This window comes from Grampus griseus, assembly GCF_964374135.1.
Source record: "Grampus griseus genome assembly, chromosome: 15".
In the NCBI taxonomy this organism is placed as follows: domain Eukaryota; kingdom Metazoa; phylum Chordata; class Mammalia; order Artiodactyla; family Delphinidae; genus Grampus; species Grampus griseus.
The window spans coordinates 67,859,407-67,931,495 of record NC_139009.1 but is presented as its reverse complement, the minus strand read 5'-3'; positions in this window follow the sequence as shown (position 1 = coordinate 67,931,495).

Genomic DNA, 72,089 nt, shown 5'->3' with positions numbered 1-72,089 from the left:
CCTATTGGTTGTCCCTATAGGAACCATTTAACCAATAGGAACTTGCAACCATTCAGCACCCAGACAACCATTCTGTTTTTCATTTTCAGCATAGTATTCAATAGATTACATGAGATATTTAATACTTTATTATATAATAGACTGTGTTGGGTGGTTTTTCCCAATTGTATGCTGATGTAAGTGTTCTGAGCACGTTGAAGGTGGGTTAGGCTAAGCTATGATGTTTGGTAGGTTAGGTGCCTTAACTGCATTTTCAAGTTATCATATTTTCAGTTTACAATGGATGAGTTTATCAAGATGTAACCCCATTGTAAGCTGATGAAGATCCACCCTGAACCAGTTGGCACCTCCAAGATTGTGGTCGTGCTGTTCCCTCTGCCTCGAATGGCCTCTCCCTCTCTTCATGCCTATTTTCTGCCTGGAGAATTCTCTGCTCTCCACCACTGCTTGATTGAGCCAGTATCATAGCTCTTCACAAAGTTTGCCTTGGTCAGTTGGAAAGTGTCTCTTTCTAACATGAATTGTCTCTGAAGTCAGGAACTGTATCTTACGTCTGAGTTGTCAGAACTATACCCAGTTCTCTGTACACTGTAATTGAATTAATTAATTTCATTAATTTATTAATACCGAGCTATTGTTGCAGGGGGTCCTATCCCATGCTCAGGCAAGGCCTCCAGCATCCAAACACATGTTGCTCACTGATGGATGCTCATTTATGAGGCTTGAACTGCTGACCAATTTTGCTTCCTCAGGTAGAAAGTAAAAAGACTTAATTCCTGCCAGTTCCTTGGCTGGTGATAGTAATAGAGCATTACATCAAAGTCCAAGAAATGGAATTGCACTCAACCATGGTGGGTGACATGCACAATTAGAGATGTTTATAATTAGCATTTGTGAACACAATTTAAGATTAAATGGTTATAAATAGGATACTCACGAGGTTTGAGGTTTCCTTTTCCAGACTTATACTCTATTTTTCTTTTTTCATGCTGAAAATCAATTAAGCATGAGGAACAAAGTGGGAAAATTATACATTTTCATAATGTGTTTCCTTTAATGAAGGACAAAGCAAGAAGGGAGACAAAAAGGCAAAACTCATTTGATTCATGGCTTGGTTATTTGTAAAGAGATAAATACTTACTTGTAATCAAATGGACAATTGCTTTTTTAAGTTTGAGGACTAGAAAAGAACTGCCTTAGTGCAAAGAATAATGTCGTTTCAAAATGAAAAAAAAAAATAGGGAATTCCATTGATAGCTTTTCCTTTGAAACTTGACTCTAGAAAGAGGTTTCTTTGATACTGGAAATCTTTGATGATAAATGACTTCAAATTCACTGTGGAGGGATCATATTAACAAGGAGGAAGGATTTGCAATTTGGTGACTTATTTTAGAATCCTGAAACTTTTGCCTGTCCCCAGTCCTTAGGTATGCTGATATCCAGAAAAAGGTATACCTCCCACCCTACCTGGAAGTCAACCAATATAGCTCTGCAATCCTGCCAGTAAAGTTTCATCCGATGTCCAATAGCAAACTCCTCTAGAAGGGAACCACCTTTGTATAAATATCTTGCTGTGAATTTTGAAAATTGAAGCCCAACCGAATGGTGAGAATTTGAGGATTTGGTGAGGCCTAAGGCATAGGTAATGATATCTAACTATCTATCTATCATCTATCTATCTATCTATCATCATGGATCCATCTAATGATCTAGGGAGTTGATGAGTCTAAGTGTGTGTGTATTTGGTTTCATGCTGGCTTTGTCCTTTCTTATATAAATACTATTATATGAGAGACAATATAACACTTTGTTTAAAAGCATGAATTTTTCAAGCTGTCATGTTGATGTTTGCATACTGTCTCTGCCTTTTAGTAACAAAGGGAAAGGATATGTACCTCACAGGCTCAGCATGATCTTCAATAAGATAGTATTTTAATAGAGTGTGCCTGGTTCACAGTAAACCTTCAATACATGCTTATTGCTGTTACTATTGCAAAAACTGTCTTCATCTCTTTGGCATTCTTCAAAAGTCAGGTTTCAAGTGCAGGGCCTGGATGAGCAAGATTTCTGCTGTTCTAGTTAACACTTCTCAAGTTGGACAAGATGCTGGAGTGATGACTGGCCTCCAGTTCCAGTATTTTGCTCTCTCATGACCTCCTGTGCCCCCCTCCGTGGATGTCAGGGGATGCCACACCAGAGTCCTGTCATTTAAGTTCTGAATTCCTATTACTTGTGAGCTATTCTGAGAACAAACTCTACAAAATATTCTGGGTGTATGTTCTGAGAAAGTCAAGATATGTTTGCAGGAGCAGATAGCATGTCCATTGATACAAGTGGGGTGTTAAATTTCCCTACTATTATTATTATTATTGTCAGGTTCTCCATTTATGCTTGTTAATATTTGCTTTATATATTTAGGTGGTCCTATACTGGATGTATATATGTTTAGGAACACTATATCCTGTTCTTTTATTGATCCTTTTATGATTACATAATGCCTGTCTTTGTTCTTTATTATAGACTTTGTTTTAAAATCTACTTCATCTGCTATGAGTAAGGCTACCCCAACTTTCTTTTTGTTTCAATTTGCATAGACTGTCTTTTTCCATCCCCTCACTTTCAGTCTGTGTGTGTCTTTAGCTCTGAAGTGAGTCTCCTGGAGGCAACATATAGATGAGTCTTGTTTTTTAAATACAATCAGCCACCCTATATCTTTTGATTGGAGCATTCAGTTCATTGACATTTAAAGTGATTATTGATAGGTATGCACTTATTATCACTTTGGTATTTGTTTTCTGGTTGTTTTTGTAGTTCTTTTCTTCTTCTTTTAGGCTCTTTCCTCGTGGCTTGATGATTTTATTTAGTGTTATACCTGTGTTTCTTTTCACTTTAGTTTTTGTACATCTATTGTAGGTTTTTTATTTGTGGTTACCATGGAGCTCATATATGTTGACCTATAAATATATCTAACTGATTTAAACTGATAGTCATTTAAGTTTAAACACATTCTAAAAGAACTACATTTTCTACTCCCCACTCCAACGTTTTGTGTTTTTGATATCATATTTTATATCTTCATGTATGTTCCTTAAGTGTTTATTGTAGTTCTAGTTAACTTTACAATTATATTACCTTTTAACATTCTTACTAGCTTATTTATGTGGTTGTTCCACAGCCTTTAGTACTTATTTGCTTTTACCAGTGAGATATTTTCCCTTCCTATGATTTCTTATTGTAGCCTTTTATTTTTCACCCAAAGAAGATCCTTTAACACTTCTTGTGAGGTTGGTTTAGTATTGAAGAACTCTTCTGGTTTTTGCTTGTGTGAAAAGCTCTTATTTCTCCTTCAATTCTGAATGATAACCTTGTTGAGTAAAGTATCCTAGGCTGTAGAATTTTTCCATTCAACACTTTAAATATATCATACCACTCCCTTCTGGTCTGCAAATTTTCTGCAGAAAAATCAGCTGATAGCCTAATGGGGGTTCCCTTGTACATGATTCTTTGTTTTTCTCTTGTTATCTTTAGAATTCTCTTTTTCTCTTTAACTTTTGCCAATTTAATTATGATACATCTTGTTGTGGGTCTCTTTGGCTTCATCTTATTTGAGACTCTGTGATTCCTGTACCTGGATAACTGTTTCCTTCTTCAGGTTCAGGAAGTTTTCAACCATAATTTTCTCAGATATATGTTGTGCCCTTTTCTCTCTCTCTTCTCTTTCTGGGATCTCTATAATGTGAATGTTAGTATGCTTTATATTGCCTGAGAGGTCCCTTAAGCTATTCTCATTTTTTAAAATCTGTTTTTCTTTTTGCTTTTCTGGTGATTTCTATTAATCTGTCTTCCAGATTGCTTATGCGTTCTTCTGTATCACCTAATCTACTAATATGTTAATTCCCTCTAATGTATTTTATTTGTTATTGTATTCTTCAGGTCTGACTGGTTCTTTTTTAAGTTTTCTAGTTCTTTGTTAAAATTCTCACTGTGTTCATCCCAAGTTCAGTTAGCATTCTTATTATTATTGCATTGAACTCTTTATGAGCTGAATTGTTTATCTGTGTTTCATTAGGGTTTCTTTCAGCATTTTTTCTTGTTCTTTCATTTGAAACATATTCCTCTGTCTTCTCATTTTATTTAACTTTCTGTGTATCTGAATTCAGGTGAAACAGTTACTTATCTCAGTCTTGAGTGCATATCCTTGTGTGGGATCATCCCTATGCAGTCTGCTTGTGCCCAGTGGCTTTGGTGGAAGAGCTAGATTTGAAGTGAGCATGGGCTGTGTTTTCCCTCAGGGTGTGCTGACAGCCATCACCTTGGTGTGAAGTAGGGCTGGAGATGGAGGGGCTAGAGCCAGAGCCAGGTATAAGCTGGGGCCTCTCCTATGCTCAATGGCCATCACTACCCTATTGGCAATGGGTTAAGGGGCTGGAGGAGGAGGCCTGAGAGTATTGGGCTTTTCCCCTATGTGACGGCAGTTTCCACCTTGTTTGGGGATGTGGCCAGGGCCTAAGGGCTTGTGGCTGTACTGCTGTGCTTCTTTCACTTTCTCCCCAGTGTACATGCCTTGGTTAGAGGCTGGCTGGGCCAGAGGGGTTGGTGGCACACCACTGAGCTGGCCTCACCCCCTCCCAAGTGTGTACAGGGATGTGCACGCTTGTGATCATGGTCTCCACCCTAGAATGATTTTACTCCCTCCAGAGTGTTTGTAGGATGCTGGCCATGGCTGCCTCCACCCTGGTCAGAGGCAGGGCCAGGATCTGAGCTGCCTCTGTTCCCTCCAAGCTTATGCATTCCCATTGTCAACAGCAGCCTCTGCCTTAGTGGGGGCAAGAGCGTCTGGAGCAGGAGTCTGGTGCAGGCTTGGGGGTGCTCTGGGGTGTTCTTGCAAAGCTAGCCAAAGCCCCACACAGTTTCAATGTGCTGCCTCTGTGCTATACAGCTGGGAGTAAGCAAAGCAAGACTGTGCATGCCCTCTTTAAGAGTGGAATTTTTGGTTTCTTATAGGCCTTGGGTAAGCCCCACTGGTTTTCAAACCAGCTAAGGGACCTCATCTTCCCGGTATTAGACTCTAGGGCTGGGGTGCCTAATATGTGGCTTGAACCCCACGCTCCCTGGGGAAGATCCACTAGCCTGTGATAACACCTCCTCTTCTGTGTCCCTTGCTAGGGGTGTGGTCCTGACTAGATGGCTTTTCTTCCCTTCCTACTAGACTCCACGTGGATCATTCTTTACAGCCTTGGTTGTAGAAAAGCTATCCTGCTAGCCTTCAGGTAGATTTCACCAGGAGTCAGTCTATACGTAGTTGTAGTTTTGATGTGTTCATGAAGGTATCTGAGCCCAGTGTCTTACTACTCTGCCATCTTGATCTCTCCTCTAGGACCTCACTTGTTAATTAGGTCACAGACTTGGCCGTCTCAGGGGCTAGAGGAGGCCAGGCTTGGAGAGACTGACAACAGCAAACCAGGTGCTCATGGCAATGAGGGGATTTCACACGTCTGGAACCAGGGCTCCCAGTTGCCATGGTGAGGTCCTGCCACATCCACTTATTGGATATGCACACTGAGCTTCTGCAGCAGGGAGGTGGTATCCAGATATGGAAGTTGCCACAGGTCGCCACTTACCTGCCATCTTTCCATCCTGGATGTTGCAGGATGCAGGAATTTTACTTTAGCATAAAGAGGCTCATGTTCTGAGTCTGGACCATGGATGGAATCCTGGCTGCAAGGTCAGGCCTGGGCTTTGGGACCAACCTAACTGCTTGTATTGGGTTGTGCTCAGTGTCCAGAGAGGTGGCCGAACAGTAGCCCTCTTTAGGAACATTCTTGTCTCATAAGCCACAAACACTGAGAAGAGTGGTTGGAAACAGTGGTCCAGCTGCATTGCCAGCAAGGTGTAGCCCCAGAGCCCTGACTCAGAAAGGAGCTGAAGTGGGACTTCCCTGGTGAGGCAGTGGTTAAGAATCCACCTGCCAATGCAGGGGATACAGATTCGACCCCTGGTCTGGGAAGATTCCACATGCCACAGAGCAACTAAGCCCTTGTGCCACAACTACTGAGTCTGTGTGCCACAACTACTGAAGCCCACGTGCCTAGAGCCTGTGCTCTGCAACAAAGAAAAGCCACCACAATGAGAAGCTGGTGCACTGCAAACAAAGAGTAGCCCACGCTCGCTGCAACTAGAGAAAGCCTGCACACAGCAACAAAGACCCAACACAGCCAAAAATAAATAAATAAATTAATTAATTAATTAATTTAAGGAAAAAGAAAGGAAATAAAAGAAAGGAGCTGAAGTGATAAGGAAGCTGGACCTGGGGTAATTTCTGCTCTAATGACCAAAGGAAGGTGGAGAACTTTTTGTTTGGAAGCCCACATCTTCCGACAGTGTAGTGCTTGGAGTTTACTGTCGATGTTTAGAACAGAGACATTTCTGTGCAACTTTTAAGCCAGTTCACTCATTTGTCAACTGGACAGCAGCAAAAAAAAAAAAAAAACCAAGGGGACTTCTGTCTCCCTAGACTCATCTGTACCAATTGCCTTCCACTCGCTTTATTCTCTGTCTGTGTCACCTTGGCTTCTAAACCTAATGGACTTTGCTCTTCTTTCTGAGCCATGTCATTAGCCCCCAGACCTGGCCTTAGAAAATGGCCCAACACTTGGCCACTTACAACAGTACCTCCTGTGGCCTGCCCCGTCCTAAGGATCCACCCTTAGGTGCTGCCACACTGTCACCTCCAGGGGATCAAACGGGTGCAGGTGAGAAGTGAATGGCATGAACTCAGATAGTGCCCACAAGAATGAGGAAAGGATTTGGGGAGCATGGGGAATATAGGGTTGGTTAGGAGAGGATGATGGCATAGATACTGAAGCTGAGGAAACTGCAGAAGTTCGGATTATGTCCCAGTTTTGCAAGTGTGTTTCAGTTCCTACCAGGGGCCTCCTCCTGTGTCAGGCCATGCCACGGAGAGGACAGGGCTGGGGACAGCCAGTCTCTGATTTTGGAAAGCTCGACTTTATTTGAAAGAAGAAAGTGACAATAGGCAGAGATCTAGTGTAGAGTTTGCTCTGGTCAGAATGTTTGTGTCCCCCCATATGTTGAACTCCTAATGCCTGATGTGATGATATTAGCAGCTGGGGCCTTTAGGAGATGCTTATTTTATGAATGGGGAACCTCATGAATGGGATGAGTGCCTTAGAAAAGAGGCTCTAAGAGATCCCTCACCCCTGCCACTGTGTGAGGTCACAGCAGGAAGGTGCTGCTTGTGAACCAGGAAGAGGGCCTTCACCAGAACTGACCATGCTGGCACCTTGGTCTTAGATTCCAGCCTCCAGAGCTGTGAGAAATAAACTTTTGCTGTTTTTAAGGCACCCAGTTTGTGGTATTTTGCTATAGCAGTCCAAATAGACTAAGATAGGGTGTAACCACACATGGAGTGTGTTGGCATCAATTTTATTTGTTATTGGAATCAGAATAGTAAATGAGATGAACAGGACTTTAGTTTGTTTAAAAGATGCTGACCTGAGAATCAGATGCCCTGGGTTCAGGTCCTAGAAGTTCTATGTGACCTTGAGCAAGTCACTTCCCCTCTCTAGATTTATTTCTTTATTGTTATAACAAAGAGATTGAACTGAATGATATTAAATGAATGATATGAACTGAATGATATTAAAGCTAATGCTTTCTGTGTATCAGGGCTTTGGGTATATTTTTTCACTTAGTTTTCCTAACAACCTTCCTGAAGGTGTTGTTATCACATTTTACAGACATGAGACTTGACCATGGAGAGTTTAAATGACTACCCCAGGGGCTTAGGTCCAGATCTGAATCCAGATCTGCCTGGTCCAAAGCTCATGCACTTTTCTTCTATTGTTCTCTGTGGATTTCTATCAATACCAAATAAAATGAGTGAATGGTCTCTGCCCTCAAGTGGCTCACAGACTATGGGGGAGAAAAACTATAGAGCTATATAACTATAGAGCAATGCCTGCCTCGTAAAGAAGTGCAGAGGGCAGAGCTGTGTGTGTGATGGGAAAGGGTAACGGAAAATGAACAGATGATTAGGGAGAAGCAGAGGGAAGAGATGTCATTTGAATTTGGCCTTGAAGGATGAGTAGGACTTTGAAGCCTGGAACAGGGGAAACTGCCAGGCAGCATAAACAGTGTGAATAAAAGTGTAGAATATGGACATACACGTGCACCTGAGGCTGATAAGCAGAGGGTGGCTGGAACACAGGGAGCATGGTTAGGGGGCCTGAGGATGAGGTCCAACGGGCTGCAGTCTCCTCCACTTTCAGTGGTGGCGTCCCTGCTCTGGACTCCTGGCCCCTCAGTCTCACAGAACACAAATGCTGGCCCCACTCTGTCCCTGCCTGTGGAGAGCACTGCTACCCAGCTACCCAGCACAGGTAGGAGAGGCAGGTAGGCAAGGATGCAGAAATCCACCTGCCTGGCTACAGTTCTGGCTTGGCTTTGCTTCTTAACACTGGTTTTCTACTTGAAGCTCCACACTCTGTGAAACCACTGACTCTTGGATGCTTTGGTGACATCCTGACCCCAGAAGAGATGGGAACTGTGGATGTTTGTGGTCAACCTGAAAAGTCTTGAGAACTAACCAGTGAAGCGTATGAGGCCTGGTGCAGCCAGGAGCCCTGGGTGTTGTCCTGGCTCCTCTGTCACAGATTAGCTTTGTGACCTCAGTCAAGCCCCTTTGCCTCCGCTGTTTCTTATGGAGTCAATACATTCATGGCCTCCTTCTCTTCAGATAGACATTTTGAAAATACAGTGAGATAATATATAGATTTCAGACTGATGTGGTATTTAGATGCACTGTTACAAATTTTTTCCTTCTTCACAATTTCCACTGGGAATGAATCAGAAAATCAAAGGAGGAGGGAATGTAAAAGATCTGAAAAAATAACCCAGTTCAGACAGAAGCCTGCACTTCTCAGAAGCAAACATTAGAGGGCGCCATATACCCATGCTAAGGAAGCTTTTGATTTCAATACCTGATTTTAATTTCTGTGCCATTCAGCTTCACTGACATTCTCCATGTAGGGGTTAAAATGGGGCAGCTTATCAGCAGTATGTCAGCTTGTCTCTTAGTCCGATTCTGACCTTGTGCAAAATAATTCTAATAAGCGGTCTTTTGCCTTATGCAAAGAACTCCTCTTTCTCTCCGGGTCTAGAGCCAAAATCCTTACCTTGTTTCATGTATCTGAATCTCTGTCCTGATAGTTGACACATCTTAAGACTTGGCTGGGCAAGGTCTAGTGACCTTCCCCCACCTTACCAGCACTTGTCCATTTGAACTGGACTGACTGCCCATCCTCCTTTTCTGCCTTCCAAGGCCTGTGGCCTGGGATTCAAGCCACAGCCCCACAGGCACCCTGGCAGGGGGGGCTGTTTTCATGTGGATGGGGGAAGGAGAATAAGAATCTAAGATCTAGAACAAGCACTTTCTGGGACAGGTCAGGGGAGGGAGATAGAACAACTGTGGTATTGAGAGATGGTCCAGTTTGGCTATTGGAGCTGAGGCTGGGAGTATAGGGGGACTATTCCAAGCAGAGGGACCCAGATGCAAATGGTCCCAGCAGCCCTGGGTGGGTGTAGGAGCAAGAGGGACCAGCTTTCAGGGTAGAGCTGATTCCAGGGTGACCAGAGTGTGTGGCTACCAGTTTTATTTCCTGATGGGATCAGGTATACATGTGTGGCATTGGATGAGTATCAGTGCTCCTGCCTCTGGTTGGGCAGGAGACATAGTGGGAGAGGAGTAAGCTGTGAGTCTCTGTGAGATGCTGGGTGCAGACAGGCTGTCAGAGCAGGAAGTGGGGGAGTCAACATAGGCTCTCAGAACTGGAGACCACCAAGGTCTGCTGGGCTCTGTTAATTTGAACTCTGGGATATAAAAGCTAAGAGATTATCTAGTCCAGGCCTGGGCAAACTATGGCCATCAAACACAGCCTCCCTCACTTCTGTATTGTTGTGGCTGCTGTTTAATGCTATCAAGGCAGAATTGCAACAGGGACTGTATGGCCCACAGAGTCTAAAATATTAATATCTGGGAATTCCCTGGCGGTCCAATGGTTAGGACCCCACACTTCCATTGGAGGAGGTTCCCGGGTTCAATCCCTGGTTGGGGAACTAAGATCCTGCAAGCTGCATGGTGAAGCCAAAAAAAAAGAAAAATTAAAATCTGGCCCTTCACAGAAAAGTGAGTAATTCCTGGTCTAGTCTGACCCATCTGTTTTAGGATGAGGAAAGTGATTCTCAGAGATGTGACAGGGTCAAGCTGGAAGTAAACAGATATGACAGCTGCCAGGGAGTTGCTGTGACTGGGATTGACTGCAGTGCCGGTCTGAGCTCATGCAAATTATCTTCTATTTCTTTAATTACCCAAGTAAGGCACAGCAGGCCAAAGGCTTGTAATTCAGATTAATTACAGTGACATTGTTCACTGTTTGGATGGGATTCTGGCCATGTCTGGGACAGTGCTGAAGATAATAACGTCCTTGTTATCCAAAGGAAGGACCAGGCTAAGGAGGAAGGGGATGGTTTTATTGACTTGTCTCCTCAGGCCTTTAACTTCCTCTCACATATCTATGTTTTTTCATCTAATAGTAAATCTTTGTTCTACATTTACTATTGGTTTTATTGATTTACTAGAAATGGTTTTCTAAGAATTGCAGTCCACGCTTAGCCCAGGGTCTGACATGGATATAGGCTTAGCCACGTATTCTTTACATCTGAGACTGTCGGTGTCCAGAGAGAGAACTCCCTGACCCTGGGTCCTCAGAGTTTCGATGACCAGATGACCACTGGAGGAGACTTTGTGATAAGGCTCTCACCAGGATGTGCAGCTAAACTCACTGCTTCTTAGAGAGCCTCCAAAATTTAAGATGTTGTGATTCTTTTGTTTCATAGCAAAATAATGCAACCTGCTCCACAGCCCCCAAATCAATGAGGCATGTAGATGTAAGAACTCAAAATGAGAAACCACCAAACTTTGAACCTCCATAGCCCTTAGAATACACATACACAGCACTCCCTTCAATTTAGCTCAGAGCCAACTCTTGCTCAGCACCTTCCTGTGGCCGGCAAAAGCAATTCACCCAGTCAATTTGCTAAAATCGAATATGTCAAATGTACTTGTTTCTTTTATCTATTTATTTAATTGGCTTGCTTTTTTTTCCCTCTATATTAAAGTATTTAAAGGAGAGTTGGCTTTGTTTCTATTACTGTTGGCAGCTGAAGACTAAGGGTGGGGAGAAGAGAGAATCCGTTTTATAAGAATATATTTCCAAATATGAATAACTCCTGAATAAATTCTCATATTTTCAAAAATACTGTATTCACTACTTCTTTTAATATTGAGGAGAAATGCCCACTTCTACCCACTGGTGTGAGACAGGCACAACATTTTTGGATGCTGGTAAAAGTCATAAAATTGGGATTGTCTGATCTTATCCAATTACACCCTCCAGGACAGGGTGAAGCTCTGCTCTTCTATTACTATTATCATTATCATTTACTATCTAGAGGGTCCACTCACCAAACCCTAACAGTCCCCAGCTTTTAGACGTCAGAAAGTAGAAAAGAGCACAGGAACAGGAGTCAGACCTGGGTTTCAAACCGGAGGCAGGAGTGGATTGGAGAGAATGCGATGGGGTTTAAGGAGACAGCACGGGATGTAATGTCTGGGTCGGGGTGCTGGTCTGGAACACAGGAGTCAGTGAGCAAGAGGTGGAGTGGGTGCCACAGCAGCTGAAAAGGAGCGGCTCTAAAACCATAAACCGCGAAAGGCGGAGAAGGTGCTTTGCAGCTGGTTTGCGGCCTCTCATAGCAGAGGTCTCGGGCGCCCTCTGCTGGGGGCCCAGATCCACACAGTCTTTTGATGGCAGGAGGTGGGCGGATTGGGGCTGAAACCGCCCAGTTGAATGAGAGCAGGCTTCTAGCAACCCAGGATGCAAGGCTGCCTTGGGGAAAGTTAGGTTGAGGTTCAGGTTATGCGGAAGCCTCTGCGCGGTTGGGTGGGGCACAGAGTACCTGTGCAAGCGCTGGCCTTCGCACAGCAGCCAGGGCAGCAAGGCGCCTGGGCATCACTGGCGCTTCCTTTACACGCAGCTGTGCTAAGAGGGCAAGGCTTGGTCTTGTGCAGAAGCACATGGGGAAAGTCTCCGTTAGGGTCGGCCAGCTAAGGCTTCCTCTCAGACTGAATTATAATTTCTGTTTTATCTTCCGTTGAAATGAAAAATTAATAGTAATGGGCTTATAGGTTTTGTTAAACAGTGTATTTAAAACAGGTAAAATCGTGATTACAGACATAAAGTGAACATGCGCAATATTTTATTTAACTCATTATGAAGCGAAGGAACCAAGAAGATATTACAAAAACTTTAAATAAGTCAAAAAGAAGAGATGTTTATAGATTAAGAACACTGAAACGAATTTGCAAATGGTTGCAAAACCGGTGTATTTACAAATGATTTAAGGGAGAAGTTTTGTCCCAACAGAATTTTGAGTCCTATCTATAAACGAGATTATTTGCATTACAATCGGAAGGGTGCAAAGCGCAGTTCCATCCCTATAGGGGAAGAGGCTGGAACCCTCGGACGCCGACGGGGGCTGGGGCTCCAGGGAGGAGCATGTTAGAGCGTCCTGGGAGGGTTTTGGGCGGAAAGACTGAGTGTGAGAAGCAGGGGGAAGCGGGGTTCTTGCAGCATCACCGATCAGCAGGGAGTTGGGTGCAGCATCAAAGGGTGCGCGAGATGGGACCACAGAGTGAGAGTCGGGGCGGCGGTCAGAGAGAAAGGAGGGCAGGGGTTGGGACCTGGAACTCTCCTCAGGGCTCCCCGCAGCCCTCAACCGGAAAAGACGCCTCCGGCCGGGTTTCTGCTGCCGCGGGAGTGGGAGGACTAGGGCCCGGGCCAGCTGGGAAGTCAGGAGGGATCGGAGGGGTGTCCGGCAGACCGTGGGGGGCTGACTGGAGCATGTGGGATGGAGGGTCCCCCGAGGCCCCGAGGCGCAGAGGGGCGCATGCGGAGGTCTCGGAGGGGCCCGGATGCCGAGGTCGGAGCCACGTGTGGGCCGCGACACATGGCTGTAGAGGGGGTTCAGCGCAGAGAGGGAAAGTCAGTCGATAAAGGTGTGTCATGGGTGGTCCTCGGCCACCTCCCCTGGGAGGAGAGGCCCCGACTTTTAGGTCGAGCGACCCCCAAAGGACAGGGATGTGGGGCGGGGTCTCAGCGCCACAGAACAGAGCCCGCCGAAGTGGGTTTTAACGGCAGTCAAGGACATCGTCTTGGCGAGTTAGCGCAGGTGGTGGTAGGGACGGGAAAGCTGGAATCAGAGGCTGGAGAGTAGAGAGTAGGGGACGTGGGTCCTGCAGGGCGGATGCTCCATGAAGCCGAAAACAAGGGGTTCTCGGTGGGGGACTGGGGGACAGAATACTGGTGAGGCTTAGCGAAGCAGCAGAGTAGGCTCTTGGGGCGGAGAGAGAACGAAATCTAGGGAACTGAAAATCGGGAAAGTGCTTAGAGCCTCAGTGAGCACGGTGGGTTTAGGGCGCCCAGAGCCGCAGAGCCCGGACCGCGGAGGTGTAGCGCGCCCCATCGTGGCAGTTTGGATGAGCGCAGAATCATTTCCAATATTCGCCCATTAAAGGCAAATACAGGGTAAGAGAGATGGAGAGTAAGGAATAAGAAGTGAGAAAAGAAGCCTGGGAGGTAAATAGGAGAGAAAATAGCAGGAAGGAGCTATTCTGAAGCCGAAGGAGGCGACCAGACTGCCTTACTGCGAGGCTGACAGGCTGGGGGCTGGGCTGGATGAAACAGAGGTTGGGGGTCAGCGATCCGACACAGCACGCCCCCACCCCCATGCAGAACTGCAAGGACACACTCTGATATGTTGTTCCCAGCTGTAACTGTTACACAGAACAGAAAAATGAATTAGAAATTTAAGAAAGAAAACAAAGTACTTATTCTGAAAAATAGCCCAAAGCTTAGAGAGAGTTGCAAAACCCACCCCATTCCCAAGACCCCCATGGACACCCAAAGTGTAATATCAGTAAAGCAAGTCAGTGGAGACTTAAATTTCTGTCGAAAGTGCCACTGTAACTAAATTACGGATGTTAACCAACTGGCTTTCTTTTATTCAAATAACTTTTGGCCAAATACAGTCCAGGGCTCAAGGTAGGGGTAACTTGAATCCTCCCTCTAGCATAGTTTGAGAAAGAAGTTTCTCTCTGGGCCATGGTTTGCAAACAGAACACAGTTTTGAGATGAGGAGGCATCCCTGACTGGGGAACTCGGCCCTGGGAGGAGGGCCCAGGCAGGGTGGGTGACTTCCTCCTTGGTAGTGTTTATCCAACAGTCATTTACCTTTCTTTGCTCACTTTGTGTGTCAGTGGTGAGAAGCTCTAGGCTGTTCCTCCTGGTAGCTATCTGAGGGCCATGTAAAAATGACTTGAGGCCATAGCATCATTGCCCACCCCTACTATTTACCCCTGGACCCTTCATGTACATGGGGTAGGCTCTAAAGCTCCACATTACAAAAGAAAAAAAAAAAAACAGGATGGTGGACTAAACGACTCTTAAGGAGACAAAAATTATCAGTAATGTTCTGTGATCTAGATTCCTAATTCTTCTGAATTTTAGTCCATTGCCTTTTTTACTGTCCTCCCTGCAGAATCTGGAAACCCAGATATTCACTCTGCAGAGGTGAGGTAGTATTGTGCTAGGCTACCTGGGGCATCTCAGTCTCTCTCTCACCGTTTTCTGTAAATTTAGGATAAATGGCAATCATTCTTGCATGCTTAACATCCTGACCCTTGACATTTTAATTCCTTCAAATGGGGTCACTCCATTTATTTATTCTTTAACTTTTAAAATATTGAGGCTCTGTGAATTAGGGGCCAGGGTCAGAAAACTAGTGAGGGAGATGGATGTATAAACTAATTGCAGTAAGTAAGGTGTAATACATGAATCAGCACAGACATGTACAAATGAAGGCAGGTGTCCAGGAGGGGACAGTTTAATTTGTCTTGGAGGTATAACTTGGACCTGGTGATACAGTGACACTTTTAATTGGATTTTGAAGGATGGATGAATAAAACAAATAAAATGAGGGTAAAGGTTTGATGCTGGGCATTTCCCAGGAAAGGGAATAACACATAAGAGGAACATATATGTACTTGGTACAAATAATGGAATGTATTTCATTAGAATTAGAATTTGGAATGCGAGAGGGCGGGAATGGAAGATGGGGAGATGATGTTGAAAAGATACAAGTGGCTGTGTTTTGATTTTATTCTTAAAGGCAGGGGGAACCAATCGTTTTTTGGAGGGCATAGTTAGCTATGTTTTATTATTTATTTATTTTATGAAATCTTAGGGCACTATGAAGAATGGATTTAGGGATGAGATGGAGCAGGGCCTGGCATTTGGGAGGCCACTTGAGGTGCTGTTTCAATAGTTTAGGTAGACAGTGAAAACTTTAGCACATGGGAGGTAGTATCATTCAGTGACCAAGAGAATGGTTTTGGTGTCAGATAAGCCCCAGGTTGAAATTCGAGTTCCGTGTGATTTGGGGGCAACTTGTTTAACTTCTCTTATCTTCAATTTTCTGTTTTATAATAACAGTTTGTAGGCTTCAACTGGATAAAGTGTATAAAGTGGTCAGCCTGGTGCTTGGCACATGGTAAGGGCCTCTATTGCTAGAATGTAGAATTGTGAAAAGGGTGTTAAGAGTAGGAGTTGGAAACTTAGTGTCTGTTCCTGGCTCCATCACTTACTTCACTTGATGGTTTCTTGGCGATAAGGAGGCTGATTCAAGAGACAGGTTAGAAGAAGCCTGTCTAGAAAAGGGGAACAGAGAGTAAGAGAGAGAAGGAAGTGGGAGAACTCTGAGGTTACTGACTTAAGATGGATGGTGATTCATGATGGTTTCATTAGCCGAATGGAGAATCCAGGAGAAACAACCACTGGGGGAGAATTTGCTTTTAGCTTTGAGATTCAAATTTCTTGAAAAATATGCACATGGGTTTGTTTCAGAGGTAGATGATCAGGGCTGGAAATTCATATTTTTGGAGTTAGCAGCTTGAAAATGGCAGTTGAGACTATGGGTCATTATTCACGTGGAAAAGACAAGAGGCTGAGTATAGGCCATTGAGGCCACACATATTAAGAATGAGCAGAGTGAAATGGCACGAGGAGTCTGTTAATAATGAACTCTTTGGTAAATAGAAAGGGAATAACCAGAGAGAATCATGGAAATGAAAGGAGTTACTCTTAGGAGGGAGCATTCAACTGTGCCTGACTCTGCATACTGTATTAAAAATTCAGAACAGGACAATGAACACTGGGTTTGAAAGGAAGAGATCTTTATGCCTTTTTAAGATTGGCTTCAGTAAATTTAGGAGTAAACTTGAGACAAATAAATGTAAGCATGAGGACTGAGGAATAGACTGCTTCCCCAAGAAGTTCAGTTTTGAAGGGTAAAAGGATGCATCTCTAAGTTCAGAATTAGGTAGGGTAGAAGGTAATTTTTTTCTCCTCAAGCTTTTTGAGGTTCAGGTGACAGATAAAAAATGTATGTATTTCGGATGTACAATGTGATGTTTTGATACATGTATATGTAGTGCAGTGATTAACACAGTCAATTTTATTAACATATCCCTCACTTCACATAGTTACAATTATTTATTAGTGTGGCGAGAACACTTAAGATCAACACTGTTATCAAAGTTCCAGTATGCAATACAGTATTATTAGCTATAGTCTCCATCCTGTGTATTAGATCTCCAGAACTTATTCATCCTACGTAACTAAAACTTCTTACCTTTTGGCCAACGTTTCCTCCTTCCCCATCCCCCAGCCTCTGGCAACTACCGTTCTACTCTCTGATTTTATAAGTTTGACTTCTTTAGATCCCACATATAAGTGAGATTATGCAATATTTGTCTTTCTGTGTCTGTCTTATTTTATTTAGCATAATATCCTCAAGGTCCTTCCATGTTGTCACAAATGGCAAGATTTCCTTCTGTTTTAAGGGTGAATAATTTTCACGTGTGTGTCTGTGTGTGTATGTGTGTCTGTGTGTCTGTGTGTGTGTGTGTCATACCCAGAAGTGGGAGTTCCATTTTTAATTTTTGAGGAAACTTCATACTGTTTTCCATAATGGTTATACCAATTTACATTCCCACAAATAACGTAAAGGGGTTCCCTTTTCTCTACATCCTCATCAACACTGGTTATCTCTTCTCTTTTAGATAATAGCGATTCTGACATGTATGAAATGATGTCTCATTGTGGTTTTGATTTGCATTTCCCTGGTGGTTAGTGATGTTGTTTCATATAGCTGTTGGCTGTTTTCATGTCTTCTTTTGATAAATAACTATTCAGATCCTTTTCCCATTTTTAATGGATATATATATATATATATATAGCTATTTTATATATATATATTGCTATTATATATATATATTGCTATTAGTTGTTTGAGTCCCTTACATATTTTAACCCCTTATCAGATAGATGGTTTGCAAATATTTCCTCCTATTCTGTACGTTGCTTTGTTTGCTGTGCAGAAGCTTTTCAGTTTGATTCAATCCCACTTGTCTATTTTTGCTATCATTACCTGTATTTTGGGGGTCATATCCTAGAAATCATTGCACAGACCAATGCTAATAAGCTTTTTCCCTATGCTTTCCTCTAGTTGTTTTATACTTTCCACTTTTATACTTGTCTTCAATTCACTTTGAGTTGTTTTTTGTGTATGGGATGAGATAAGGGTCCAGTTTCATTCTTCCGCATTTGGATATCTAGTTTCCCCAGCATCATTTATTGAAGAGACTATCCTTTCCCCATTGTGTGTTCTTGGCACCCTGATCAAATATCATTTTATCATAGATGTGTGGATTTATTTCTGGGCTCTCTATTCTATTTCTTTGGTATATATGTCTGATTTTATGCCAGTACCATACTATTTTGATTACTGTTGCCTTGTAGTATGTTTTGAAATATAAAAAGGTGATGCCTCCAGCTTTATTCTTCCTCAAGATTGTTTTGGTTATTTGGTATCTTTATGAATTTCATAAAAATTTTAGGATTTTTTTTCTATTTCTGTAAAGAATACCATTGGGATTTTGGGAGGGATTGCATTGAATCTATGGATAGCTTTGTAGTATTGGGATTTTAACAATGTTAAGTCTTCCAATCCACGAGCACTGGATATCTTTCCATTTATTTGTGTCTCTTTTAGTTCCTTTTTCAGTGTTTTATAATTTTAAAAGTGTATAAGTCTTTCATCTTTTTGGTTAAGTTCATTCCTAAATATTTTATTATTTTGTTGCTATTGTGAAAAGGATTGTTTTCTCAATTTCCATTTCAGATAGTTTGTTGTCTGTGAATAAAAATGCAATTGTTTTGAGTATGTTAATTTTGCATCCTGTAACTTTACTGAATTTGGTTATTAGTTCTAACAGGTTTTGTTGTTGTTGTTGAGTCTTTAGAGTTTTCTAAATATATGATTATGTCATCTGCAAACAGACATGATTTTAATTTTTTTCTTTTTGATTTGGATTCCTTTTATTTATTTTTCTTGTCTAACCACTCTGGCTAGGATTTCCAGTACTGTATTGAATAGAAGTGGTGACAGTGGGCATCTTTTCCTTGTACTGTATCTTAGGAAAAAAGCTTTCAGCTTTGTCACCTTGATTATGATTTTAGCTGTGGGCTTTTTATATATGGCCTTTATTGTGTTGAGGTAAGTTCCTTCAATACTTATTTTGTTGGGAATTTTAATCAAGAGTGGATGTTGAACTTTGTCAAATGCTTTTTCCATGTCTATTAAGATGATCATGTCTTATTTTTCTTTCTAATGTGGTCACATTGATACCAAAACCAGAGAAAGAAACACAAGAAAACTACAGGCCAAAATCCTTGATGAACATAGGTGCAAATATATTTAATAAAATACTAGCAAACCAAATTATACAACGCACTAAAAGGATCATACACCATAATCAAGTAAGATTTATCCCTGGGATGCTAGAATGGTTCAACATACCCAAATCAATCAATGCAATATACCATCTTAACAAAATGATAGCTTTACCTTTTACACTGAAGAGCTGTTAAGAAAGTGTTGGGAATGGTTAGAAAGGAGGACAAGAGGCTGTAGGAGGGGGCCAATTCTAGAACAGAAGTTGAAGGGTGATCTTAGCTAGGTATAGGTGGGATGTAATAATTGGTACAGTTTAGATATATGTAGATATAAATAGGATAAAGATTGAGCAAGCTCTTGACTGGAGAATTTATGTTAATGTCATTGTCCAGAATGCTACCTTTGGAGACACATTTTCTGACTTACATCTCTGTTCTTCCACATAGTGGTTATATGATCTTGGGTAATTAGCTTAACCTTAAGGTGTTTTAGTTTCCTCATTTTTAGAGATTGTCATACCGAGTGAAGTAAGTCAGACAGAGAAAGAGAGATGTTGTATGATATCGCTTATAACCAGAATCTAAAAAGAAATGATACAAATGAACTCACAAAACAGAAATAGACTCACAGCCTTAGAGAATGAACTTATGGTTACCAGGGGGAAGGGTGGGGAGAAGGGATAGTTAGGGAGTTTGGGATTGACATGTACACAATGCTATATTTAAAATGGATTACCAACAGGCTACCAACTATATAACACAGGAAATTCTGCTCAATATTATGTAACAACCTAAATGACAAAATAATTTTAAAAATAATAGATACATGTATATGTATAACTGAATCACTTTGCTGTACACCTGAAACTATCACAACATTGTTAATCAACTATATTCCAATATAAAATAAAGAAGTTCAAAACAAAACAAAACAAAACAAAAGAACAATAAAAGGAAGATACTAAGAGTTTCTACCTCCTAGGGTTGTCAGGAGTATTCAGTGAATTAATACATGTAAGTTAATTAAAATTGAGCCTAGCCATAGTAAGCCTTCAATACATGTTAGCTGCCATTAGAAGCACTGGTGCTAAGATCTAAGACTAGATCATTTGCTGAGAGTTATTGATAAAAGATAGTTGGGGCTGGAAGGAAAAAGTAAAATTTTAGAAAGATGCTATTGAGAACAGAAAAGCAATTCCTCCAGGAATGTGTTCTGGATGGGGCAGGGGTCCCATCTCAACCTGCTTTTGGATACTACCTGATCCCTGGCCTCCTCTAGGGACCAGAGTCTTGGGATCTATTAGACTCTTAGTGGTTATAAGAACGTTTTGAACCATTGATTAGCCAATCACCTGCAAGTCGGCTTGACTGTTGTTTACTCTGCAGGACTAGGAATCAAGAGACAGCTTTTGATTTATTTTTAAACTTAATTTAGAAATAGACTCGTGTATTTCTTTGGATAGAATATTAGAATTTACATGAAGATTAGAATGTTAAAGAAGTTAGAGTTCTTGGACCATATGGCTGAAAACCAAAGTTTGGCACACTCCTTGGGTTTCTAATGCATATTTCATTCTGTGCACTTTGTCAGATTTATGTACTATATATACATCTAGCTCGATGAAATTAAAAAGAAAAGGGCAGCCACTTTGTGGATTGGAGAGTTTCTGAAATATTTGTAAGTTAAATTTATGACAGCAATGCTTTGCAAGTGTAGGCAATGATTATTAAAATGAAAATCACCCTCTGGGTTCCTTGCCCATGTCACTAATGACGTGTGGACATTGGGGAAAAGCATGCAGAAGACTAACAATGTAAAATGATTAAATAGCAAGGGACAGCAAATTCTTATTGTTGACAACTGGGAGTAACATGTAACTGGAAATCAGTAGAAACATTGCAGAAAATTATTAGAATCAACTATTTTATATATACAGAGAGAGTATATCCAAATATTTCAGTGTAGGGAGCACTCAGTACTACAACCTCATCTTTTTACTTGATAGATATTTTAGATACTATTTGAGGAATTCCCTGCATACCACCTTGGTGATAATAGAAGGAATTAGAGAAGAGTAATGACAAAGTTGAAATTGAAAACTAAAATCTTGGAAGCAATCTACAGTTATGTAGTTCATTAGATTATTTAAAGCTCTGTTATCAAAACATCATGGGTAGATAAATCAGTTTGGTTTTCTTGCAACCAGAATTTAAAAACATTGAATAAGACAGCACACATCAGAAGCAGTAAGAGAAAATGTTCTATGACACTTTGATTTTGTCTCTGTGTGTGTGCGTTTATATAGGGTTGTGATGTAAAATTAATATCCTATTGTAGCTTTCAAATGTTTGAGAAATAATTTAGAATATATTAGAGAGAGGAAACAAAGAATAGGACACTATAAAATTGAATTATTAGAAAATGTTAACCAGTGAATCAATTGATCAACCTCTGCAAAACAGATTATTATGTGATGATTGAGGAATTTCAAGAATAGACAAACATAGAGGAGTGGGGATAGCTATCCACTTGGGTCTTCTTTTTCAGAAGATGGGGTGAAGTTTAGCATTATTACTAGATTGAATAAAAATATAAGAAATACATTTCTTCTGATCTCAGGGGACTAAAAGCCCAAACTAAGACTCAGAAGCTGAAACTATAGCAAGGTTTAGGGCAAAGCACAAAAATTTAGTCCAAATGGTCAGAGAGGATATTGATACCAAAGAAAACTTGGAAATTAATGCCAAATTTTTATACCTTTGCCTCTCCTTTTTCCTGCCTTCTTTAAATGCAGAAGTTTATTTTGCTTAATTAGATTGTGTCTAATGTGAGTAGTGCAGGCTACTCTCATCTGAATGAAAAAGTGACATGTAATATGTGTTATATTTTTATCCTAATGCCTTTTGTTGGGATCAGCTGATGGTCCAATTTGTGGGAAAATATGGGCATGAACTATGAGGCTTGAGTGATGCACACTCGTCAGGATCCCTTCCTCCTCTCCCCTGTGTGTAACTCTTTCATGAAAGGATACAGTTTGAGGAATTTTTTTGGATGTGGTGGTGTCTCTGTCCTCTTTTAGACCATGTGTTCCTTTAGGGAAGAGCCCAGTCATATTTGCCTTTGAGCCATGAGCACTTTGAATATTATTGACTTCCTCACTGTAGGAAAGCCATCCACATTAACTGCCCTGCACAGTTGAATTAATCTGAAAACAGCAATGAAAAAACTCACACACCATTGTAAAGCAATTATGCTCCAATAAAGATGTTAAAAAAATAAAACAAAACAAACAAAACTACCAGAAAAAATGGATACAGTAACTGAACATAATCATAAGAGTACCAAGGACGTAAAAGTTATCAAACACATGCCTTAATTAAAAACAAATAAAACAAAGACTCTAACGTCTGATTACTTAGCTATATTTTTCATGCCTTTGAATGCGTGTTCTTCTCTTCCTCCTTAAAATTAATGAACGACTAGTTAGGAAAGCAAGTATCTGATAAATGGCATACTTGAGCTATTCCTTGGAAAGGCGGTATTGCCTAGCAGTTTCGAGAACAGTCTCTCTGCTTTCAGAGACTACCTATGTTCAAATTCCAGTGGCCAGATTTCAGCAATGTATTGGGCCTCTCTTGTCAAACCAGCTTGTGAAATAAAGGGAATGTATTAGCTGGCATAACTGAAAAGAGGTATGCTGAAGAATTTCAAGGCGGTTTATTCAAGGTTCCAGCTCCTTTCTTTTGTGATGCTCTCAGCTCTGTTGTTGTTTCTATACTTATTAGCTTATTCCTCAGATCTGTCTCTATTATGGGTCAAAATTCTGCAGCAATTCCAAATCTTACATGTGCATAATGAAGTATCCAGGTGAACAGAGTGTGCCATTGACATACTTCCCAGCAGAAGTACCCACATTTTTTGGCTCTGTTTGTTTAGGATCCTTGGATTACATGATCATTTGTGAACCACCCACAGGGACCAGAGGAAAGGACTGGGGGCATGGGCTTAGCCAAAGTTGGAGACTCTATCCTGTTAGTTAAGAATGGATTCAAATTCCTTGAAATGATATGCATCAGGCAGGGAAATTAGGCAGTAGTCTTCCTCTTTTTTTACTTTCCATGTGTAAGTTGGAGAAATAATGCCATTTGTCCTATATATTTCTAACATTTTGGACTTGGCTGATTGCATCCCCAGGTGTCATTTAACTTGCTCTCCAATTCCCTGACTCCATCTTCTGAGTTGGGGGCGAGGGGGAAGGACGAAGCATCTGATGGCTAAAGTGCCACAGACTCTCACTGTTTTCACCGAGGTTTAGTAGATTTTATCAAAGAAGTATTTCTTATTTGCTGCATGCTCTTAAAATACTTTTCAGAGACTTTGAATGTTTCCTTTTACTTTCTTTTCAAATAAGCTTCACCAGTTATGGCTGTTTTACTGCAGAAAAGAGCTCCTCATGCAACCTTTGTGGAAGTGGAACTCTATATTATAAGGGGCATATTTGGACTTGTTTTCTGTCATCATTTTTAAAGTTGTATATTTGTCCAATTTTTATACATGCTTTTCTTTTCTTTTTTTTTTTTTTTTTTTTTTGCAGTATGCGGGCCTCTCACCGCTGTGGCCTCTCCCGTTGCGGAGCACAGGCTCCGGACGCGCAGGCTCAGCGGCCATGTCTCACGGGCCAGCCGCTCCGCGGCATTTGGGATCTTCCTGGACCGGGGCACGAACCCGTGTCCCCTGCATCGGCAGGTGGACTCGCAACCACTACGCCACCAGGGAAGCCCTACATATTTTTCTTTATTTTGAGTTTAAAAATTGTTTCTTACTTGATAGTTTTCTCTCAATTTGTTTGGAATTTATACAGTGTATTTGGGTACTTGGTATTTATCCTTGAATTTTTACCATATATGTTTAACTTTAAAAAAGTATAAAGTTAAATAGTGATTCTCAACTGGAGGTAATTCCCCTTCACACACCCCTCCCCACCCCCCAGAGGATATTTTGCAATGTCTGGAAACATTTTCTGTGCTAAAATGGGGTGGGGTATTTGCTACTTGCATTTATGGCTAGAGGACAGAGATGGTGGTAAAAATCGACACAAAGGACAGCCCTTTACAGCAAAGAATTATCCACTTTGACCCCCGTCATTTTTATCACTCTGGCCCTTGTTTATTCTTACTAGGTTTGAGACTTTCTTTACCTTTTGTGAAACCAGGAATGCCACAAATACTGTATCTTTTCTAGGCTTTAGTTGTACTGTAGTGGAAGGGTTATTTTAACCCCTAGTCAGCCCTAGCACCAGGGTGGAAGTCTCCTTGCATCTCTGTCAGAAGGCCATGCAAAAGAATGCTTATTAATTGACAGTCCATTGCTTCCATAAGACCAGAAGTTCACATGACAGTTTAAGGAAAGGGTGAGTACAGTGTGTTGTCATTTTGCAAACTGAACTTTTGCAATGAAGCCTGTATTGGCTAATGGTCATAGCCATGATACTCTGGAGGGCTTCAGGATAATAGATGCTGGTGTTTCATGATAGAAGTCAGGTTGGTGAAATGGACTTATTTTAGTAGGTTGCCTACATGGCTTGCGTGCCTTTGCAGTCAAATTTGAGTTCAGATTCTTTGAGGTAAAATTCTTCAATTCTTCTAGACACTGATGGATCAACTTTATAAAATGCCAGTGTCTAATAGCAAGAATAGATGCTTGATCCTTCCCTATTAGGGGCTCCTCTTGCTGAGGGATGGAGTAGTCAGCGCTGTCACTAGGTTCTGTGCAGAGCTGTCAGGTGTACTAGCTCATCTTTGACTTCCTTTGTTTTGGGAAGCCATTGCTGTCAGAGTTGGAATAAGTAATTTGAAGACTTTAGTTATAGCCAGCGGAAATGGAATCAATACATGCCAAGATTAACTTCAGTGATTAATCCCAGAATCAATGAACCAAATGATTATCATTTCTGTCAGCTGAAGATTCTGGGATGCAGAATTGTGCTTAAAGAGGTGGGTTAATGCTCACCAGCTGGCTTCTGCAGCAGGCATATCTGAAGCCACTTTTTTTCACTTCACTTGCCTCGCAGTTGCTCCAGTGATGCCTTCATGCTGCAGCCAGTTCCTGTGTCACACGGTGAGGTGCTCAGAAGCCAGATGTGACAATGATGAGATGCAAAGTCGACTTAGTCTGGGCTGCTAAATCTCCAAGGATAATGCCAAGCTAGTGAAACTTCTAACTTTTAAATCAGAGTGATTATTCTGACTCTGTGTTATGTGTGGGTGAGTGTCATTTGCTGCATTCCAAAAGAGAGCAGAGGAAACTGCAGGAAGGGCTGGAATATGAGGCCTGTGTGTGTCGTCTACACAGGGGATTGGAGCCATTTCAGTAGTGGTGCTTCCTCCTGGAGACCTTGGGCATATGCACCCACTCCTAGTAGTGGGATTGAAGAATTACCATGTGCCAGGTGTAGTGCTCAAGGTTCTATGCATCTTATTTAAAGATAGCAGCAACTCTCCGTGGCAGGTGCTGTTAATTGCCTCACTTTACAGATTAAAAAAAATGTATGTAACTTTGCCAAGGACACACCTAATTTGAACTGAGGTCTATCTGGTTTTCGGTTCTCAGGGCTCAGTTGCTCAGCTGAGATCATCCAGGTTTGGGTAAGGCGAGATGGTTGTTGTTATGGGTTGAATTGTATACCCCCCGCAAATAGATATGTTAAAGCCCTAACCCCCAGTACCTCAGAATGTAAACTTCTTTGGAAATAGGGTCATTGCAGAGGTAATTAACTCATTAAGATGAGGTCATACTGGAGTAGGGTGGACGACAAATCCAATACAAATGGTGTCCTTACAAGAAGATGGCCTCGTGAAGACAGACACAAGGAGAACGCTGTGTGAAGGTAGAAGATTGGAGTGATACATCATATAAGCCAAGGAAAGCCAAAAATTGCCCACAAACCACTAAGTTTCAGAGAGATCATGGCTCTGTCAACATCTGGATTTTAGACTTTGTGCCTTCAGAGCTGTGAGACAATACGTTTCTGTGGTTTTAAGCTCCCCAGTTTGTGGCACTTTGTGAGAGTCAACCTAGGAAACTCTTGGGTTAAGTGCTTATGTATGTGTGTACATGTGTGTGTATTATTGGTATATCTATTAAAGCAAGGCACACATAGTCCCTAAAGACTACTCTGCACAGAGCACAATGCCAAGAGTGATGAGACATTGAGATCTCTGAAGCTCGGGCTCTGTGCCTGGCCAGCATAAGGCTCATGATTTACTTCTCCTTTACTATTTGCCAGGCACTTCCCGGGTGAGGAGTTCACATCACAAACTGAGCTCCACCTCTGGAGTCAGATCTGATGCAGTGTGAGGCCCTCCCATATCTGCGCTTTGTGACCTTAGGGAAATGACTTACCCTGTCCTCTGACTCAGTCCCTTATCTGTAATATGGTCATATTATCTGTAAAGAGGTCATTGTGACCGTTGGTTAAACTAACAGGTTTTTAGCTCAGTGCTTTGCACACAGGGGTCTCGTAGATGGGATGTGTTATTATTACGTTATCTTTGTGCCTTGAATAATTGTACAAGGTGGGTACTGTTATCCCCACTTTATAAAAGGGTTAAGTGACTTCCCCAGGACTGTGGAGCCAGTAGTTGGCAGAAAGGAGTACCTACCAGTGTGCAGTTCTTCAAAATCTGGGGCTATGTCCCTTCCACTTCACAGCCTCCCTTCCCAAAACTAGAGAGCATGCAGCCTAGCCTGATAAATAAGAGGAGACAGGTACAAGGCAGTGTATAGGAAATGAGTCCAGTGGGTGTTTTGACCTCCTCGGAGAGTGTTCTCATCTTCTTGGAACACACAGAGGAGGCGCTGCCATGGAGAAAGTGGGATCTCACACCACTGGTCTCCTCTTCATCCTTTTCAGGAGTATCTGTCTCTCTGCCTTTTTTATGTTTCAATAACTTTGGAGAATACTGTGTCTTGAAAGAGAGGGCTACACCAAGCGTTCCTTGGTGTAAAAGAGGCAGAGGGTACACCAAAGGGAGGGTGAGTTAGAGGTGGCTATGTTCATTTCTTGCCCCATTAGGCTTATGAAATGGGGAGATCTGAGACTGGACATCAATATTTTTAAAAGCCTTGCTGGCTGGAAATGCCAAGAAGTTCTTTTTTTTTCCTTCTTGTTACTCTAGGGATGAAGCAAAAAACAGAGCCAAACATAACACTTTAAAGGAACTTTTGGTTATGAAAATGTAAAGCCAAAATCTAGCTTCAAAATGGAGAAATTCAAGACAATGTGGAACTAAATAGTTTGCCTATATAAAAATCTAAATATTTCTATCGTGGACCAAATGTCAAGGTGAAAAGGGAAGATGGCCACTTCACTACTAACTATTATGCATTAGGGTAGACACACATACTGAATAACTTGGGGGATGGGGTAGATAGAACCAATTAGCTGTCCCAGACTCAAAGAACACTGTCTGTGTTAGAGAAACACAAAAGCCATTTCAAATAAAATGCTCCTGAACTCAGCCTCAAACCACTTTCCTGATAAAATTACATAGCTTGTTCCATTTATATCTGTATAAACTTTTAACGTCCACACCATTCCAATAGTAGAAGATTAATCACAGAGCCTAATAGTGTAAATTAATGAGGGCAAATCTGAATTACTGATAGTACCAATGCCAGAAGTATTTAAAAAGAATGTAGCTTTATTGTATCTTGTTGAATTTGTAAATATAAAAGAGAAAGTTCTTTCAACAATATCACATGGCATAAAGTACTGACAATACTCCTCCATGTTAAATAATGCTTAGTACACATAAATGAATTGAAATTGTTGAAGGAATTCTCACATATCCTTGGCTACTAATTTTCGTCACAGGTGTGTGACCTTGAATATCCACAGAGGAATTATTTTGAACTTTTTCTCCATGAAGCTCTCAAGATTTGATCATACATTCATAGGATTAATAGGTTAGAGACTATTGGTGTTTTCGGATTTTTCTGAATAGGCTGTCTGGAAAGTCTCCATTGCTTTGGCCTTGGAAAACGTTCCTTGGTGTAAAAGAGGCAGAGAGCCAGTAGGTGGCAGTGTGTCCCCACCTGTGAGGGGAGCCTTCCTCTTCAAGAAAAGCCCCATGCAGGCTACAAATAAGTAACAGGAAAATGTTTCTTTGCTCTGTGAAGGGTGGAAATCCATCAACCATGTTCTTTTCTCCGCACAGCTGCAGAGGACTGGCGAAGCACCTACAACCAGAGTCCTTTGTTTTGCGGCGGGATGGGAAGGCTGGTGTCCTTGCAGTCTTACGGGGCCAATTTGGGGAAGCCCTGCCTGAGACTACTAGTCTGACGCCTGAGTCAGAGCCATTCCAGTCTGAAGTGTGTACTCTCCAGAGAAGCAGTATCTTCCAAGCTCTCTACGGGTAATGAAAAGTTTGACTGGGGAACACAAGGCTTCCCACAGTGCCGCCCATCTTTCTTCTTTCTTTAGATAAGACATCCCCTGGGTTTTGCTCAGCAATGTGAAGTCGTGAATCACTGAGCTGGAAAGGAACCGTAGAGTTCATGGCCAGTGCCCTTGTTTCACAGAGAAAGCAACTGAAACAAACCACCATTATTCACCCTGGACCACACCGCGGGTTATGCGGTCTTCCTCCCACTCAGGTACTCTTTTTCCCTTACATTTACCATGCTTTGGCAATAGGTGAAAAGGCAAAAGGAAATGACATCATGTGTTTTTGACTGTACTTGTTTCTTTTGTACACATGTAGTCCTTTAACCCCCAGAACAAACTGCTAGCTGATGTTACCCTCAATTTATAAATTCATCACCCGAAGCTCAGAGGGATTAAATGACTTGCCCAAGGTCATGAAGCTAGTAAGTGGTGGTTGATTTGTTTCTCCTACCTACAAAGAGAAGCTAGGATTTGTTTTTAGAAGCTGTTAAATGCTAAGCAGGGAGGAAAGCATGAGAAAGATTAGTAGAGGATCCATGGCCAAATTGACTCATCCTTTGTCTTTGCAAATACCACTCTGCTTTTCATGGAGTGCTTTCCCCAGTCCTCTTTTTATACTCGAATCCTCCCACTCTATGAACACTCCAACTCAAAGTGCTTAATCTTCTGAACAAATGTATTATTTATGGTTGGTTTCCCTCACCAAGCACATATCATTTATTGCTTTTAAGAGCTAGTTATCTCTTCATGAATAAAAAGTATTTTCTTCCAGCTTGACGATAGGTGTTTACTAAATATTTTGACGGACTAATGAATTAAATCTTTAAGTAGTTATTGGACTTTACAAAAATAGGACACACCCCTTAAGGGAACATTAATACTACTCTCTTAGATTCATTTTTTTTTTTTTTTTTTTTTTTTTTTTAGTTCTGTGAGTTTGGAATTTCTTAAAACAGGGATCACTGCTGCCAGGTCTCTGGAAGCATTGAACTAGCAACTAGTGTACTGGTCTGGGTAGCCTTGACTACTGAGGGCATACAGCCCCTTAGAAATGAAGCAACGATCAGTTTTCCAAGGCTCTAGTTGCTGTAATTTAAGCAATGTATTTTGTGCATAAGGTGAATTCTGGGATATCAAAGCCAGAGTAACTTAGATTGTGGAGGGAGCCATATGTGGTCTGAGATTAGACAGTTCAGTCACTTGTGGTGTGCCTTAGAGATAACTCCTCCTCCCGAAAAGGAATTCCATGTTGAATAGCAGTCATCATCCTGCCCCGTTGGAGCATTGTTTTGAGGAAGTGTGTTTGCTAGGTAAACAAAGAAAAATAGGCTATTTGGGCTCAATTTATTATGCTGAGTGACACTGAAAGGTTTTTTAGTTCCCAACCTGGGTTGATAGTAGAACCAAGGTGACCTTGCTGTTGGTGAGATCACACTTGTATGCTCTAACCACATTTCTGGGTATCCTGTTATAAATCTGCATCACTAATGGTAATCTTTCTCTTTCTCTCTCAAAATTCTGAGACTGAGTCACATAGCTAGATATTTTATTTCCTGAAACAACAAAATCAGAAAAGGTAGAATGGAGAAGAACAGATAAAAATAAATTTGATTCTTGCCTCTGTCATACATAAGATTTTTGAGATCATGTGTCATCTCAGATCTATTTTATCTGCCTGTGAGCAAAGTGAGAACAGTAACATTTGCTTCAGAAGGGATTGAATGAGATAATGTTCGTAAAGCGTCTAGAACAATACATACCATTTAACAGATGCTTAATATAAAACAATGCCAGTTTTATCAACCAGCGGGAAAAGGGACACTTGAAAATGCTTTTGCCATTGAGAACAGAGAAGGACAAAGACTTGTTAACTAATACAAGCCACTTGCTCACTTGATTGCTCATTCACTTACTCAATCACAGAAAATAGTGTACTGGACCTGAGCTAGATACAGCTAGTGAATAGTGATATGGTGATTTTTTTCTATTCTAAAATAAACTTTACCAAGATATAATTTCATACAATAAAATAAACCTATTTGGAAATAATAAAGATTAGAGCCAAGATAAATAAAGAATAGAAAAATAATAGTGAAAATCAAGAGTTGGTTCTTTGAAAAGATCAACAAAATTGATAAGTATTTAGCTAGAATGACTAGAAAATGGAAGACTCAAGCAACTAAAATAAAAAAATGAAAGAAAGACAGTACTACCAATTTTATAGAAATAAAAGTCATTACACGAGAGTACTATGAACACCAACAAATTAGATAAGCTAGATGAAATGGACAAATTTCGAGAAAAATACAACCTACTCAGACTGAATATGAAGACACAGAAAATCTGATTACACCTATGAGCAGTAAGTAGATGAAATCAGTAATCAGAAACCTCCCAACAAAGAAAAACCCAGGGCCAAATTGCTTCACTGGTGAATTCTACCACATATTTAAAGAAGAATTAACATCAGTCCTTCTCAAACTTTTCCCAAGAATTGAAGATGAGGGAACACTTTCTAACTTATTCTATTAGGCTATTAGTACTATGATACCAAAGCTAGACTAAGACACTACAAGTAAAGGAAACTACACACCACTATGTCTCATGAATACTGATGCAGAAATATCCAATAAAATACTAGCAAACTGAGTTCAATAGCATATTAAGAGGATTACACATCATGGCCAAGCTGGATCTATTCTGAAATGCAAAGATGGTTCAACATACAAAAATCAGTGTAATATACTACACTAACAAAAAAAGGGGGAGGAACTATATGACTATTTCAAATGATTTTAAAAAGGCATTTGGTAAAATTCACTACCCTTTCATGACAAAAACTCTCAATAAACTAGGAATAGAATAAAAGTATCTCAACATAATAAAATAAAACCACATAAAAAAAACCTAATAGCTAACATCATACTCAACAGTAAAAGACTGAAAGCTTTTCTTCTAATATTAGAAACAGCACAATGATGCCAGCTTTTGATACCTCCATTCAATATGGTAAAAAAAGTCCTAGCTGGAGCAATCAGAAAAGACAAAGAAGGAAAAGGCATAAAAACTGGAAAGGAAGAAGTAAAATTATCTCTGTTCACAGATGATATGATCTTGCATGTATAAAGCCTAAATATTTCCATAAAAACTGTTAGAAATAATAAAGAAATAAATGAATTCAGCAATGTTACATGATGCAAAATCAACACACAAAAAAACAGTTGTTACTATACATTAACAATGAACAATCCAAAGTAAGAAAACAATTAATTAAGAAAACAATTCTACTTATAATAGCACCAAAAAGAATAAATTTTTAAAAAGAAAAAAATACTCAGGGATAAACCTAACTAAAAAGGAAAAAAGACTTGTACACTAAAAACTAAAAACCTTGCTGAAAGCAACTAAAGAAGACACCAATAAATGAAAAGAGATTCTGTGTTCATTGATTGGAAAAAGTAATAAAACAATCTCTAGTAGAGAATTTTAGCCAAGGTAGTCATTAACAGCTTATGTAACCTCTGTCTTGCTTTGGCCCCAGGCTTCACTTTTCTTTCCTTCAATTCTGTGGCCTCCACTCTTTACAAAATTTACTTGGGTAGTGGTCATTCCTATATGCACCTTATGAAAACACTTATCCTTAGTATCATTCTTCTGTTCTCCATTATCTCTGTTATCTTCAACTTACTCCTCTGCCATTTATGTGAGCATCTGAGACGACCTATTTGGTCTCATTTAAAGAAAAAATGTTTAGGATGAGTATTTTTTCTGTCCAATGCTGAATAAAGAGTACCAGAAACCCCATATGATCATGTGGGTGAGACATAGGAAGTTCAGTGAGCCAAGAGATAAAAGAGCAAATAGTGACTGATGTAATAACAGATATAGTCGTTTTGGCAGCAAGAGAATTGCTGTGGATGGTAGGGGGAGAGGGCCATTCAGCAGCCATGTGGTATTATGGCCATGGAGAAAGAACAACACTAGCAAATGCAGAAGGAATACTTGAGAACCCAAGAAGCAAGCACACTCATAGACCAGATGGATCAGAGTAGTAATTTCTGTAAGTTATGGTGGAACACCTGATCATTTGATCAAGAATTCATACTGCCCTCTCTTGCCACCTCTTTCCAACCTTCGTACTGGAAGTATTAGCTAATTTAATAATAAAAGAAGAGAAAATAAATGGTATACTGATTGGGAAGCAAGAAATGAAACTCTTTGTTCTCAGATGACATGATGGTCAATGTAGAAAATTCAAAAGAACCAACCAAAAAAATCTTGGAGCTAATGAGTAATTATAGTAAAGTATGAGATACAAGGTAAATATACAAAAAAAAAATCACTTTCCAAATAACAGCAATGAACAAATGGAATTTGAAATTGAACACCTGATACCATTTACATTAGCATCCCCAAAATGAAATATTTAGGCATAAACCTAACAAGATATAAATACTATTTGAGGAAAATTATAAAACTCTGATGAATGAACTCAAATAAGAACTAAATAAATGGAGAGCTATTCCATATTCATGGGTAGGAATACTCAATATTGTTGAGATATCAGTTTTTCAAAACTTGATCTGTAAATTAATTGTAATTGCAAGCAAAATCCCAGCAATTCATTTTATGGCTATTGACAAATTGATTACAAAGTTTAGATGGAGAGACAAAAGACCCAGAATAGCACACACAGTATTGAAGGAGAAGAACAAAGTTGGAGGACTGACCTATCCAGCTTTAAGACTCACTATAAAGCTACAGTATTCAAGAAAGTGTGGTATTAGTCAAAGAATAGACAAAGAGATCAATGGATTAGAATAGAGAACCCAGAAATAGACCCATATATATGTCACCTGATTTTTGACAAAGGAACAAAGGCAATGAAGCAAAGACAATCTTTTCAAAATATCATGCTCAAACAATTCGACATCCACATGCCAAAAAAAAAAAAAAAATCTAAACACAGACTTTACATCCTTCACAAAAATTCAAAGATTAACTCAAAGTGGATCACAAACCTAAATGTAAAACACAAAACTATAAAACTCCTAGAAGATAACACTGAAGAAAATTTACATAACCTTGGGTTCATGATGACTTTTTAGATATGACACCAAAGACATGATCCATGAGAGAAATAATTGATAAACTGGGCTTCATTAACTTACAACCATCTACTCTCTGTGAATAACAATGTCATGAGAATGAAAAGACAAGCCACAGTCTGGGACAAATATTTGCAAAAAACACATCTGATATAGAACTGTTATCCAAAATATACAAGCAACACTTAAAATTCAACAATTAAAAAAAAAATTTAAAAAATGAGCCAAAGACCTTAACATACACCTCACCAAAGGAGATATACATATGTGGCAAATAAGCATGTGAAGAGATGCTTGACATTATATGACATCAGGGAAATAAAAAATTAAAACAACAATAAGATATCACTATACATCTATTAGAGTGGCCAAAATCCATAATACTGACTACTCTAAATGATGGTAAGGAAGGGGGCAACAGGAACTCTCATTCATTGCTGGTAAGAATGAGAAATAGAGCAGCCACTTTGGAGGACAATTTGATGATTACTTATAAAATGAAACAAACCCTTACCATATGATCCAGCAATTGTGCTCCTTGGTATTTACCCAAAGGACTAGAAAACTTAAGTCCACACAAAAGTCTATACATGGGTGTTTATAGAAACCTTATTTATAATTGTCAAAATTTGGAAGCAACTAAGATATTCTTTAGTAGGTGAATGGATGAGTTCACCATGGTACATCTAGACAATGGAAAATTATTCTACAGTGAAAAGAAATGATCTATCAAGTCCTAAAAAGACATGGAAGAACCTTAAATGCATATTACTAAGTGAAAGAAGCCAATCAGAAAAGACCACACACTGTATGAGTACATCTATATGACATTCTGAAAAAGGCAAAACTATGCAAACAGTAAAAGATAAGTTGTTGCTAGAGGTTATCAGAGAGGAGATGAATTGTCAGAGGACAGAGGATTTTTCGAACAGTGAAAATACTCTGTTATGAGATCTTAATGATGGATACATGTCATGCATTTGTCCTAACTCATAGAATGCACAATCCCAAAAGTAAACCGTAATGTAAACTGTGGACTTCGGGGGTTTCTGATGTGCCAATGTAGGTTTGTTGATGGTAACAAATATACTTATCTGGTGGAGGATGTTGATAATGTGGCTGTGCATGTGTGGGGGCAGAGAGTATATGGGAGACCTCTATACTTTGCCTTCAATTTTGCTGTAAATGTAAAAATGCTCTAAAAATAAACTCTTAATTTAATAAAAAGAACTTAGTGTTTGGTGAAAGAGACTAATTCAGAATTGGAAGGGATGTGATAAATGTGTCTGCATGGCAGTGCTGAAGTCATAGACCATGCAGAGAAATGGTGAACTGGTATAGATGATAAGGGATGGAGCATTCTCCAGTGCCTTGTTCTACATCCAGTACTAAGGATATAGGACTGTGGGTCTCAACTTAACCCAGGTCAGGACAAGGGGATGCATCAAGACAGGGAGTTTGGTACTATTTACAATCCGAATAGAGTACCAATAACATATTGCAAGAAAAGACTAATGAAAAGGATGGCAGCGGACCCTCTTTTAAAAACCACATACTCCTTGGCAGGTTAGTTTTCTATCTATACTACTGCTACTGCATGCTATTTTATCCAGATATAACCTCTACATATTCCATCAGGAGGCATTTCTCACTCCAGATAAAAATACTAACCTTCTTAGTCTTAAAATTATCTTTCTTTCAGAGTTATTTTTGACTCTAAGCAAACAAAAGTATCTAACCAGTGGTTTTGAGAGCTTGTGCAGCCTTGGAAGGCTTTGTAGCTGTGTGTGAATTCACTGTTGAAATAAATTCCAAATGACTGTCTCTGATTACCTCGATTACATCACTAGTCCTGGTGTCACTTTGGGACTCAGTGACAACATTTCTCTTTGCAAAAGAGGATCCCTGGCAGTTGGGCTAGTAATAAGTTCAAGGTCTGAAATAGAGTTCACTCTCTGAAGTTGAAAACTGAAGAAAGAAATTCTGCGACTTGGCCAACGATCCAGGGTACATCAGTGTTTGATCTGTACAAGAACCAAATCCTTCAGACTCCCAAAGTCTTTACTTATATGGATCTGCTTCTGCAAGAGGTGGCTTGTAAGCCAAATTCATGATTTAACATACAATTTTCTTTGAGAAAGATTTAAATATGTTTGGCCAGGTGCGTGGATTAAAAACTCAGTAGTCAGTTTATTAAGATAAGCCGGGGATATTTCAGAGGCATAACAAACCTTTCAAGGTCAAGAGTGATTTTGGTTTTGAATATGAAAGTCATTTTGGCTATCTTGCCATTGAATTAGTTGTGAATCCCAAGCTTACATTTTGTGGCTGTTATTCAACAGACGTATTCCTGCTGCAGAGTCCAGCTCTTGGGCGAGCACAGCTGCAGGAGAGCCTGAATGATGCAGTGCTCTCTGATAAGGACCTTGACCCAGCTTTCCCCACAATGGCTGTGGCTCACCTTCTCCTTGCCACGGTGTCAGTTTTCATTACCTTGACATTTCTCACACTTTGATGTGTGATATGAAATGGTAGCATTTGGCAATACATTGGGAAATGAGGCTTCACAGGGACATTGAGCACTTGACAAAGGAAAAGTGTGGAGAATGGATGTGACAAGGTTATTCAGTTTGCTTTCTTAAAGGCGTTTCAGCTCAGCTGTACATGATGATGCTACCAGTTTCTATTTCAGCTTGTTTATTATGGAGGTAGCTATGTATCCCTTTGTGAATTTGTCATAGATACTTTTGTCATCATGTCTAGCATGGGGAAGTACTGCCTGGTGGGGAAAGCAAAATAACCAGTCACCTAGGAAAGCTTCATGAACAACATTCATTTCCATTTCAATTGCTGAGACTTCAGAATCATAATGGTGACCTTTTATTTCCATATTGCTATTACTGCCTCTCTTTTCACAGGTTTTATTTTGTTATTGTTCAGTGAGAGTCTTTATACCATGACTGAATTTAAAAACTCCCTTAGTCTTTCTTTTGTTTATAGTAAAATAACAACAGCAATAAAATAACCAGACCATACTGCCTTTTTTTTTTTTTTTTTTTTAAGATACTGTAATAAGAACATGGGCCTGGAACACAGAGGGTTGAGCTAGAAATTCAACACAAACTTCCAAAAGGGCATATAAACCTAGGCATGATCTGTGATAAGATTGCTATCTAATGGGACCCAGTCTGCTGGCTGGGTTTTAGTGGTAGGCTGTTTTAGGCAGGTGGGCAATGTCAGCACAATTCCAAATAATGGATCTGTTTGGTATCAGGGTTCTGTTCTGCCAGTGACTGGAGGAACAGTGTGGGTGTGTGGGTGTTTGCCTGAAGTCTGGCTTCTGTCCCTGTGTTAGTGTTCTATCACTGCATAATAAATTACCACAAATTTAGGGACTTTAAACGTAAATTTATTAAATCTTAGTTTCTATGGGTCAGGAGTTTTGGGCACAAGTTAGCTGGGTGTTTTGCTCAGGACTTCATCAGGCTGAAATCAAGCTGTCGTCCAGAGCTGTCATCACATTTGAGGTTTTTAGCTATTTCAAACTCACATGTTTGTTGGCAAAATTCAGTTCCTTCTGTTGTAGGACTGAGACATTCAGTTCCTAGAGGCCATGCCTCTTCAAAGGCAGTTCACAATATGGCAGTTTTGCTTCTTCCTCCAGGCCAGCAGGCATCAGCATCTCTGATGCTTTGTTCTCTTTTAAAGGCCTCACCTAACTTGGTCAGGCCATTCAGAATAACCTCCTTGATTAACTCAAATCCAACTAAGGCCTTAATTACATCTTCAAAGTCTCTCCACCTTTGCCATGTTCTATTGGTCAGAAGCAAATTACAGGTTCTAACAAGCAACCAAGATTGTAACACCATGGGACAAAGATCTGGGGCCATTGTCGCCCTCCTAATTGCCAAGTCCAGCAGCCTTTTCTGAGTTCTCACACTCTCTGTGGCACAAAGCGCTGCTAACCACTCTTTTGATCCTTCTTAGGGTTTTCTGATATTGCTCTCTCTCAGTTTTCCTACCAGAGAGCCAAAGTAGGATCAAAGGAAGCATACAACATTTGTAGTCAAACAGAACCACGTCTCAGTCCTAGCTCTGGCTCTTATCAAGACTAATTCATAAGTACCTTGTGTCTGCTGCTTGCGTGGTGTGGATGGAAACTGGAAAATGCAAAGGAACTCTTCCTCCATTACTTCCCCTTTTCAGTCTCCCTTCAGTAGCTTCCATTAGCAGACCCTAAGCAGAAGCCAGTAGTTTCTAGCAAGATAATTTGAGAAATACAGATTGCAGGCTCCAGCCTCAGCATCCCAGAGCAACATAGAAGCTGGTCTCAAAGCTGAGAGTCAATAGGTAAATAATGGGCAAGTAGGTAAATAGGTAAATAACATACTCAATGTAAATACCCATTGTGAACCACAGTAACACAGTTGAGCAAATATACCTGAGTCCTTTGTTAACTCTAATCCAGGATAATAAACATTCCCTTGGGGTATAACTCAGCTTCCTGTCACAAACATTGAATGTTCTTTTGCCTGAAGTATTTTTCTCTACTCCGAAGGCCTGTTTGGCTAGTTAACAGTGGCTTTCCACTTTACATCTGCATTAGTTCATCACACAGACTAGGGTTTCCTGAATTCCCCCTTAGAGAGTTTCATCCCGTGAACTTTTTCAGAATTATTTCAATCCTTTACTGAACTCTGTTTCTGAAAATTCTACCTTTCAGGACTCCACAGTGCTTTTGCTTTCTCTCCCACCTGAATCACAGCAGGCATAATGGTAGGAATTTTGGTAGAAGCAGAATCAGTTCTGACACCTCTGCCATAGGAGAGACTGCTCATGACTCTGCTCCCTACCCGCAGAGCCAAATAATAGTCTGACCCACTTCAACCCTTCAGCTGGCAAGCCTGAAAAAGACGAGCCTCCTAAGGGTTAATCCACTCAGACATGAATCTGCTACTTTTCATTGTGCCTTTTATTACTTTGGGTTATTGTAAAGGTGCAGAGATTAATTAGCAGATTTAAAACCTTGGAAGCTTCATTACATAATTTTAGTCATCAGGAAACATTGGGAAAACTTAAAAACTGAAGGCACTAAATCATTTTAATTGGAAATTTAACTGGGTGTCTTTATAGAATATTTTGTTGCTTGTCTTCTGAACAGACAGCTGACTTAATGTGTCCTCAGACACTGGAGTTCATAGCTGGGATGCTCCTTGGGAGATCTTGTTTTTGTCTTGGTTTGAGAAAGCGGGATTTGCCTGTAGCAACTGGCATCATTAACTACAGGCAGGCCCTGCTTTAAGAAATCCCATCACATGAAAGCCAGAATGTTGTGTTACAACAAGAATCTACTTTTTAACGACAAAAAAAGAGATTCTAAAATAGTTCATGTCTTTCTGTTTCCACAGACTAACTTAATTGGTAAGGACTTGTTTTTTTCTCAGTTATTCCAGGGACATGCTCACTGGGCTCTGATAAATCCTGCCACACCTGGGTAATGCCATCCTCTCGGGACTATGGCTTATGAGAAGAACAAAAGATCCAGTTGGAGATTGAATTTTCTCACAGCTGCGTGGGCACACTGCCCTCTGGTCAGTACCAGACTGACCTTCTCCCCCGCAACTCATCTTGCTCTGCACTTTATCAAAGGTACAGTAGGGAAAGAATAGCCTCTGAGGTTCCACTACTTGCTCAGAAAGAGACAATGCAGGTCTCTTTACAAGAAAGAAGTGAAAGCAGAAAGAGAAGTAAAGTATTTTATAAACAAAATTTAAAAAGTAAATAGCTATCCAAAAAAGTAGCACAGACTCAATGATTGTTGTGTTTCCTTTGATGTTTATACTTTCCCGAAAGTGCATTGGACTGAGGTAACCAAATCCTCCTGAATCCCTTGAGGAGTGACAAACAGGCCTCTGAGGGTTGGGTTGGCCACTTAGAGGTATCCTGAGACATCCCCTCCCTCCCCTAATTACCATCACCCCAGACTCATGATGTTTCATGTAAGTTCCTAACAGTTAGAGGGGAGGGGCTGTCCAAGTCTCCACAGTGTCCTGTACCTATTGTTCTGAATTGCTCTGTCTGCATATGTTTTTTTCCTGCTGTCTGTCCCCAAGATTTCTTGTGTAGACTCTGTGGAGAGGCCATGGGATCAGGGCACACACAACCAGAATGAAATCCCAAGTGCTATCTTTAGCTTGTGTCTCTGCAGCTCCCTCTCCATTTCTCAGCAGTTCTGGGCTTGGTTTTCTTTCCATTTCAATCTCTGAGTCTGTGTGCGGGTGTATGTGCTTTTGAGCTTCTGTTTGTCTCTATTAATACATGGTTTAATCATATGGAATGATTCACTTTACTTTTTTTTTTAATAATAGACACTCAGAGTCAAATATAGACCTTGGAGTTGCACTTCATTGTTTTATTTTATGTATGGACTGTTTTATTCCTAAGAAAATCATTTGAAATATATTCTTTGAGGAAAAGTCATATTAGTTTTTTAAAAAAGAACTATGGTTGTAATAACACAGATAGTAATTTCCAAGTGAGGAGCACTCCCTCTGTGTACAAGTTTTTCTATCATGTCCCTTACATTAATTATTTTCAATGCCAAAAATATTTCTTATTCCTTTTGAAAGTTTGAATGCCACATAAAGGTATTTAAGACACCAATGTTCTGAGAAAACCACTAACCACTAATTATGAGTTCCTATATTTTTAGCCATTCTTCCTCAGTTCCTTCCGTGATATCACTCCCAACCCTTTTCTCCTTGGGATTGTGCTTGGATCCAGAAGTGAGTTTGAGTTTGTATGTAATTTAGGTGTTTGTCATTAATCTGCACCAGCATCCACTGAAATCTTCTTATTCCCATCTTGTCTTCAGATGTGTTTTCAGTGACACACAGGCCATTGCTGTCTTCTCTTGAATCCCAATCCTAAAGCAGCTTCCATTTTGCCACAATCTGTGTCACCTACAGACATGGGAAGTAACTAGCTGTCCACCATGATATTTTGGGGGCAGATGGAGGTGTTCACTCTGAGGCTTTCTCAGGCTTGTCTGCTGGTCACCCAATGTAAACATTTCTTCCAATCCAATCCCTTAGAACAGCATCTATGTCTTATTTTAACTATCACTCTTCAACATCTTTGCCTTCAACTAAGACTTATCTCTTCTTAAACATTACCTTTTTTATTTAGAGGAGTCCATGCCTTCTCATATCTCCTTAGGATGAAGGGATTTTCTCCTAATTTTACTTAATTATAAAAAATTCAAACATATGGAAAATTGAAAGTGTACAGCAAATGCACATACAACTAACACATAGATTCCACAATTGTTAGTATTTTGCTATACATGTTTTATCTCATGTCTATCAATCTATTTATTCACCTACCCATCTATCAATTTGTCTTTTTCTGAATGCATTTAACATGGGTTGCAGACATCACTACGCTTGTGGTAGCCAGCCTCTGAGATGATCCTCACATGTTGATATTTTCACCCTTGTGTAGTCCTGCCTACACTGTATCAGGGTTAGTCTGTGTGACTGGTTGAATTGAATATACCAGAAGTAATCGTGTGTGACTTCTAAGGCTAGATCACAAAAGGCACCAAGTCTTCCTCTTTGCAATCTTTCTTGGACTGTTCACTCTAGGGTAAGCCAGCTATCATGTCATGAGCGGCCCTATAGAGAGACCTGCATGATGAGGATCTGAGGCCTCCTGCCAACAGCCATGTGAGTGAGCTCATAATAGAATTCTCCAATATCTGTCTAGCTTTCAGGTGACTACAGCTTCTTCTACTATTTTGACTGCAGGTTCCTAAGAGATCCGGAGCCAGAACAACCTGACTAAGTAACTCTCAAATTATTCACCTATAAAAATTGTAATATAATAAGTATTTGTTCTGCCTATGTTTTCCTCAAAGAGTTTGATATTTTCTGGACTTACATTTAGGTCTTTAATCTATTTTGAGCTTATTTTTGTGTATGGTGTTAGGGAGTGTTCTAATCTCATACTTTTACATGTACCTGTCCAGTTTTCCCAGCACCACTTACTGAAGAGTCTGTCCTTTCTCCACTGTACATTCCTGCCTCCTTTATCAAACATAAGGTGACCATATGTGCATGGGTTTATCTTTGGGCTTTCTATCCTGTTCCATTGATCTATATTTCTGTTTTTGTGCCAGTACCATACTGTCTTGATTACTGTAGCTTTGTAGTATAGTCTGAAGTCACAGAGCCCGATTTCTCCAGCTCCATTTTTCATTCTCAAGATTGCTTTGGCTATTCGGGATCTTTTATGTTTCCATACAAATTGTGAAAATTTTTTTCTACTTTTGTAAAAAATGCCAGTGGTAGTTTGACAGGGATTGCATTGAATCTGTAGATTGCTTTGGGGACTAGAGTCATTTTCACAATGTTGATTCTTCCAATCCAAGAACATGGAATATCTCTCCATGAGAGCAAGATCCTTTTTGACCAACCTGCTAGAGAAATGGAAATAAAAACAAAAATAAACAAATGGCACCTAATGAAACTTAAAAGTTTTTGCACTCCAAAGGAAACCATTAACAAGACCAAAAGACAACCCTCAGAATGGGAGAAAATATTTGCAAATGAAGCAACTGACAAAGGATTAATCTCCAAAATTTACAAGCAGCACATGCAGCTCAATATCAAACAAACAAACAACCCAATCCAAAAATGGGCAGAAGACCTAAATAGACATTTCTCCAAAGAAGATATACAGATTGCCAACAAACACATGAAAGAATGCTCAACATCTTTAATCATTAGAGAAATGCAAGTCAAAACTACAATGAGATATCATCTCACACCAGTCAGAATGGCTATCATCAAAAAATCTAGAAACAATAAATGCTGGAGAGGGTGTGGAGAAAAGGGAACACCCTTGCACTGCTGGTGGGAATGTGAACTGGTACAGCCACTATGGAGAACAGTATGGAGGTTCCTTAAAAAACTACAAATAGAACTACCATATGACCCAGCAATCCCACTACTGGGCATATACCCTGAGAAAATCATAATTCAAAAAGAGTCATGTACCAAAATGTTCATTGCAGCTCTATTTACAATAGCCCAGAGATGGAAGCAACCTAAGTGTCCATCACTGGATGAATGGATAAAGAAGGTGTGGCATATATATACAATGGAATATTACTTAGCCATAAAAAGAAACAAAATTGAGTTATTTCTAGTGAGGTGGATGGACTTAGAGTCTGTCATACAGAGTGAAGTAAGTCAGAAAGAGAAAGACAAATACCAAATGCTAACACATATATATGGAATTTAAGAAAAAAGAAATGTCATGAAGAACCTAGGGGTAAGATGGGAATAAAGACACAGACCTACTAGAGAATGGACTTGAGGTTATGGGGAGGGGGAAGGGTAAGCTGTGGCAAAGTGAGAGAGTGGCATGGACATATATACACTACCAAATGTAAAATAGATAGCTAGTGGGAAGCAGCCACATAGCACAGGAAGGTCAGCTCAGTGCTTTGTGACCACCTAGAGGGGTGGGATAGGGAGGGTGGGAGGGAGGGAGATGCAAGAGGGAAGAGATATGAGAACATATGTATATGTATAACTGATTCACTTTGTTATAAAGCAGAAACTAACACACAATTGTAAAGCAATTATACTCCAATAATGATGTAAAAAAAATTAAAAAAATAAATATTTGTTGTTTTAAGGCACCACATTTTATGATAATCTTTACAGAGCAATAGATATCTAATTCAGTACTTTATCCTTAAACACTTCAACATGCATAGAACTAATTAGAAAATTAAATAGAATTTAACATTTCTTTCCTTTTTTGTGTGAGGCTAACCTTACATCTAATGAAATGTGAAAATCTTAAGTAAGCCATTCATTGAGTTTTGTCTAACACATATATTGAGTAACCCAAATCCCTATCTATCATCATCCTAAAAAGTTTCCTCATAACACCGTTTAGTCAATTTCTACCTCATCCCAGAGACAACCTTTATTCTGATCCCAGATTAGTTTTGTCTGTTAGAAAAATTAGTACAAATTGAACCATACAGCATGTACTGTTTTTGTAAGGCTTCTTTCATTCAGTGTACTGTTTGTGATATTCATTGACCATTTATTTTCATTAGCAGTTTGTTCCTTTTTGTTGCTGAGTAGTTTCCCACACTATGACTGCAATTAGTCTATTAACCTATTGATAGATGTTTGGGTTGTTTCCAGTTTTTGGCCACTATGAGCAAAACTGCCACAAACAATCCAGTGCAAGTCTTTTTGAAGAAACATGTTCTCGTTTCTCTGGATTAAAGATGTAGGAGTGGAATTGCTGAGTCATATGGCACTTTTATGTTTAAAATGACAAGAACCTGCCAGATCTTTGTCAAAGTGGCTGTACCATTTTACACTCCCTTAATAATGGATGAGAGTTCTAATTGTGCCACATTCTTATCAACAGTTGGTATTGTCAGTCTTTAATTTTAGTAGGTAGTGTATCTCACTGCAGTGTTTTTCTTCTCTTTTCTGTATCAAACTTATTCAGAGGTAGTATTTTCTTTTTTGGCTGTAAGATAAGGTTTCATTCCTCTGATTCACACTGTTTTAAAATTATTTACCTGTGGGTTTATTGTCACATTTTCATTTATTTTTAAACTTTTCACGTGCTCATCTTGAATTTAGAAGTGATTTTTTCAGTTCTTAATTTTGCTCATTTTCAATGTGGGAGGCTTTCTTCAAATGACTTCAGACAAAATCTCAGAAAGTGAGCATGTATTTATAAACAAGTCCCTCTAGATCACTTCCTTTTCCTTGGACAGAAAGCCAAGTTGCTGAGTTATACAGGTAAACACCTGATATCTCCAAGAATATGCATGTATGCATATAGTATCCTCTTTAGAGATATAGCTCAGAGGTAGATGTGCACAGCCTTTAGCTCAAGTTCCGTGGTTTTGAAGAAACATATCTGGCATGCTCATGACTGATGGAAGGATACTTTCTTTGCTTTTCTCTTTCCCTCACTTTTATTAAAATGAGTTTTGGAAATCTACGGAACCCAGTGTGTACAACCACCACAATGCTTCCTGTTTCTGTTCTTTCCTCCAGTTGACATTACTCAGATGACAATTTTCTGTACTATCTTTCCATCCTCCTTCTGGATGTTTTCTATGAGGATTTGCTCTTCCTTTTATCTTACATTTGGTAAATATTCATATTTCTCCCAGTTTTTGATATTGTTTTTTTTTTTTTCTGAGCCTTCCCTGGTACGGTGATGAGGAACTGAGAGGAGCTCCTAAATAGAGGTATCCCATTGTCCTTTACTTCCTTTTGAGCACCTCTAAATTGTATGGATCTTGGTGGTAATGGCGATGTCTTATTCCTATTTTTATTACCCAGATTTCCTAATACATGGAAGGCTATAAAATATGTTATATTTGGTTGTATTGAAACAAATATCATTATCTAAATTTTATGGACAATGAAATATCTTTTGAAAGTCATGTATAGCTGATTCTTTACCCATCACCTTCCCCAGACTCACCAGCATTGCCATCGTGACAAGTGTGGGGCTGGAGGGAAGCCACAGCTCTCCAGACCTCAACTGACATGTTTCCTGCAGCTTGGTGGTCCAGTCTCCTGCAAGCTGTAGCATGTGATTCCAAACTCTGAACTTGGTTATTATATAGAACCTATAGTTCATAGAAACAATGTGGGCAGAGAATGGGAATGGGATGTATGTGAGAATGGGGACAGGAGTGCAGGTGGAAGGGAAGCTCAGATATTAGACAGGGACAGTTATAAACAGGGAAAACATAGGCACCAGATTCTGCAGGGAAGAATTTGAGCTCATTTCTGGCAATAGTTGATGTTGCCCTGTAGTTATCAACCATAGTGGTTTGTTCATTTTTCCTGGGGGAACTTTAAATAAAATTCTGATGCCTGGACCCAGGGCTATAGGTATTATGCTGCATCTTTGCATGATTAGAAAAAGGTGTGACTTCTGAGAAGATGCATCCCTGGGCCCTTATGACTTGGCCATCAGTCACACCTTTGGGTGAATTAGAAAAAAAGAATTCCTTCTTCTGGGCAAACTTAGCCTATTCCAAAAGCCCAGGCTGGACTTTAGACTCCATTTGTATCCATTCCTGGGCATGCTTGTCCAGTGAACAACCTATACAACTCTCTGTGGAGGCCCTGTCCATACCAGATACAGTTATATCTCTGGGGGTGGCTTCTGGGAAGCTGTAGTTAAAAAAACTCCCCAAGTGATGCTGAAGGAACGGAAGATAAAAAGCTTTGAAATAGACACCAGGCAAAGGAAACTGCAGTACCTCATTCATTCTCCATTTATTCATTTAACAGCTATTTATTGAGTATTTAATCTATTTATTTTTGAGAACCACATGAAGTTGGTACACTTTTCTGCAGTGGTGGGACTTCTTTTGAAGGTGTACGTACAGATGAGCATCTCTACTCACTTCGTAGGCACAGAGGTGGTGCTGAACCATCTCTGAGAAATAAAGTAACTTCTCCTTACACACTGAGCCCTGCAATACCATTCTCTAGTGAACACTACCCAAATTCTGCCTCTGCAGGGTGTTTCCTTTCAAGGTCACCCTGAAGCAGTAGCTACTAAGAGACTGACAGAATGAAGAATGTAGGTCCAGAGAAAAGTATTCTATCCCCTGCCTCTGTCCAGCTTTAAGAAGTCAGTAAGGAAATTGCTTGACTATCAGCAAAAGGATTAAACTTCACAGTGACAGACTTACAGAGACAGAGAGAGAAAGAGTAATTCTTTGGGTCTTAGAGCTCCTTGAAGAGTTTGTGCCATTCTAAAATGGGTGCCAGCATTCCGGGGAGTGGATATTTTATTTCATTTTCTTACAGAAAAAATCCCGCATTACCACTTCAGTAAATTGCTTGTATTATAGTGTGAATAAATACCAGATTAAAGAGTAACAAGTGTTGAATCATTTTATGATGATACAAGTAATATCATTTCATAAAAATCGGCTGTACTTCCATAATCTGGAGAGAGCCTCTGTCTACACTATGATAAATTTTCTTTAATAATTGGTATATTAGATGATACATGAATTTTTTACTCTTTTTTATTTAAACTATATTATGAGTGTTCTAGTTCCTTAACTGGGCTTTGAGAACATGATTTTAATCTGCTGAATGATACAACATTGTTAATATACATATTGCCAAGTTACTACCCGCAAATTTTAAATTATCCCTATCAGCAGCATAGCCTTTTTCCACTGCTTTCACTACTTGGGGAAATTTTTTTTAAGCTTTACAGATTTTGAGGTGGTAATGTACTTTTTTATTTATAATTTTGATATTTTTATTACTAGTACAAGAAATATTCTTCATATGTTTATTAAGTATTTTTGATCCTTCTATGCATTTTTGAAAACACACATTGCCTGCTTTTTTTATACTGAGTTTCTGATAATTTTATTACTGATTTATAAGAGCTTTTATTATAGAAATTATTTTTTCCTTTCATATATTGTAATATTTTCCAGTCTATCTTTTAATTTTATTTATGTGTTCTTCCAAGTCGAAGAAACATTATTTGTTTTCAAATCTATTTTTTATTTTTTTACATCTTTACTGGAGTATAATTGCTTTACAATGGTGTGTTAGTTTCTGCTTTATAACAAAGTGAATCAGTTATACATATACATATGTTCCCATATTTCTTCCCTCTTGCCTCTCCCTCCCTCCCACCTTCCCTATCCCATCCCTCCAGTCAGTCACGAAGCACTGAGCTGATCTTCCTGTGCTATGTGGCTGCTTCCCACTAGCTATCTACCTTACATTTGGTAGTGTATATATGTCCATGCCTCTCTCTTGCTTTGTCACAACTTACCCTTCCCCCTCTCCATATCCTCAAGTCCATTCTCTAGTAGGTCTGTGTCTTTATTCCCGTCTTACCCCTAGGTTCTTCATGATATTTTTTTTTCTTAAATTCCATATATATGTGTTAGCATATGGTATTTGTCTTTCTCTTTCTGACTTACTTTGCTCTGTATGACAGACTCTAGGTATATCCACCTTATTACAAATAGCTCAATTTCATTTCTTTTTATGGCTGAGTAATATTCCATTGTATATATGTGCCACTTCTTCTTTATCCATTCATCTGATGATGGACACTTAGGTTGTTTCCATCTCCGGGCTATTGTAAATAGAGCTGCAATGAACATTTTGGTACATGACTCTTTTTGAATTATGGTTTTCTCAGGGTATATGCCCAGTAGTGGGATTGCTGAGTCATATTGTAGTTCTATTTGTAGTTTTCTAAGGAACCTCCATACTGTTCTCCATAGTGGCTGTACCAGTTCACATTCCCACCAGCAGTGTAAGAGTCTATTAAGTTTTTCCTCTATTATTTGCATGTTTTGAGTTTATAGCTAGAGATTTATTCCCCATTATAATAACTGATATTCATCTGAATTTTTTACTGGTTTCCTTATATTTTACTTTGTATTTTTTTAAATATTTTAATTTTATTGGAGTAGCATTGATTTACAATGTTGTGTTAGTTTCAGGTGTACAACAAAGGGACTCAGTTATACATATACATATAATCATTCTTTTTTGGATTATTTTCTCATAAAGGTTATCACAGAATATTGGGTAGATTTCCCTGTACTATACAGTAGGTCCTTGTTGGTTATCTATCTTATATATAATAGTTTGCATATTCATCCCAATTAAATTTTAACTACATAATTCATTCCGGTATTTATTTTGGTTAGTGGTATGAGGTAGGGCACTAGTAGTTTTATTATTGTTAACTCTTCACTTAAGTGCCATTTAAGTTCACCTATTTATAACATTATCTTTGTCCTGCATTAAATTATTGCCTAACTAGGGACTGTTTCTGGGTTATCTGTCCTATTTGATTGATCTTTATAGTCTTATTTCAGACTTTAATGTTTAAGGGGTAAACTCTCTTATTTCTCTTTTCCTTTTCAATATTTCTTTGTATATCATTTTTTTCAAATATATTTTAGGATAATTTTGATAAATCTTCCTCCAGCACCACCCTATAACTTAGTGGCATTTTGATCTATGGAGAAATTATGTTCCTCTAACATTGACCCTCACTGTTCTAGAATATTAAAAATGTAAAGTTTTCAAGTTGATTTCATGGTATTAACATGAACATAAGTAGCAAGAGGTTACAACCCAATTGTACTTCTAAATGGAGATCTAAGATTTTTTTATAGAAAAAAATGAAAATTGATTATATAGAACTTCTGCTTCAGGATTTAGAATAACAAGGGCTTCATTTTCCCTCTTGTCTGATACAAGTAAAACAGTGGACAAAATGTATGAAAAACGTATTCAGAAAGGTAGAGGACAGATTGAGCACATTTAGTAGAGACACAGAGGATATAAAAGAGGCCCAAACTGAACTTTTATAGATGGAAATTATAATGTCTGTGATTAACACCAGATCATATACTTCAGCAATATTGATAAGTGAACTTGAAGACATGGAATAAAAAACTATCCAAATGAAATACATTGAGAAAAACACTAAAAAAATGAACAGAACATTAGCTAACTGCCAGACAACTTCAGACAGACTATGTGTAATTGAAGTCCCTGAAGGAAAGAAGAGGGAACAGAAGACATGCTTGAAAAAATAATAGCTGAAAAAATTTCAAATTTGACAGAAAATAACTGGAAACCTACAAACCCAAGAAACTTAATAAATCCCAAGTAAAAGAAACATGAACAAAGCTACAGCAAGTCACATAATAATCAAATTGCTTAAAACAAGGGTTAAAGAAAAAATCTTAAAAGCAGACAGAGGAAAAAATTGAGTGCACATTATGTCTATGTTAGTTTCTCTCCTCCCAAGGAAACTAATGATAAACTATATTTAGAAGATTTATTAATAAAATTCATCACAACAAATGAAAATAATCATATCTTTTCAATAGTCACCAAAATATATATTATTAAAAAAACAGCATCTGTCTTCATAAAATGCTTTGTAAATTAAGAGAGAAACAGTCCCTGAGCATGATAAAAATTACCAAATTCATGATAACTTACATAGTAAGGTGATATAGAATGTGGATTTGAAGATGTCAGTTCTCTACTTAATATATATGTTTAATGAGAATGATATAATAATCCTAAGGAGTTTTTGTTTGTTTGCTTTAACCCAGTTTACTTATTACAACTTCTTCTTGGAACTGAATCTGAAAAATGGATTCAATTTTACAGTTGAATCTATTAGGGCTTTGAGGTAGAAAATAATTTCATATATGAGTAATACATTTATCTCTTTTCTTCTAATAATGCATATTTTAGACTATACCTTGATAATTTTATTGATGGAATGTACAGAACAAAGTTAAGAGCAAAAACAAATGCGTAGTGAAGAATGAGGCTTTTCCTAAAGAGAGGTCTGGCTTATGTCTATGATTCCTGGGGGGTAACTTCCAAATCCTTGGAATTTCCTGAGTGAAAATAGTATCTGTTGTTTATGGTGAGCACCTTAGACACAACTGATGGTTTATGCAAATAAGGTGACTCATGGTGGGCCCTTTGGTCCATACAATAACAGCCTGACCTTTGGGGTGTGGGGAGAGTAAATACTGAGCTCAATAATATGGTCAATCAATAAGTCATGCTTAGATAATGAAACCCCAATAAAATCCCTGGACACAAAGCTTAGATGAACTTCCCAGGTTGGCAATAATCTATGTATATTATCACACATCATGAAGAGAGGGTACACATCCTAAGGATAACAGAAGCTTCCCATTTAGAACCCTCCCAGATTCTGACCTATGAGTGTCTTTGGCTGATTTTAATTTTCTTACTCTCTCTGTAATTAACCATAGCTATGTGTGTAGTAGTTTTTGGTGAGTTCTGTAAATCCATCTAGCAAATTATAGAAACTAAGGGTGGTTTTAGGAGCCTGCTGAACTTGGGGTAGTCAAAAGTGAGAATGATCATGTGCAGACTCTTTCCACCAACTTTGGTATTGGACCCAAATTATTTGTAGTTGGTGTTATAAGTCTTGGGCAGACTTAGCAGTCTGAAGTTCTATGCCTTAAACCTTGCAGTTTGGCTAGCTCTGGATCAAAAGTGTCACTTTTGTTTTATTATTGAGTGTATCAGGAATTCATTTTTTGTTTTGTTGCTAAGTGTAATTCTAGTAGTTTGAGATAAACATAGTTTTACTCATGTTCTGATACCATTCTTTTATTCCTAGTTTCTTTAAAAAAATCAGGAATGGATGTTAAATTTTATCAAATGCCTTTTATTATTTTCTACCTGTCCAAAACTAATAGCTAATTACCGAGGACTTTCCAGGCATTGTGTTAAGTACATTATACACATTATCTTACTTAATCCTCACAACAGACCTGTAAGGCAGATGGTATTTTATCTCCATTTTGTCTGTGAGAAAACAGAGACCCAGAATGATTAGGTAATTTGCTCAAGGTCACAAAATCAGTAATTGGTGGAGCTAGTGTTGGAAGTTTCATCTTCTATCATCCAATGTGATCTGGATCACATTGACTCTGAATTATATCAATATATATTCTCTTGCTAAAATATTATTTTTAAAAAATAAATTGCACTTCATAATGTATATTTTCCATTAGTATTCTTCTAGATTTGATTTACTGGTATATTAAATAAAACTTCTACATTGGGATGTGAGATTGGTATACAGTTTTCTTTTACTGTGCTTTGTAACCAGTTTACTAAGCTAGCTTGAGTAAATGAATTGAAAAGCTCTATTTCTTTTTGTGCTTTAGATAAATTTATATATGATGGGAATTTGTTGGTCTATAACTATTTAAAAGCAATTGCTCATTAAATTCTGTGTGCCTTCAGCCCTTTATAGGAGTAGATTTTCTTACATATTTTTAAAAGATAACGTTTCAATATCTTTCCAGATAGCTGGTTAATTCAGAATATTTACCTCTTTTGAGTCTGTTTTAATACTTTATGTATATCTATGTAAATATATATGTATATATAGCATATATACTTATTTTTTCTATATACACATACATAGATGGAAATGTAATTTGTTCATCTTTTTCAAATTTATTTTTCTTGAATCGCAAGTAGTATGTCTTTATTATGTTTTCATTTCTCATCTGTCATCTTAATACATAATATTAAGTTTGCCACTTTAGCCATTTTTAATTGTGTAGTTCAGTAGTGTTAAGTATATTCACATTATTGTACAACAGGTCGCTACAACTTTTTGATCTTTCAACACAGAAGCTCTATACCCACTGAACACTAATTTTCCTTCCCCTTTAGCCCTTAAAAAACACCTTTCTACTTTCTGTAACTATGATTTTGACTACTTTAAATAGTTTTTATGAGTGGAACCGTACAGTATTTGTCCTTTTGTAACTGGCTTATTTCACTTAGCATAATGCCCTCATGGCTCATCCATGTTGTAGTATGCATCAGAATTTTCTCCATTTTTAAAGCTATATAATATTTCATTATATGTATATACCACTTTTTCTATATCCATTTATCTGCCAGTGGATGCTCGGATTGCTTCTGCCTCTTGGCTGTTGTGGCTGTGTAAATTTCTCTTTGAGAAACTGCTTTGAATTATTTAGAAAAATTTTTTGAGGAACCTCCATTTTGTTTTCCATATCATTTTACACCTCCGTGCACCATTATACATCTCCAACTACAGTGCGCACAGATTCCAACTTTTCCATATCCTTGACAACTCACGTTATTTTCAATTCTTTTGATAGTGGCCCTACTGATGGATGAGAGGCAACATCTTGTTGTGGTTTTGAATTGCATTCCCTTAGTAATTAGTGAAGTTGAGTATCTTTTCATGTGGTTATTGGCCATTTTAATACCTTCTTTGGAAAAATATCTATTCAAGTCCTCTGGTAAGTTTTAATCAGATTATTTTTGTTGTCATTGTGGAGTTACTTATATATTCTGGATATTAACCCCTTATCATATATAAGATTTGCAATTATTTTCTCCCATTCTGTATGCTGCCTGTCACTCTGTTGATTAATTCCTTTGAAGTGCGTAAGTTTTAAAATTTGATGTGGTCACGTTTTTCTAGTTCTTCATTTTGTTGGCTTTGCTTTTTGTGTCATATGCTAGAAATCATTGCCAAATTCAATATTTTGAAGGTTTCCTGCTGTTTTCATCTGGGAGTTTTATAGTTTTAGGTCTTACTTTATGTCTTTAATCTATTTTGAATTAATTTTTGTATACAATGTCACAAAAGGGTCTGACTTATTTCTTTTCCAGTTTTCCCAAAGCCATTTGTTGAAGAGATTGTCCTTTCCACATTGTGTATTCCTGGCACCTTTGCTGAATATCATTTTACCATAATTATGAGAGTTTATTTCTGGGCTCTCTATTCTGTTTCATATATATATATATATATATATATATATATACATATATATATATATATATATATATATATATATATATACCTTTATGACAGTACAACACCATCTTAATTACTGTTGCATTGTAGTCTGTTTTGAAGTCGGGAAATATGATACCTCCAACTTCTTTGTTTTTATTTTTTTAAGATCATTTTGTCTATTTTGGCTCCTTTGAGAGTCCATGCAAATTTTAGAATTTTTTTTTCTATTTTTACAAAAAATGCCATTGAGATTTTCATAGGGGTTACATTGTATCCATAGATCACTTTGGATAATATGGACATTTAAACAATATTATGTCTTCTTATCCACAAACATGGGATTTCTTTCTATTTATTTGTATTGTCTTTGATTTCTTTTAGCAATGTTTTATAATTTTCAAGGTATAGCTCTTTCTCCTTCTTGGATAAATTTATTCCTAAGTGTTTTATTTTTTTTTTTTTCATGTTAGAATAAATGGTATTTTCTTAATTTCTTTTTCAATTTGGTCATTTTAGTGTACAGAAGCAGAACTGATTTTGGTGCATTAATTTTGCTGCTGCAATTTTGCTTTAATCGTTTATTAGTTGTAACATGTGTGTGTGTGTGCATAATCTTTAGGACTTTTCACTTTTAAGATCATGTCATCTGTGAATAAAGATTATTTTTTCAGTTTGGATGCATTTTATTTATTTAGTTTTCTTGTCTAGTTTTTCTGTCTGAGACCTCTAGTACTATGTTGAATAAAAGTGATGACAGTGAGCATCCTTGTACCATTTTTCCTTCCCACCAGCAATGAATGAGACTTCCTATTTTTCCACATCTTGCCAGCATTTTGAGTAGTCAGTGTTCTGGATTTTGGCCATTTGATATATGTGTAGTTGTACCTTATTGTTATTTTAATTTGCATTTTCCTAATGTCATATAATGTAGAGTCTGTCCTCATATGTCTATTTTTCATCCTTATATCATATATCTTCTCTTTGATTTTTTAATTGAAGTATAGTTGCTGTACAATAGTATATAAATTACAGGTATACAACATAATGATTCACAATTTTTAAAGTTTATACTCCATTTATAGTTATGATAAAACATTGGCTATATTCCCTGTGTTGTACAATATATTTTTGTAGCCTATTTATTTTGTGCATAAAAGTTTGTACCTCTTAATCCCCTACACCTATCTTGCCTCTCCCCCCTTCCTTCTCCCCACTGGTAGCCACTAGTTTGTTTTCTATATCTGTGAGTCTGTTTCTTTTTTGTTATATTCACTAGTTCGTTTTATCTTTATTTCTTCTTTACTGAAGTGTCTGTCTTTTCCTCATTTTTTAATTTGGTTGTTCATTTTCTTATTGTTGAGTTTTAAGAATTCTCATTATATTTAGGATAAGTCTTTTATGAGATATGTGTTTTGCAAATAATTTTCCTAGTATTTAATTTATCTTCTCATTCTCTTGGCATTGTATTTCACAGAGCAATTTTTAATTTTGATGAAGCCCAGCTCAGCAATTCTTTCTTTCATGGATACTGCCTTTGGTATTGTATCTGAAAAGTTACTGTCATAGCCAAGGTCATTTGGCTTTCTATCACATTATCTTTCAGGAGTGTACTTTTTATTACTGTACTTAATAGTAGGTTTTGATGGGTAGTGTCCATTCTCCAATTTTGTTCTTCCCAGTCAATGTTGTGTTAGGTATTCTGGGTCTTTTGCCACTCCAGATATACTTTAGAATCAGCTTGTCAATACCCACAAAATAACTTTCTGGGAGTTTGATTGGGCTTGTATTCAATCTATAGATCAATTTGGAAAGAACTGACATCTTGAAAATTTTGAGAGTTTTTAATCCATGGACTTGGAATACTTCTTCATTTACTTAGTTCTCTGATTTCTTTCATGAGAGTTTTTAGTTTTCTTCCAATAGATTTTGTACATATTTTGTTAAATTTAACAGAGAAATTGGTTTATTTCATCAAATTTGTGAGCATAGAGTGCTCACATTCCTTTATTATCCTTTTAACTTCCATGGGATCTGTAATGATATCCCTTCTTTTACTTCTGATATTAGTAATTTGTGTCCTATCTTTTTTTTCTCTTAGGTTAGCCTGGCTAGAGGCTAGTCAATTTTACTTATCTTTTCATTTAACCAGCTTTTGGTTTCATTGACTTTCTCTGTTAATTTCCTGTTTTCAATTGCATTGATTTCTGCTTTGATTTTTATTATTTCTTTTCTTTTGCCTACTTTGAATTTAATTTGCTCTTCTTAATCATGTCTCCTAAGATGGAATACTAGATGACTGATTTTAGATTCTTCTTCTTTTCTAATATAGGTGTTGCTTAATCTCCATGTATTTTGGAATTTCCAGTTAATCTTTCTGTTTCTAGTTTAATTCCATTGTGGTCTGAGCATAGGCATTGTATGTTTTCTACTTTTTAAACTTGTTAAGGTGTATTTTATGGCCCAATATTTGGTCTATATTGTGAGCTTGAGAAGAATACGTATTCTGCTGTCATTGCATGAAGTAGTCCATAGATATCAATTATATATAATAAATATAACTATTATGTTATATTAAAAATATTTCTTCTGTTCCTTTCTTCTCCTTCTGTACTTTCATTGTATGTGTGTTATACCTTTTGTAGATATTCTGCAAGATTTATATATTCTCTTCTTTTTTTTTTCAGCCTTTTATTCTCTTTGATTTTCAGATTTGGAGGGTTCTATTGAGATGTACTCAAGCTCAAAGGTTCTTAACTCAGCCATACCCAGCCTACAAATAAGTCCATAAAATATATTCTTTATTTCTGTCACAATGGTTTTGAGCTCTAACATTGCTTTTTGGAAGTTTATTATAAGGCAAAACTTTAAATTTTTAAATTATAGCCTGCACTTGCTCAGTCTAATTCAACTTTTCTCCTAGTCACAAATTAGCATTTATGTTACATCACGATTATTTGCTGACCTCCTGGTACTAGATGGTAGAAGGAACCACAGGCCATAATGTTCAGTAAAGCTCTGATCCTTGTGTACTTGTGGACAATGTGTCCCAAGATAATAAGAAGTTGAAAGGACTCTTTTCTTCAAATATCTCTGATTTTTAAAGTTTGAGAAATGGTATGTTAGAATACAATTTCTCCCTCATAAAGTTTAGTATCAGGCAGTCTGGGTTCCTCTTTCCTTTAAATCTACTTCAGTACTTCCTCAGGGTCCTGGCAACAGTAAAATATGTTTTATCATTGTCACTGAAAAACACCTTTTAGATGCATTTATTATTGCTTTTGGCATCTTAATAATTCATTTTTACTTCTGTCCCTGTCTTTTTCTTCTTGTCTTTGAATTGATATTCAGTATTAAGCCTTGAGTTCTTTTTTTCTTTTGTGATGAACTTCCCTGACCTCCAGTGACACCTAACCAGATGATGGTTCTCTGACATCTTCTGTTCGAGTTGTGGCTGGAAGTGAAATGGAATACTCTGCATGGGAATCATCATCTTCTTCTTCAGCGGTGGGTGGTCTAGCAATGGGAGGCACTACCATGAGGGTTTAGGATGAGTCCAGTAAGGTAGTCTGTAGGGATATTGAAAAATACTTCACTTCCACTTCTCCATCCCCTTAAATTTAGGTATGGCCATGTAAATAACTGGCTTTGACCAATGAAATGATCAAGATTTATAGCGATCTGTTTGTCTGTTCTAGGTGGATATTTTAAAAGTCTGTGTATGTGTTTCCACTTTTTATTATCCTTCTGAGAGAGTGTGGAAGTCCAATTCAAGATGTAGCCTCTGACTGCCTGGGTCTCTGAGTGATAATCATGAGGACAGCTCCCCTGCAGACTCATGTTGGAGATGTAGTGTTAATAATAAATGAACATTTGCTTTGTTAAATGACTGATATTTTGGAGTTGATTGTTATTGCAGCTTTTCCTAGCCTAACCTGACTGACATATCTGTAGTCATTTGAGAAATTAAATTTCAGTACCTGTAACAAATCTCTAGAGCTTCCTAGATCTGAGTAACTAGGTGCTTTGCAATTTTATTTTACACTTTACATTTTTTATTTATTATATTCTTAGCTAGATTATAAGACCTATTAGGTCTTATTTTACATGATAGTGTAGTAATTAAAAAGTATGAGTCCAAAGCCAATCTGTGTGGTTTCACATCATAGATCTGTTACTCACTAGCTGGGCAAGATATGGAGTCACCCTATTCCTCCATTTTCTCATCTGTAAAATGGACAGAACAATTTTACTTACCTCATGGGGTTGTTTGGATGATTAAATGAGTTAATACATGAACTACTCAGAATAGTGGGTCTCATAGAGGAACTCACCAAATGTTTGCATTTTTTTTTAATTTAATTTTATTTATTTTTTTATACAGCAGGGTTCTTATTAGTCATCAATTTTATACACATCAGTGTATACATGTCAATCCCAATCACCCAATTCATCAAATGTTTGCTTTTATTACATCTTTTTATCACCCACAGTCCTTAACTGAATTTCTTGTACAGTTTTGGTCCAAATTTTTGATTTAGTAAATGAGTCCTACCTCTAACTTTAGGTGAATTAACTGATGACTTACTTTTTCAATAATGTCTTGGAAGTCTCAGACATAGTGACCAGGCAGGATCTTCTGGACATTGTAGGGAGGCAGGAGGGATAAGGAGAGAAGGTAGAACCTGTGTTGAGACTCTTGGATTCTTCTCCCATTGGCCTCTTACTTGGTGTCTGAACATCAGGCTATGCAGGTGCCACCTGGACAGTGTCCATGTCCCAGATCTCAAACATTTCCCAGTTTAACTGCTTCCACTCTTGACTTGTACCACCAAATCTTGACCTGAATATTCTGCCCCAGAATTTCTATTTAGATTTCTCTTGCATTTCTACTTGGATATCTTATGTCAAAGGCATCTTAACTCAGTGTATTCAAGTTTGTCCTGAAAATTTCCTTGACAAACCTACTCTGGCCTAGTTTTCCCCATCTTATCCATTGGCATCAGCATTCATCTAAATTCTTATGTCTCCCTTTTCTCTTACAACATATCCCCAATTCACTACCTGTTCTGATCAAATTAACCTCCAAATACTTGTTGAGTCTATATTTTTTCATCTCTATTGCTAACACGTTTAGTGTTAAGTGGCCATTACCTTTCTTGGACAACACGATAGCCTTCCACTTTGTCTACCTGCCTCTACTCATAGATCCATCTGTAGTACTCTTCATCTCTGGTGGCATGATCATATTGAACCATTATCTAAATGATCTTGTCACATCCCTTCTTACCATCTTCAAAATCTTCCCATTGCTCTCAAGGTGAAGAATAAAGTCTTTCATGTAGTCCTCAGGGCACTGCATGGGCTTGCCCCTGCCTACTCAGTGACCTCATCTTATGCCTGTCTCCCTAACTCCCAGCATTTTTTTAGTTTCAGAATTTGTCTTTCACTAAATCATGTCTAACTTTTGCAAAAGAGCATTTTGTCTTATTTATCTAATGAGATCTTCTCATCTTTCAGGTCTCAGCTGAAACACTCCTTCCTCAAGGGACCCTCCCTGACTTCTCTGCCTATTCCCCATTAATTTTTGCCTTGGCCATTTATTTCTGATTAGGCTTTTGATGTTTTCAGGCATGTCTGCAATATTTGATCCAAAACTAGGAAAAATATTGTATTATTTCATGCCTACATCTTAGCTAGGTATCTCTGAGTTCCATTCTAAGATCTCTCTTCCTTTGCTTCCATCTTGTCAAAATATAATCTTTTATAAACCCCTGCCCTGCTCCGTGCTCCAGTCACCAGGGAGATAAGACAGCAGCAGAATTATTTACAAGAGAAACAATGCTTCTCTCCCTAATATTAGCCACTATTTATACCATAACTTTCTATGTTCTTTTTCTATCTTATCAAATATAGTTTCTCACAAACAGACAAAAATTACTGAGTGGGAGGGCAATGGAGATGGAAAAGTGAAAAAAAAGGAGTCAAGTGAGCAAGAAAAAATTTGTCCTGCTATACATGTCACAGACTTCAATCTGTATATTTGCAACAATCTGCCTTCCTCACTGTACTAGAGGAAAAAAACCCTCTGTATGACAATAAGACTTTGTTGAGTGGTTTAGTAAATACGGAATGATTTTTCTGTATAAGTATTGACTATGATCCAAACTGAACATCTTATAGCTTGCTTTATTTTTTAAAAACATGTTTCCTTAAAACTGGTAATTAAAACTATAGGAGTACCTATCCTATATCTAAATTAGTTTCAGTTTATGTTTTGTAGCTGTCAGGAGACACTGAGAACAGTATTATTTATTTTTATTAATTTATACTTTAATGCTTATATGTTTATAATCAGTGGAGCAAAAGTTTTATTTCCCTAATTATATGTATTTCTCTGATAAGTTTACCCATATGTTGACAAATTAGGTCATTTTTTATTACGATTCCTAGACATTCATGTTTGGTGCACATTGTGTGCTGTGTTTTGGGGGAATAGCAAATTAGGAAACAAAATGTACAGCTTCATCCTTTTTGATACTTGGTGTATGGTGACTGAGAATTTAATGGGAAATTCTGGCAGGGCTTTCAGTGGATCATGGACAATTGTCACCTGCTTGGCTCAAACATCTAATATACTAGTACAAAATGTATGTATTTACTTAAACACACATCAATGGGCAAAGATCCGCAATTCGTTTATTTTATTTTGGTTTAGTTTATTTCATTTTTCTCTCTTTCTACTTTAACTTGGCACCTTTTATTCTTTTTTTCTAATATCTTTATTGGAGGATAATTGCTTTACAATGTTGTGTTAGTTTCTGCTGTACAACAAAGTGAATCAGCTACATGTATACATATATCCCCATATCTCCTTCCTCTTGAGCCTCCCTCCCATCCTCCCTATCCTACTCCTCTAGGTCGTCACAAAGCATTGAGCTGATCTCCCTATGCTAGGCAGCAGCTTCCCACTTAACCATCCATTTTACATTTGGTAGTGTATATATGTCAATGCTACTCTCTCACTTCGTCACAGCTTCCCCTTCCCCCTCTGTGTCTCAAGTCCATTCTCTACCGTCTGTCTGCGTCTTTATTCCTGCCCTGCCACTAGGTTCATCAGCACCTTTTATGCTTATACAATTTCAAACATGTCCATGTGTAGCTGCAAGTTTTTCAGTTTATCCTTGGAACTACCTGACCTAAGAACGATGTATTTGAATGTTTGCAATTATGTTTTTTCTTTAGAATCTTTTGAGTTCTATATTTGACTTGATTAAGATCTTGCTAGAATGAAACAAAAAAATAGGAAGAATAAAGAAAAATTATAAAAAGCAATATTAATGACATAAATTGTCTTGGCTAGGCAAGACTGTTATACAGGAGATATGCTTAATTCCACTTTACCATTCTTCTTCTTCTTCTTTTTTATGTATGTTTGATAATGGCAAAACACCTGATTATCAATGTTAACACAATCAATAAAATATTTTTTGTGCTATGAATAACTGTTCTTTTTTAAATAAGAAAAAGTAGAAACAATGCTTTCATTCTAATCTCAGTGTTTTCACTGATTGTCTCTTGTCTTTTAAGTAAATAGTGAAAAATATCAGGTTTTTTATACAGCAACAGTAAAATCAGGTTTTTGTAAGCCCTTAGGTGAATATGATTGACAATTTAGAATTTTATGTTATCAGTTTTTCTTTCAACTATTTTCATCCATTTAATAAAAATGGTCAGATAGGGCTTCCCTGGTGGTGCAGTGGTTGAGAGTCCGCCTGCCGATGCAGGGGACACGGGTTCGTGCCCCAGTCTGGGAAGATCCCACATGCCGTGGAGCGGCTAGGCCCGCGAGCCATGGCCGCTGAGCCTGCACGTCCGGAGCCTGTGCTCCACAACGGGAGAGGCCACAACAGTGAGAGGCCCGCGTACTGCAAAAAAAAAAAAAAAAAAAAAGTCAGATATAGGAACAATACTTAAATAAACCAACATTAATTTTTATGTGTTTATTAAGGCCAAATATATAAATCAGATTGTATGAATTGCAGCTCAATTTGCATAGCTTTAAGAAATGTTACAGTCGTAAGAGAACTTAAAAATCAAATAACTAATTATATATTTTATATAGAAAGTAAATTTCACCCATAATCTCACTACTCAGAAATAACTACTGTTAATATCTTTGTGTGCATTTTTCCAAACATGCACACACTTGCATGTACACACACACACACACACACACACACACACACACACACACGGCCATACAAACAGGATTTCATACTGTATAAACTGCACTTATACTTAAAACTGTATGATTGACAACTTTTAATTTATTTAAACTCTCCTACCTAATACTGATGTGGAAAAATTCTATTATATGGATATACCATAATTAAGTTCAATAATTCCATATTCTTTGAAGTTTGGAACATTTTTGATGTTCTATTAGTGAAAATAATGGATCAGGGTATTTTGCATATATTTCAAGTTTCTATTTTTAATAAAAGACTTATTCTGCTCCAATATTTAGAAAGCTCTTGGCATTTTAGATGGAAGAAGAGAGTGTTGTCAGAGAAGAAAATGTATCCCAGGGAAAAAGGGAGTTAATCTGATAAATGTCAGGGGAATCAGTATATTCAGTTCTTTGGATTCAGATAGTTCCCCTGAGGCACCCCATGGATTCTGAGTAGAACTCTAAGGAGGGGATGTTAGCACAAAATGCAGGTGTTATTTGCACTAAAACTCACTGGGCAAAGCAACACTGTTGATATCCCAAGGGGCAGAGTATAGGTACACAGGGGACAAAGACATTCTTTGAATTTTGTTCAGGGCACACCATTGCCATGAGTGAGGAAGTCACCAGAGTCCAGAGGGCAGCTTTGGTGTTCATCCATCTCAACAGTGCCTGGGAAATGGCCATGATGCCCACAGACAGGCAGGTTATTGGAATATCTGGAATCATGTCAAGTCTTCCCTCCAGTTACATTCTCAGAGAGCTGAGCACCTAGAAACAAACATAACCCAAGAGGAAGGTCAGGGAAGGAAGAGTGCAACTTGTCCCAAAGGGTGGTGGATTCAACTTTAGAACAACTTTCTAAAATTTTAAAATATATTGAACTTATAAAAGAGGTTTAAATATGTCTTTATTATTTTAAAACTAATTCCAAATTGACTGTCTAGTATTGATTATTCAGATTAAGAGCCAGAACATTATTTGTATCTACAGCTTCCTGTGTAACTCTCTCACCCCGTCTCCTGGAGTTTTGACCACAATTATGGATTTTGTGTTAACCATTTTCACACTCCTTTTTACAAGTTTTAACACTTATGTAGGCTCTTTAAACAATAATTGTTTGGTTTTGCTTGTTTTAAAATCTATTACTGTATGTATTATAGGCTTGTTTTGTTCAACAGTGTCTAAAATTTATGGCTAGGGCCTCCCTAGTGGCGCAGTGATTGAGAGTCCGCCTGCCGATGCAGGGGACACGGGTTCGTGCCCCGGTCAGGGAGGATCCCGCATGTCACGGAGCAGCTGGGCCTGTGAGCCATGGCTGCTGAGCCTGCGCGTCTGGAGCCTGTGCTCCGCAACGAGAGAGGCCACCACAGTGAGAGGCCCGCGTACCGAAAAAAAAAAAAAAAAATTATGTCTGAACATCTTTTTAAGGTTAAGCCAAGTTGATGCATGTACTAGCAGTTGATTCACTTTTTCCATTGAATAAATATTCAAGATAATTATTGATTCTAATATTGGTGGTCATTTTAATCATTTCAAGTTTTTGTTTTTATGAACATTGCTGCTATGGACATTCTTGTGTATATCACTTGATACATGCATGCAAAATTTTCTCCTAAGGTATATACTTATTAGATGCAGTATTTTTTTTTTTCCTAAGGAATATATCTGAGTGGAATTACTGGCTTTTATAGTATGAACATACTCAACTTCAGTAGGTAATGTCAAAATGTTTTCTGGAATAATTATAATTTGTACATTTATCAGTAGTGTGTGTTTTCTCATTTCTCCACATCTTTGCCAACACTTGGATTGTTGATTTTGTAATTTTTTGTTGGTCTGGTGGGTGTAAAGTGAATCTCATTGTGGTGTGTTTGCTATGAATGACTATTTTTTATTGAAGAATATATAGTTGATTTACAATATTATATTAGTTTCAGGTGTGCAACATAGAGATTCAAAATTTTTATAGATTATACTCTATTTAAAGTTAATATAAAATATTGGATATATGTCATGGGCTGTACAATATATCACTGTAGCATATTTATTTTATACACAGTAGTTTGTACCTCTTAATCTTCTACTCCTATCCTGCCCCTCCCCCCATGCTAGTAACCACAGTGTTTTCTGTAACTCTGTGCTTGCTTTTGGAAATGCTTTTCATCTGATTAAGAAAATGCTCTTCCATCCAGTTTTCAGGGATTTTGTCATGCATGGATTTTGAATTTTACATGAAGTTTATTTCACAAAATCTGAGGTTTTTACATATTTATTCTCATTTAATATATTAATATGTTGAACTAGCTTCTTCAGTTTTTTGATATTAAATCATTCCTGGATTCCTGAAATTAATCTAACTTAATGATGTATTATCTTCAATGCTTCAATATTTTTCAAAGGAATTTTGCAACTTCGTGAGTTAGACTGGCCTATAATTTTCTTTGTTGTGCTCTTATTTGGTTTTGGTATAAAAATTATTTTAGTCTCATAACAGTGAACAGAGAAGCATTTCCTCCATTTCTATCACCTGGAAAAATATGAGTTACATATTCTTTACATGTGTAGCACTGGTAACATCTATAGTTATGTGCCCTTTCTTATTCCTAGTATTGTTCTTTTTCCTTGATCAACTTCCAGGATTTTTATCAAGCTTATTATCTCTTAAAAAGAACTTATTTTGGATTTAATGATCCTTTTAGTATATGTTTATTTTTTTAATTTCACTGAATTTGTGTTTGATCTTTCTTTCTACTTTCTTTGGGTTTATCTTGAAGTAATTTTTATAACTTCCCATACTAGATGCTAGGTTCATAAATTTTGAAACATTTTTATTTTGTAATTTAAGGGTTTAAGGCCATATATTTTTCTAAAGTTCTGCTTTAATTGCATCCCACTAATTTTTTTATACATGATAATAGGTTAGATTGACTCACTCTATTTTCTATGTCACTAATTCCATTGTCTTCTCTTCACTGGGTTGCAATGTGCATATTTATTCAGTTATTTTTTAGTTCACTAATTCTCTCTTCATCTAATATGTTTAATGTGATTCATTTCTATAAAATCTATTTTCTTATTTCTCCAATAGCTTGTATACTTTTTTTGTTCTCTGTTTATATTTTCAAGTTTTTATAGTCTTTTAAAATTAATTAAACATTATTATCTAATTTCTATAACTGAAAATACTTATGTCTGCAGTTTTTGTGTTTCTATTTGCACTGATATTGTTTCTGCTGGTTCTCCCTCATTGTACTTTATTTCCTTATGTATTATTGTAAATTTTTTTATTGTGTACTGCTTATTTTCCTCAGAATTTTATCTACTGCAATTCCTTAGTGCCTAGGTTCAAGTTCAGTTTCGCTTAATAGGATTAACATTCAGTTCTATCTTCTGGTTGACTAACCTATCCTGATTACCTTAAACCAAATTGAGATTTTTTGGACTACATAAGTAAGATAAATTTAGGCCCCAAACCCACATAATACTGGCTTGAATTTATGAATTGCCAGGAGTGATTATTTGTTTTATTTATTCCACTGTCAAATTTGAGAAAAACAGTTTTCCTTATTGTATTCTTTCTTTGTTTTTTGGCTGCTTATTTCTTATTTTTCCTTACATACAGACATAGCTAGCTTTTGTTAAGGGAAATTATATTTCCCTATTTGACAAATCCCTAGAGTTTTTTCGTTTTTTGTTTTTTCCCTCAGTGCCCCATGCAATAGTCAAAGCAAAACTCAACATTTCGAGGGTATGAACTCCTCACAGTGAAATCTGGCTTTAAGGCTAGTTTATCTCCTAAGGTTTTTATTTTTACTTTGTTTTTCAGGTCTGTGGCTTCCTTACTTTTTAACACTCAGCAACACATTAAAAAATAATTTTTATAATAATTTATTCAATAGACTATATCAGTTATCTGTGGATTAAAACAACACACATTTATTATCTCACAGTTTCTGTAGGTCATGAGAAACTTAGCTTAGCTGAATTCTCTACAAGGTTGCAATCAAGTTGTCAACCAAGTTCTCATCTGAAGACTCAACTGGAGCAGGACCCACTTCTAAGTTCCTGTGGTCATTAGCAGGACTCAGGTCCTTGAGTGATACTGAACTGAGGGCTTCAGTTTCCTGCTGGTTTTCAAGCACAGGCTGCCTTAACTTCCTAGCTGGTCATTGCCTACAGACAGTCCTCAGTTCCTTACCTCATGGATCTCCTCGACATGGCTATTTACTTAATCAAAGTCAGCAAGGGAAATTGTTTCCTAGCAACATGAATGTTACAATCTTATGTAACATAATCACAAAAGTGATTTTTGGTGAGAAGCAAATCACTGATCCTGTCCACACTAAAGGTGAGGGGATTACACAAGGGTATAAGTATCAGGAAGCAGAAATCATGGGGGCCACCCTAGGGTCTTTTTAGTTGTTTCAATCAGGAAAGTTGTGCAGAGTATCTGATATGGTGTATTTCTAGAGACGAAGTTGGCATAAGGCAAACTGAATGAATCTGAAGAATAACTGAGGGTGAGAGGTGGGATTTGAAGAAAGCTGAAAAAGTAGAATAAAGTCAGGGAAGTAAACACCAGTGAATCCTACTGACACTACATTTAAAACTTCCAGTTTTATTTGGCCTTGAGCAATGCAAATGTTGAGTGAAAATGTAGTTATAGATACATTATTCAAAATGTGCTACTTTCTTTAAGGAGTTTTTGAGCCAACTTCCCTCTTTCCCTTCTTGAATCTGATCCATTGTTACAATCATGTAAGCCATGGTTTTTACAAGATTTTCAAATGGCCGCTTTCCTACATGTGCAGAGAAAACACTGCAAAGCCTCAGCTGCTTATTTCTCCTCTGTCACTTTCACTCATGGGCAGAGTTCTTTATAATACATCAGATCCCTGCCAACAATGGAAATTGTATTTATACTGATAATTCAGGCAAAAACGGAAGCATGACCAACCCGATTTCCTTTGCCTCAAATGTGTGTGGTTTTAGCCAAGTAATTTATATTGGTCAAAATAACTAAAATCACTATTTATCTTTACTTATATTTACACAGCTTGAAAACAAAACCACCAAACCTGATATTTCCCATGTCAGTGGTTGTACTCCTAGAGGCAAGTTTTTGATCTAGATTTTCCCAGTGAGACATCCTTGGCAAAATGAGAAAGACAGTAACATTTACTTTGTATGCTTCTATTTCCCTTTTCAACATCTCTGTACCCCATTTTACTTGCCTGTTGAGTCACTCATGCATTCTATCCCAGAAGTCTGAAGTCACTGGACCCTTGTCTTTAGTTACCATTAGCACTTTGATTTCTGCTAAGGTGTGAGCTGAAAATAGAGTGCAGCGTTATTGCTTCCAAAGACATTTTCACTTAATTAATAATCAAAAATTTAAAAAAAATCTTTAATGAGAAGATTTTAAGCAATATGACTTCCTGGGAGGGAAAGGGATTACTTTTCTAAGGACCTCAAATTATATCAATGCATTCTCTTATAAAACCAGTGCTAATAATAATAGGTAATACTTTGAGGGTGTTTACTATATGCTAGTCATTGAGCCAAACTCTGCTTGATTTATTTCAATAAACACCTCCAATAGAATGAAGTGAGTACACTTATCCTCACTTTACAGGTTAGGAAATTTAAGCTTAGAGAGGTTAAGTAACTTGCACAAAGTCACACAGCTAGTAAGCGAAAGACCCAGATGGGTAAGTCTCCAAATGCCAGACTCTTAAAATTTGTACTCTATTATTGATGATAATTAATGTTTTACTCTTGGCAGTCATATAGTGTTCATGTAACAGTACTCTGAAATCTCAATCTGGATTTGTCACTAACTAACCATTTGAACTTGATCAAGTCATTCATGCTTTTTTCGTCCTAGTTTCCTCTTAATAAAGGAGAGAACACAACTAAATGAGTTTCTTCTTTCACATATAGTTCTGGAATATACTATTATAAATTACCTTTGGTATGGCAGGTGTCAATTCTAAAATATTGGGCTGTACTTCTAAATTCATGCAAAAAGTGGGAAAATGATACCAGTCTTGTTGAATTGAGAGCAAGATTAAACTGTCTCATTCCGGAGAGTTTTTCTTTGGCTTCTATGAAACATGCCAATTGCTGTTATTGCCCATACATTTTGAATTGTTTGGTTTCTTAACTGTTAATTGAAATGTAATTTCATTTGCATAATAGAAGATTAATATGGTGATTAGCACTCTTCTTACTAATTGCCACCCAATTAACCTGCTTTAGGTGTCTTGGTGTCAGTGCAGCATCTAAATATTATCTTCCTACCTTAGTTGATTCATAAGGATGTGATTACCTTTCATGGCTTATAAAATTTTAAATTAATTGCATTGCAGCTAGAGATGTAGCTCAACCTTATACCTCAAAAAAGGTCCATTAGGTAATTATTTGATAACTAATTAAGTTTTAGCCATCTCACTAAATCAACTTAAAATGCTACTCTTTTAAAGTAGACTTAAAGGCTCACAAGAGACTTCTGAAGAATGAGTCTGAGAGTCAACCTTATTATTCAGATTGTCTCTTTATGGTTTTTTAGGAACATCCATCCATCATTGTTAAATTCCTGTCCTACTATTAGGAAACTCTTATGTCCCATTTTAGAGGCAGAGCTTTGACAAAGAAAAACTATCTTATATTGAACTGAAATTGATGGCAGTTTCAATATCTTTTAACATCCCAGAGTTGCTTTATGATCTGTTCTGGGCTGCTTGTTCCTACCTCCCACCTTTGTCTCATTGCTGTGTTTCTCCAACCCCCCCACCCCCCATTCCATAGAGGCCTGAGACAGAAGAACCAAGACATGGATCCTCACCTCCCAGGGCTAGATTTGGTTTGCTGAATTGTAGATATTTTAAGATTTCACTGAGTATAGGCACTGAGACTTTGAGCCCAGGCAGTTATCAAGTTATCTCAGGAAATGCTGATAAATGTTAACAAAAGAAGAAATAATCCTTAATCCCTTGTATAAGAAAAAAAATCACTTTTAAAGATGAGACCATTGTGAAATCAAACAAATTGTAACAGGTTCAAATTCTAAAAGGTCACAGATGTACACACAGCACATCAAACTGAGGTTGTCATAAATATAACTTAATGCTCAACTATTCTTCATCCTCTGAAGGCTTCATCAAAGTGCCTATTCATTTTTCCAACTGTTAGTAGGTGGCCATTTGTGATATTTCATTTTCTTATGTAGTTTACTACAGTTCTGAGTTCTAGAAATAAACTCTATGAGCCTTTGTGGATTCGTTGATTAACTGATTCAATACATATTTTCTTAGTACCATTATGTTTTGAATACTATGCAAACTTTGAGGATACAGTGTTGAAAAATAAATAACCTCTGAACTCAGGGGTTTTGGGGAAATATTAGGAAACACAGGCATTAAAAAAATGACAACTAGGATTTTTAAAGTAGAAGCATAATATGATAATGAGCCAGTAATGGCAGACCCTCTTATGTCGCATGTCTCCAAAGTGGGAGCTGCCCTGAGAAAATGATATCTAAGCTAAGTCTGGAAGTAGGAGTAACAAATTAGTGGGCCTGTTGGTGGTGCTGGTATGTACTTTGTGATTGGCAAGGGTGTCACAGGCATGGGGAACATTGAGCTCTGGGTAAAGAGAGACTGAGGCACAAGTGAGGAGCCTAGAGGGGCTCAATATGACTGACCACAGAGGACAGGGTAAGGGGAGAGAGGTGAGATGTTGTGGAGGGGTAGCCAGGGTCACTTGATGCAGGGTCCCACGAGCCACGCTTGCATTTACCCCAAAGCTGTGGGAAGTCATTGAAGACTTTTATTTCCATGTGTAATGTGGTTGTAATTGTGTCTTAAATGAATAGTCTGGGCTTAAAAAAGGGGAAAAGAGTAGAGGGCAGTAGCACCTTCTCATCCTTATTTTCTGGTTATATTCTTATCTCAAAAACTTTGAGTCAGTGACTCACATCCAAAGTTTTAAAGGAAATAAAGACCATGCCACTGCTGTAGTTATAAGGTTACAATAGGAGGAAATGGAGGAGATGTTTTCAATTTGTAGTTGAAACGATTAAATTATAATATTATAAATGTTTTCCCTCAAAAAGTGAGGAAGTCTATAAAATTGTAGATTGCTGTTACTCTAAAAGTACAGTTGACCCTTGAACGACACGAGTTTGAACTGTGTGGGTCCACTTATACATGGATTTTTTTCAATAGTAAATATTACAGTCCTATGCGACCCGCAGATGGCTGAATCTGCAGATGTAGAATCCTGTATATGGAGGAACAATGGATACAGAGGGCTGACTCTAAGTTATACGTGGATTTTCAGCTGCATGGAGGGCCTGTGCCCCTAACTCCTGCATTGTTCAAGGGTCAACTGTAGTGCCATAAACTCTGAGAAAATTTAATGGAAAAAAACATATAAGAGAGACCAATGCAGTCTAATACCAATAATAATAACTCCTATTTATGTAGTAATTCATAATTTTCAAAAATTCACCTGAATTATTGGATTTAATCATCTTAACCTTTTCAGGTAGGCAGGATATATATTGCTATTCCTGTTTTATAGATAAGTAAGGCTATCTTTTGCTTTGAGAACCACCTCACCTCTTCTAAGCTATACGGATTCTGCAGGAATGACCCACTTTCCAGTCTTGGGACTGGGGCCTGATTAATAGAAGCCAATCAATAGCTCTAATTCCTTGTCCACAGGGACTGGCTCAGGGATGGGCTCCTAAGCTAGTGAGAGCCATCCAAATGAGAAGATATATTCCTGATGTTTCTTCCTTTTTTTTTTTTTTTGAAGGCAAGCCTCTTTCATTTTTTGGAGGGACTATTGTGCGGGAGACTCTTTGTTATTCCCCAATGAGGAGGAGTGAAAATGTAAGGTATTAAACTGCTTCAACCTTTCTCACCAGTTCACGAAGTGTTGCTGAAGCTGCAAAGGAAGCAACATATGGGAATTGAAAGTGAAGTTGAAATCCTGGAGAGGAGCATGGGAGAGAAACTTGATCTCCAGTGATACTGTATGAAATGTTGATTGAATTTTGCCTGAAGCCTGGGCTACCTCACAACTTTGCAGTTTTGTAAGCAAATTTTTTTTTCTTATAGTTTAAGCCAGTTTGAATTGAATTTTTGATCACTGTCACCTGAAAGAGGCATAAGCAATAGACAATAACCAGAGTTAACTGAAGCAAAAGTGTGAGTTCGTTAGGATCAGTGCAAGGAACAGAGGTACTAACCCTAGTAACCAAGACAAAGGTTTCTTTCCTTCAAGTTCAAAAATTTTAGAAATAATCAATCCAGGTCTGGCATAGTGCTCTGGCCAGGGAATCAAGATACTTCTACCATGAAAATTTTCCACATTCCCAAGATTACCTTGTGGTCCAAGATGATTGTTGGAGCTCCAGTCATTATGTCTACCTTCCAATCAGTAGGAAAAAAGAAGGAAAAAAGATAGCATGGCCTTTCCTCTTGAGGACACTTTTCAGAATTTGCACACATCACTTCTGCTTACACTCCATTAACCAAAACTGAATCATACAGCTCAACCTACCTGCTTAAAGAACCTGAGATATAAAAGTTTTATTCTTGCTGGCAATGTGCCAAACTAAAAATTGGGGTACTATTCCTATGGAAGAAGGGGAGAACACATAATCAGGGTCAATCAGCATGCTCTGATCCAGAAAGATATGAGGAGTTCATGGAATTGAGAGGAAAACTGGAGAAGCAGGCATGGAAGAAGGCAACTGCGGAAGGCAAGAAGGCAAAACCATAGGAACAGTCTCCTAGGAAGGGTGCAGTGGGATTCAAGTAAGACTTCCATGCATGTCTCCCCTGATCAGGAAACAAAGCTCTGGACAGGAGCAGCACATAGGTTGAGCTTGTGTCACATGTTGGCCCCATGACCATGCAGAGGTGATGAGAGGAAGGATCTGCCTGTTGGGTTTCTCTGATAGGGGGCAGCACCTGGGTTTACTATCCCACTGTGACTACATCTAGTGAGGGAAAAATAATTTTCCAAAAGAAACGTGGCACTGCTGCGTAAAGAAGGAAAGTTTCAAGGCAAATTAATAATAATATCAGTAATGACAATAATAATACACATTTTAACTATACTCTCAGGAAGGTGACGTGAAGTGACCTTTCCAAGAAACACAGCTAGAGGCAGAGCGAGGAACAGAAGCCAGTTTTTCCAACATCCAGTCCAGTGCATTTCCCGTATTACAGCTCTTTCTAAACTCTATATAATTCTTGGAGGGAGCTAAAATAATACTATTCCTACTGCTGCTCTTTTAACAGACATTATCTTATTTTAATTTTGTATTTTTGCTGTTACAGGAGTCCTAGGATCTAGAGAGAACACATACAATATTTTTTGGATGTGGAGACCAAGGTTCAGAAAGATAGGATTTGCAGGAGAACTTGAACCCAAATCTTTTGATTCCTGTTTCAGTGCTTGTTCTACTTGGACTGTGGTTCTCAACCTAAGGTGATTTTGCCACCCTGATCCCACCCTAGTCAGGGATATATGGCAATATCTGGAGACAATTTGGTTGTCATTACTGTCATTACTTGTGCTACTGGCTTCTAGTGTGTAGAGGCACTGGATGCTGCTAAATTTCAGTTGAGTACAGTGTGCAGGACAGTTTCCCACAAGAAAATGTAAATAAAGCTAAGTTGAGAAACCCTGTACTGGAACAGTGGAAGGAGAATGGAGTATTTATTCTCTGACAATTTTTAGCCGAGAGAGGCTAATCCAAGTTCTCTTTACTGGGTAAGGGGTACAATTTATTAAGCATCTGATTCCATAAAGCAGCACCCCAGCTGGAATTCCCTTGTCCTTTGTCTTTTACCAGGTGATTTAGGAACCCAGGGAACACCACTGCATCAGTGTAGAGTTATATCTTTTC